The sequence below is a fragment of the Rhynchophorus ferrugineus genome, unplaced genomic scaffold (assembly GCF_030347505.1).
Source record: "Rhynchophorus ferrugineus isolate W39M unplaced genomic scaffold, kcgeb_rfMv2 rfM5, whole genome shotgun sequence".
In the NCBI taxonomy this organism is placed as follows: Eukaryota; Metazoa; Arthropoda; class Insecta; order Coleoptera; family Curculionidae; genus Rhynchophorus; species Rhynchophorus ferrugineus.
Window position 1 is genome coordinate 22,783,512 of NW_027472584.1, and position 72,089 is coordinate 22,855,600.

The window sequence follows — 72,089 nt, forward strand, 5'->3', positions numbered from 1 at the left end:
CTGAGTTTTGAAAATTCTGTTGACCCAAAGGTTAACATGGTTAGATCTCCAATACAACAACACGTATTGTTCAATAAAAATGCGTTGTTCGTATTTAAAACAACAGATATTAAACATACGTAGTCTGCGGTTACCAATTAGTTTTTGCATCTGTGTGTGTGTGTGTGTGTGTGTATTTGTCAATTTAATTATTTCATCGAATTATTCCGTATATAGTCGATTCAATGATAAGATGGTTCCCATTTATTTGTTCAAACTTAAAACGCACTGATAACGAACCTATCTCGTGTTCTGCTCAACCTTGAAATGATGAATATATACGTGTCTAAGGCGACATACAGTCTAATTATGAGAAGTTATTAAAATAAACATTGCATCAGAAAATTTAAGCGTCTGTTTTTGACGCTTTATCTCAAGATAATGCCGTAGTGTTCGTTTATCAGTAGATTATAAATTATTGTGAGTTATATTTAAATAAATACGAGGACATTCAAGTCGCATATAATTCTCTTTTTTTTTAATAGTTACACAATATCATTTAACAGTATCGCAATATTTGGCGATTGCACCTACTGGTTGATGTGGGTATCGAACCACGGTCATCGGCCCAGAATGAACCCAGGTCAGACTAAACTATCAGACTATTCGAATGTGAATTTTCATTCAGTTTTAGTCTTACGAGACGATTTCTTTTAATGACTCATTTTATTATAATTATCAACATAAAAATATATACATATATATTGCAAAAAACACCTTTGGTACCATTAAGTAGGGTAGGCGTTTTATTCAAATTCTGTCAATTTTCTTTCCTGTCTTGTGCGGTACCTTTACTTCTTCGTCATCTTTTTTGCACCCCTGATAATTTTGAAGAATTTAATATCTACTACTTGTATCTTATTTGTATCCCATCTTGAAAATACTCACTTCTTACTACCAAATGTTTTGATCTATATATGAATATAGCTGAAAATAATTTCTGCCGGTTCTACTGTCATCATGACATTAGATTTGCCGTCATTTGTCGTCGTGGCATATTCATTACCATCTCATATTCTTTTAGTCTCATTTATATGTTTAAGATTTTCTGTAAGTAGTTAGAAGCTCGACAATTCTATTTTATCCGTATGTTTATATGCATTGGATTTTGAAGGTATTAAATGTCATGTTGCTTACAATGACAGCATTAGTATTTATCCCAAATATTTCTTGAATTATTCCTACAATTATTATTAGTATTTTTTATTATGAAGAACTAAAATAACATATTTTTCGTTTTATGTCATACGAGACCGAAAGGAACGATACCCAAAAGCCATCGGTGTAGTACTTGAAAGTGGTACTTTTTAACTCCAACGATAAGAGTTAACAAGTACGAACTCGTCTCGTTTTACCAACTATGGGTTTATCAGGACAGGGCCTAAAGTTTAACGTGGGCTCCGAACGACGGTCCTCATCATTAAGCCTACCGACTGACCAACTTTAGAAATCATCTCAGAAGACATCCGGTCTTACCCAGTCTGGTTACTGGCGTGACTGGGATCATTTTCCTTGTCGGATTTTACACTCTTGCCTAGAACATTCACAAATTTTAAACATAAACATAAATTTACGACCGTGCCCCAGCAGGATTCGAACCCGCGGCTATCGCAACAGTAGGAGAACCGTCCCGTAGCCTTTACCACTGCGCCACCAAGCCGGCTTATTTATAGTCCTGACTGATATGCAGTCCTAAAAGATATTTTTAACAAAAAATATATTTTAATAACGAATAATATATAAAAATACTAGAAAATAATGTTCAGTTGATGATTGTTATCTTCGAACTGTTGTTTATTATATTGCGTAATTTAAATGAGTAGTCAATTAAGATAAAACAATTATGACATTACGGGGTTTGTACAGTAAGTACCACAAAACTTGAAACGATTTATACAGAACAGAATATTTCTCATTTTTGTGTAAGAGCAATTTTGTTTATGTTTTTATTTCAGTTCTACCACTTCAGGCATTGTTAAAAATATTAAGGATTATCAGAAAACATATGAAGTTATGGGAACATATTGAACATATAGTTTATTCAAAGTTTTTTTAGTAATGCATCATGGATATTTGTGACATCGAAATATTGTAATGTTGCCGACTTAACTCTTAGTTCAGTTTTTCTTTGACATACAAAAAAAATTCTAATCTTAATAAAATAATTGAACAAAAATATTATGAAATATAATATTATTTTAACATTATAGTAAATATAATAGATATATTAGCGAAGGACTTAAAATCTGATCTGTGTACACCATTCTTCATAAAATTAGTCACTGAATTCTGTCTAATTCATTTACCATATCTACAAAACAGTTCAAACTGTCTTCAAAACTGTCAAAGAAGTCTTAGTTGGCGTCCTTAAAATAACACAACCACGATCGGAGAGTATTATTTCAACATCAACTTTGGTTTTTTTTACTCTAAAACTGTTATTCTCCGTTTAATCATAACTACTATACACGCCAAATTTAATACTCAGTGATTATTTCCTATTATATATATATTGTATATATATATATATATATATATATATATATATATATATATATATATGAGTCAGTTATAAACAAAGATTAATAATAAATAGCATATAGGCCGAATTACTAATAACTGTTGAACTCTTTACAAGAACGACAAAGCGTTTACCCTGTAAGCTTAAATGTAACACTTGCCATACCTTGATGAATCATACGTACAGGAAGATGACTGCATAATAGGCAGAGGGTCTGTTTACCCGTCATTTATTTTCCTAAATCGTCGAAATATTTGTTGTAACGGTAACAAAGACGTGAAATGATATTTGATACAAAATGAGTCATTTTACTTTTACTATCAATATATCTTACTATCGAGGCCATCTCAAATAACTTTGAACTATGACTGTGAACTGTTAGGACTGACATTTTAAACTATTTTAAAATGAAATACATGTTCTCGACTTCTTCTATTATGAGAACTCTCCGATTTTTTGTGAAATTAATTATGTTGGATAGATAAACGATAAATCCACGACTGTAATGATTTTTGTTACGAAAATAAATATTGATATCAGAAAACTTATGTGATATTCTTAATGTTTTATCTCCTAATAATGACATAGCGTTTTTAACAACTTTTCGATTTTTTATAAAATGTGTTATGATGGTTAGTTCTCAGTTGGTGTTGTGTATTTAAGTTTTAAACGTTTTTTTCTCCTCAACATTAATTTCAAAATAGTCTGCTTTATTGATAAAGACTATTGTTTGTGTTTTTATTTAAAAAAATTGCCATTAATATGGGAAAACATCAAAAATATATAGAGATAAAATTCTTATATAACTAAATGCTATATTCATCAAAGCTCATTTAAAGTCCAAAACAAACGAAACCTATATAAACTGCCGGGTATACCTTGATGACTCACTCACAATGATTCAAAATCACAAGATCTTTTTAACAGTTATATGACCTATATCAGTGAAGTCGTTTTTATTACAATATTATTATTCAAATTCGAAGTTTTTATTATGATTCAAAATAAATCCATGTGATTAAAATGCAACGCGTGTTTGTACACTATGCAGTTTTCTTTTGTTGCTGATTGTTCTGGTACCTTTTTTCGGTTTCAGTTCAATTGCACCTGGCTTCTATTACTAATACTTACAAGTTATTTAAATCGTTCACCATGGATCTACCTACATATATATATCAGCGTACATTGTAATACTTGTTCGCGTTCATGTGTTTTGTTTTATTTTAAAATACGAAATATTTGTGAGTTAACAAAATCTGATTATATTATGGTTTTGGGTTTTATAGCATGTTTTTGTAAATCGTTCTAAGGTTTAGAAGATTTTTTTCCTCTATAAACGTTATATTATCAGATACTCTTAAAATATTTTAAATATTATTGGAGAAAAATGAGATTGTAAATAAAAAAAAAGATTAAGTTCCATAGAATGATTATCGGTAATTTTCATTAATTTCTTGGTACAGTACCGTGTTTTCTACAGAAAAAAAATTGGTAGATAATTTTCAACAATCGTATTATGATAATTAATAAAACTGACTAAACTATAAACACAAGGAATTACCTACTACCAAAAGAACTTGATATACCTTTCGATAAATCTCATAACGCATATTATTATGACCACAATACCACAGTTTGGTTTAAATTGATATCATATAGTGTAAATATTATCATAAGTGAATATTTAGAGCGGGATACACTGTTGGTCAAGGAACTGATATGAAACAGTTCGGGTTTCCTCGTGAAAATCGAGTGAAATATTAATCTTAGCTGTTAACTACGACAAAGGTATAGTATTTCTAAATATATTTGGCCAATATTTCGCTTAGTTTTTGGTGGACACGCCCCACACGTCACGTCATTGGCTGGGACGGTTTCACCCTTATATACATGCGTGTAAGTACTCTTGTCGCGTGTCGCTTTTGCGGACTGAGATGGGTAAAAGTCCAAAGCAGTTTCGTCATTCGATTTAGTAGCGTGCTTCCACGGTTCAGAGTCAGATCCTGTCGAGTCGTCGTACGGTTCGCAAGTGTACCTCCAAGCGTTGCTAGTATATCGCGAGTTAAGCTTGTGCTCAGTGATTTGATAATATATACAAATATTTTTTTTTTATTTCGAAAAGAAGAAGCATTTCCTTTTTTTTTTATTTTCAACTGTGGTTAAATCAGTTCGCGAGATTATGGCGGTGCCATTTATCATACCCGACGATCAAAACGACAGCCAGGTTATTCTGGTTCAGTTACAGACGCTAATCAGCCGTCTTCAGATGATTATTCACAATCAACAACAACAACAGCAACTTTCAGTTAACGCGAGCTCAAATTCGTACAACAACTCCCGAGGTAAGTGAACAAAGTTCAATAACCTGTTGCCTTTTCAATTGTCTCCAAAAAAAAAAATTCATCATCATCTCCCAACGAAAAAAAAAACAAACAAACGCATGGACAACTGCATCGATAGTATTTTGCAGAAAATTCAAGGCCAAAAATTCATTGACTTCGATATAGTCAACGATACCAGACCAGAAATTATGTTGCGACACATTTGTTTCCCATCATGGGATTTATCCCGTCTCTTCAAGGTCAATAACTTTCCGATCATTTTTTTTCTCTGTAAATCGACACGATTTTTAAAATCATCATTTAATTTTCCGACCGAATTATTTTTCTCAAAACTAAACTGAATTAATATCAACAACGAAAATTACGGTATCGTGTGTTTTTTTTTTAGTTAGAAGCTCTTCAACCACAAGACAAAGAACTCGTGATAGTTCAGAGACATCGTCCACAACGCCAAATCAAAATAATTTGTCGGAAGTTATCTCGAACTTGTCGTTGTTCGCTTTATCCGCTGGTGATCAACAAAGTTCTTCAACTTACACTGCCATTCCTGTGCGATCTCCAAGGACACGAGGATGTTCTGAATCATCCAACTGCGATGTTACTAAAACTGCCACCAAAACAACTTTTGACCAAGACTGGAATAAGGTTAGTCTTATTTCTCTCTCTCTCAATTTTATTTTTAATGCACGGCAAAATATTGTTTTTTTGGTGCAATTATCCTATCTTGGCGACCATAAAAATATTTTGCTTTTTTATTATTATTTATTATTATTTATTATTTTGCATAATACGTGCTTTTCTGCGATAAAATTAGTTGGTCCAGAAGGCACAACACCTAAACAAAAAATTAAATTAAATTTCTGCTATTCTCCGTAAATATTTTCTTTATTTTTAAACATAACACTAAGTTAAATTACGACGCATTGGCTAGGCAACCAGACATATACCTCGGTTTAGATATTTTTATTATTCTTTGGGTGCGTTAACTTCTAAGAACCAATCTTCTGACTAAGAAAAAAATATTACACGGAATCGCTACATCTTTGTACACGTAAATCTATCCAAACTTATCGCGAAATTATTGTTTTTCTTATTCTTAGAGGACAGGCAACCAGATATATATCTCGGTTTCGATATTTTTATTATTCATTGGGTGCGTTGCGTTATTAACTTCTAAGAACCAATCTCCTGGCTGAAACAATTTTTAACATCCGAACTTATTGTGAAATCATTATTTTTATTATTCTTAAGGGTCGGGCAACCAGATATATATCTCGGTTTCCATATTTTTATTATTCATTGGATGCCTTGTATTATTAATCGCGGTTGCTGACATCTAAAAATGAATCTCGGGACTAAGAAAAAATATTAAACGGAATAGCGCTGTAACTTTGTGCACGTAGATCCATCCAAACTTATTGCGAAATTATTGTTTTTCTTATTCTTGTATTATTGCGTATTAATATTTATTACTAATAAAAGACAATTGCCTACAATATGCATTTATAACCTTGACTACCGCTTTGCAGATAATTATAATGTAATTATATTTATTCCATTGTTTATGTTACACGTTCTTTGTTACAAGAGTGATGTTATCTAATATTAATTTATGTTTTGTTTCCTCGTTTATTCAACTGATTAAAAATACGTTGGTATTTTAATTTCAGATGAACTGTAACAACGGTGATGATGATGATGATGATGACGATGATGAGAATAAGGAAGCATCATCGGTGGGACTGTTGTCCAAATTAACACCGGCCTCAGTGTCATCCTGTTCGTTGATGACAGCAGTAATATGTTTTGTAGGATGGCACATATTTAGAGGGCGGTAAATCTCAATTACGAGATGAAACTTTACATCATTCATCCAAAGCTTAAGTGATTTGAAACTATAGTTAATAGTTTGCATATATTTACGTTTTTTTTGCTTTATGTTGTTTTTTTATACTTTCGGTATGTTTTTATTTTTCATTTATATAACATTATATATATATAAATATACTGAGTGTTAGGTTAAATTTAAGGGTTTATATAAATATTTCCAAGCAAATAAAAATAAATCTTGTGATTAGGTGTGGTAGATATTTAAGGCCGCACTATTTTGTTATCTATGTCTAAATAATTAGATTTTTATATTTCTTGGAAATTGTTTGAAGGCAGATTATGACGTATTACGCAGGTCATTTGTCAATAGAGGATCGTCTTATTTGAATTGTGTTTACGTTAAGTGACACATAATTTTATACGGCCATCCTTAACAGTTAATACTGTGTGTTGGTTCCAAAGAAAGAAAAATAAATCAAAGCGTTTGATCTCATTGATTTAGGCCCGAGCCTAATTTAAAGGCAGGTCCGCACTCAGGAATTTTTATATTTGTAATTAAGTTTTTTTTTTCTTTCAATTTTTCAACACAGCAGGAAATCAGAATTAATTCGTTTGTTTTTGCGATTAATATTAGAAACAATTCATTTTAAATAAATCCAGTAGATCAATTTGAAATTATTCTTTTTTCCTGTGGTGTTTTGTAATTATATTTGTAATGTACATAAATGGATGACTTGTTTTCTGGAATAGTTAGATTCAGAAGAGCCAAAGAAAGATTTAACAGAGAAAAAAAACGTGCCAAAAGGGCTATTGATATTCACACGTAAAGTTACTTAAAAATGGTGATTTGCTCAACGAATACCGTTTCTACTTTCGCTACCAATGAGTCTGACTGTCTACTTTTTGTATAAAATTATGCGGCAAGGGAAACCTTTGCTGTTTTTAAAAGTTTTCAAATGATCTCCGTAGGTAGAATAGAGGTGCGGCCAAGCATACTACAGGATAATTTAAAAAGTATATTATATATAAAGAAATTATATATTTCGGTAATATTTTAAGAAAATTTAATATGTTGATACCTGATAAATAAAAGTAACTATATAATAATAATAAAAAATATATTGCAATCTAGTTTGATATTGATATACGAAAGTTTTTAAGCGTTTTTAATCGAGAACTCAACGTTTTTAAATTGTCCTGTTAATTTGTAAATATTTTGAGGTCGAACCAAAATAAAACTTTGAAATAAAATAAATTTGCTGGTTAAACCTCAACCAAGCATGCATATAGCTTCTACTTTTTTTATAATCTAAGATATAAAAAATTTGTATATTGAGCGCGAATATTTTGAAATAAAACATTTATATGTATTTTTTAGATTTTAGTTTTTTAAGTTTCTTTAAATATGCGGCTTCCGTTTCTGCGCAGAATCGAAGCCGCACGCTAGAATAGCTCTCAAAGCGCCTCTGTGATTATGCCTGGATGGCAAAATGTATGTGTAAAAGGCGATGCCCAATTCCGTGGCACTTTTACATGTAAAAATCCTGTTTCCAATGATCTCTGAAACATTTTTTTATCGAATGAAAAAAATGTTAATTTTGTAGTTTTACAATCCTAGTCAGTATAATCATTGTTTTTATATAGCGTTGGCTAGGTTTTCTAATAATTTTAAATTTACTTGTAGTAGTGTTATTTGTTTACTTATTTTATTAAGATAAGATGAATGTATTTTGCCATATGACGTATTTGTTCATTTTGCTATTCATTATATATAGATTAATAGATAGTACTTGTGCTATTTTTTTCATAATTTGTAAAAAAGCTATCGGACAAGAATCAAGCTGTACCATTTATATTTTCTTTGGATTTATTGGTGTTTAAGTTGGCTACGACTTGGTGTCTTGTCTGATGGTCTCTGTTTTTCATGGTCTGCCTTGTTAAAACCTTGAGCAACAAAATAGAAATAAAACAAATGCTGTTTACCTGACTTGGACCAACATGGATCATTTGGGCCCGTGATAATAATAACCCAACGTGGTCGCTAAAACCATTTCAGTTAATTATTAATCGAGATAAGCATATATTATTTGGAATATAATAAATGTCATAAGTTTCATACATGTTTATCACATATATCTATATATTATATTTTTGTGATGTGTGGAGAAGAACATTATACGATGGTTTAGATCGTTTTTATTTTTAAATATAGTTTTGCTGAGCGTGGTGTAACAATTTTTATGCAGTTATGGTTCTGCAGCCATACACACACATCTCTACCAACGTCTTTCACCATGTAATTTTTTCACTTTTATATAGTTGATTTGAAATATATGTAGAACATGCCGAAAGGATTCTTATCGTTTTATTCAACCCCCTCCCCCATTTGTGATTCCTAATAATTGTTTTAAAATAATTTGGTACTATTTTGGAAAAAAATGGAAACAAAAAAAAAGTTAAGAGATCTTAGTAGGAATTTTGAAGAGGTGATCTGCAATCATTTCATTTGATTAAATGACGGATAATTTTCCTTGTAATTATTCTTTATCAAGAAATGAAAGCAAGTTTATCCTCAGTAGCCAAAACCAAAGGTTTTCTTTTTTCAATTTATTTATTACGTTGTTACTAGTCGTTGCCTAATAACCTACAATCTGTCTTTATAATAACTTAAAACTATTGGCCCTATCTTAGTCTCTGGTGTGATAATGTTTATGTATTAACACTGCTGTTTTTCTATTAAATGCCCCTCGCTACAAATACACTACGTAAGATCAAATTGTGGAAGTCTGCGTCCTGTTCTAGTGTTACCCAAGAATAGTATAACTTCGATATTGACATGAGAATGGAGTACGGTCTCATGGCTCCCTGCAATTATCTTGATTTCCTGAGTGACAGTCGGCATGCGAATGTCTCGGTGTAAGTAATCAATCCTGTAGTAGCTGGATGCACCTACAGTTAAAATCCATTTGTCCATATAGATTTCAACACTTGGTTGTATAATAGCAATTTATTATATACTTATAATAGTTTTGTTTTTCAATTAACCAATACATTTTCCTTTATTTTGACTTCTGTTAAAAATATCCCTTCCAGCGAAATTTTGCATCGAGATTAATCCAAGATACTTAGCGTTGTTGCTATATGGAATGATATTATTATTTATTGTTATTGGTACTAGTGCTATTTGATTATACGTGAACTGTATATGCACATATTTACTTTCGTTATTTTTAATTCTCCAGGTTTGGGTCCAATTATTGATGTTGTTACTTGCCTATTGTAAGTTTCGTGTGGTTACTTCACTATTATATATATATATTTTCCTACCCTATATATATACATATATATATATATATATATATATATATATATATATATATATATATATATATATATATATATATATATATATATATATAGGGTAGGAAAATAATTTGCCCCAATATACTTCCTTGTGGTACACCTGTTTTAGCTTCTTTTATTGTAGAGTAGACTTTCTTGGGTTTGACTCTAAATATAGCTGTAATACAAGATTTTAATAGTTCAGTGTGTTGTTTCGGTATCATTGTCTGAAGCTAATGAATAAGACCTTATTGAAGGTTCATCTAAGAATATAGCTGAACACACATATTTACCTTCCATAGTGAACATGGAATCGATTGATATAAATTACATTGATTTTAATTTGACTATGAATTTTTAAAATCAAATAAAGTTCAAATAACTAATTCTCTTAACCAAACATGTTTTTTTTTAAATTGGTATCAATATCTGGAAACAAAAATATATTTCCATCAAAACTTTTAAAAATTTGTTAATAAAAAATAAATGTTATATTGATATTAAAATACAGAAAATGTAATGCAATTTAATGGTGCATTACATTTTCTTTGCAATCATTTCATTTGAATAAACAACAGATAATTCTGTTAGTAATTGCTCTTTATCAAGAATGGGATACAAGCGGAAGCGTATTTATCTTCAGTAACCAAAACCAACAGTGATGCTACTAAGTCCTCTTTGAACAAGATAGGTGATATAGAGATGTATTTATAAAGGGGATAGTAAAGGTGCCAGGGGAAAAGCTAGTGTAGTGAACAGAGAAATGATGTAGCAAGTTAATTCCAGTTTTGGAAAAATATCTAACAGGTATATGAAAGGTTTGGGTGAAGTAGTTAAGGAAAGGATAACTCAGGATGAGTGGATGACTCCAAGTAGAAGTCAGATCTAAGGAGGATAGCAGAGCAAGCTATCTGACAGCGAATTTTAGTGAAAGAATGTCTGTAAGATAAGTAAGAGATGGGCTGGATCCAAACTGAACAAGATAATTACCAAGGATGGTCTGAAGGCAAGGTATTCTGAATAACATCAATGGATTTGAGGTTGTTGGAACAGAGCTGTATTACTTACTGGAAATAGAAGATAGAAACACTAGTAGATAAAATAAGACGACAGTAAAAGGAATTAAAAGGACATTGGTGTGCGTGCGGATTGACCAGAACTGCTCATGCGCATTTATTCTACGCTAGCTTGATATATTTTACAGACACGCATTGTCGTGTACGAAGGTTGTGGTTAGGAAGTCATTTTTAGGTTAATTTTATGTTTACAAATGCTTTTTGCGTTAATATTATTATTTATTATTTAATAGAAAATATTAGCAGCACATAATGCGAAAATAAGTGTATAAGTAAAATGTTATAATCTTGCACAAAAACAAGAGTATATTTATGTTAAATAATACAAAAACTGAACCTGTTTGAAGATTATAGTAAAGATAAAAATGAAAAAATGGCCATATTTGTCTACGTTTTTTGTTTATTTGTTATTATACTTATAACTTTCTGATTTTACAGATATTTCAGAAGTTTAATAAAAGCTACATGTTTAAATGAAATGTCAAGATTTTTTAGGATAGTGTACATGTAAGACGTAGTTAACAGAAAGTGGGTAGAACAAATTGATTACATAACCTTTGAAGCTTTATGATTTATTTCTTTCGGTTTATATAATTCCCCGAAGCAGATAAATATTTCAGAAATATTACTAAACAGAATAAAATAAACAAAGAAAAATTAATCTGAGTATTACACAATTAGACACAAACACAGATCATATAAATAAAATATTAAAACAAACAATAGAATCAATATAACTTCATTTAACATGATATTGATATCTAATACATTTTTTTACACCTATACCCAAAAAGACAGTCGGTTGTTGGGTTGTATACGTCCTTATATATATTTGCATTTAATTTTTCTCTACATCACCTATGACCAGCGATTTTTTTTAAATTTTATGTTGGTGTCCCCGGTAGGACCAATCCACCATTTCTTAGTTTTTATTTATAGTCCTTTTTTAAAATATATTGTAAAGTCTCCTTTTACCAACTATGAGTTTATCTGGACTGGGCCTAAAGTTTAACGTGGGCTCCGAACCACGGTCCTCAGTATTAAGCCTACCGACTGACGAGTGACCAACTTTAGAAATCATCCCAGAAGACATCCGGTCTTACCCAGCCTGGTTACTGGCGTGACTGGGATCATTTCCCTTGTCGCATTTTACACTCTTGCCTAGAACATTCACAAATTTCAAACAACCACAAACATAAATTTACGACCGTCCCATCTCCTTTACCACTGCGCCACCAAGCCGGCTTATTTATAGTCCTGACTGATATCCAATCCTAAAAGATATTTTTAACAAAAAAATTGAACCGATTTCAAAAAATAAATAAGGAAGTCACTAAACGGTAAAAAATGATCAAACTTAGATTTTTTACACAAAAAAAACAAACGTTTTAAATAGTATATGTATATATTAATGGTTCTAATAACTAAATAAAAATAAACAAAAATCTGATTTAACCTATCTATGTATTTTATATTATACTGTATACACACAATTTAGATTAAAGCCTATCTAAACCTATTTTAAATATAATTTAATTTTTTATGTCACAAAATTATATTATTATTTTTATATTGTTTGGTCTCGGCACCGACTTTGAAACTTTGAAAATTGAGGTTTTCCATAGATTTCCCCGGATTCCGCAGTCAGATCTTGACTTGGTTGTCCAATGGAACCACTTCGAAAGTACACTCTTTGGAATAAAAAAAGAATTTTGAAAATCGATCCATAATTGACGGAGAAATCGGTGAACATACATTGAAAAAAAATATATACAGCCGAACATAGAACCTCCTCCTTGTTTGAAGTCGGTTAAAAAGTGACAAAGACAATGAAATAATATATTGTGCTTTTGGCAAAATATTAAAATAAAACAATGTGATATATACAAGTAAGTGAAAATAATTCAATAAAGAATACGTGTTTAGTGGTTAAGTAAAGTTAAATAAGCAAATAGTTGCTATCCAGACCCTTCGTTCAACAGACTGTTTAAAAGAATATACACAACGTGCCCTTTTATAATTTATAATTCAACTTAGGCACGTGGATGTTTTAAATATAAACATTTATACTATTTACGTTTTTTTTCTGGCAACTCTTTAATAAGCTGTCATCACATTTTCACGATCACTTTACGTGAAGAGAAACATGTCGTGTCATTATTTTGAAAAATGTTTATTACAGGTGCGATCTTTTTAAACTGCGGATAATATTTTGGGATTAAAGAGATCAAGCGTATGTACGTACGTATTAATATCTAATAATACGTACTAACCTCTACATTAGCCTAGATGATTGTTTTTGAAGAATTACTTTATGATAATTCTACGTAATTACTCTACTTTTTTTTATTACTCTACTAAGAGAAACATACACAGACATAAGTCCACAATCTGCCCAGAGGGAGATAAGTATTTGTTATGTTTATATTAGTTCTTTTATTTACTAGTGCTTCACACAAACACGTTGAATTACACTCGTTGTTGGTTCTAGAGAATATCGAGCATCGACAATGGCAGGCAACACTTTATTTTGGAACCGTTGTATGATGGATATATTAGACTTGCTATCAGTTCTCATAGTTGGATTTCATATGACCGTATAGGCTTGAGTATAGATTTATTTATACAATAGTATCTTGTTATCTAATGATAACTTGGATTTGCGCCCGATAAGTTAATACATTTGGTAGAGTTTAAGTCCAAGTTGTTTCCGTTTGGCGAATATGTGCTTCTTCCAAGTTAGGCCTCGATCCACGTGTATACCAATATATTTAGTGTCCTCTGCTTGCGGAAATTGACAATTATTGATATAGACTGGTGGACATGTTCTTTTACGGAGTATAAAAGTTATATGACTGGATTTTGTTTCGTTAACTTTTATACGCCATGTTTTCAGCCACATTTGTATTTGATTTATGTATGTTTATAAGTTGCGTATGTTACTTTATTTGGAGTAAAAGATATCTCTGCAAAAAAATCAATAATAAAGAAAAACTTTGAGATAATGAAATTTTAAATGCGCGCTAAAAAGATTCAAATCTGCAAGTGTAGATGTTTTGGTCGCACTGGACTGTTTGTATGGGCACAGGTCTTACTTATATATTATGCTTATAATTTGGTGTTATAATTAGATATTTCAAAAACCACTAATATATCACTAAAAAGGCCAAACAAGTTGTGCATTTCCTTTCCAAGACAGAAAAATATTGTAAGGCGGGAACCAGCCAGTATAGATTGAATATCGGTTATTTATTCACAGCAATAATATCATTCTAATAAAAGTATTTACTATTTTAAGTACACTTAATTATGTCTAAAGTGTAATTAATGTAATGTAGAGGTAAATAACACTTGACGTAACGCCTCATTGGTTTTGTTTATTGCGTATATGAGTCCCTAATAATTTTGTTCTTTTTTCATTTAAAAAATAATATAAAAAATTATATTCAATATGATGTGACCGGTTTAGACGTACAGGTGTGTATAAAATCAGTATATGTTTCCACAAGATTCGAATACCAACTAGACAGAAGACCTTGGGCTTCTAACTGAACTCTGTGAATATTCACTTTTGCTCCCTACTGGCCATATATTCCCAAAATATAAAGAAATATATTAATTAAATTCAAGCTTTCAACAAGTGTCAATCAAATCTTATCATGGTTAGATTACGAGAGGTCAATATCAAATGGTTTCTTGTAAATCATATTGTTCGATGGCTTATACTTCACCAGTTTAAGGGTAAATGACATATATTTGATTGAACAATGTGATTTTATCAAGTTTTTACATCCTGGTATGTATTTCGAACAATACGTACAGACAACATATGAAACTAATGTGCTACTGAAGTCAACTAAAGTAAAAGCAGATATCTAGTTGAAGAATCCATAAACAAACTTGATATATTAAAGCATGTCTAAACACAGATTTTGTAAACTACTTGATGAAGTATTGTAGTTGCTCAAGCTTATAAGATGTTAAGCTGTTATTAAAATTAACTTAAAAATTACAATTTGTGCATTTTATATACCAAGCATTACAGTAATTTTAAGCAAATTATAAATTCTAAGATAACGTTATCGTTTGTTACTGTGTTGAACGCTTTATTGCATCAAAATGTTATCAATTAGACATATGTATGGCGTTCATTCACTTTTATCCGGGAAATCTAATGAAATTACCATTTTCCTTTGCCCGCCAGGAACTAAAAGAATACCATGTTTGTTTAAGGGTGTGTTTGATTCTTATCACGAAAAACAAAGACATTTTTAAACGAGTAGACAGTTAGAATCGTAAAGAACTTTACTACAAAAGCGCATCGCTGGAAATGAGATTTCTCATTGTCGTTTATTTTCTTTTAATTAAAAACAACAATGTAATTATCATGATTTGAACATTATATGACCCAATATAGTTTTAAAATATAAATCAGTTTCTTTAATTTAAAAATCAGTGTGGAAGTACAATAGGGATGTGGAAAAATATCGATATATCGATACATTTAAATAAAATGGAACTAAACAGCATCCTACTATTTTTAACAAAAAAATACTTGTACTTGTACTTGGTCTAAAAAAATATCGATAATAAGAACTGCCCTAAAAATTATCGATATATTTAAAGAACAATATCGATATACAATATGTTTAACAATCTTACTTGGTGATTTTGTTAGTATCATTATTTAATTGCAAACATTATGAAATAATATATTGAACTATAACACTATAATAAAAATATTTCTAATAATTTTCTTGTTTTATTATACGTAAATTAAATTTTCCAGTTGACTGATCAATGGTTTCATCCAATATACAAAAATAAATCCTTGAATAATATCTCGAGTACCCTCTAGTATATTTATTTTCTCTCAAATAAGCTGCTTTAAGGTTATTGGTCACGTTGGCATGTTATTGGTTTGAGAGTAATACGGAGAAATTGACAGAATTCCTTACAATTTAAAGTTACAGCAATATAAAAATAAATAGATTTCATGTTTTATTATAAATTTATTTAGATTTTCAATAGCAAATAATTCGTAAATTTCATTATTACTATATTAATTACTTATTTTTTACAGGTAAGTCTTGTTAGTATACAATATTGCCAAATGTCTGCAACATTCTTGAAAACTAAAGGCTTTCAAAAACTTTCAATAATTAGAGGTCATAAACCGACAAAGGCCGAAACCAAAAGTCAAATTTGATGAGACAACATTGCACCATGCTTGCCGCATACATTTTGATGATATCCATTGGATGTTGCAGTGCAAGCGTTTAAGAGGGCTAAGCTAAGATCTTATCATATTACGTATTTACCATAGTTGAATTTTGTTAGCAGGAGACTTATAATTCAACCCTCGTATATAGTGTTGGAGTCTTCACTATTATATTTTCGTATGAAAATAAACAGACCCTTTAGAACACAGACTCTTTTGACAGTTTATATAACTAAAACGTTTTCTTATTTAATTTATGAATGTTCTTCAACGAGAGTATAGATATAATATAAACAGTGAATGTGTTGTTAACCAGGAATTGTTTAGTACTGGTGTAATACGCTGTCATCACATTTTTAGAATCACATAATACAACGAAAAACATCCAGAGAATATAAGCTTACATAAAACCCTAATAAAGTGTGTTTTTTTAACTAGACTAACGTGTTTTTTCTTGTTATCATTTTTAGTAGCTTATATCTCAGATAACTATGAAAGGAAAATGTAGATAATAGTTTTATTAGCAAATTCTAATTAATTACTATTCATTTAATTCCTAGTTGATGGTCAATTTGATTGAGAAACTGAACTATAATTTACATGTTTAATAATCGAAAATGTGCATTTTAATATAATCCTTAGCAAAAAATAACGAAGCCATCACACATTATTGATGCGTATTATAATAATAAATTTTTCACCAATTGACTTGATTGAAGTAATACTGCCCACATATTAAATCACTTTATGTTAGTAAATTAGATAGCTTAAATTATACTGGCACTAACATCATGATATCTGCTAATAGTTGTGACCTAAATAAAATGATTTTTATGAGTTAAGTCCAATTAGCCAGCTGCCAGAGAGAGAGAGAGAGAGAGAGAGAGAAAGTGATAAAATATATTAACATAGAACAATATTAGGTGTACTAGTAAAGTAAAGGTCTCGAACTCAAATGACATTCAATTGATATAGTGTTATCAATTTTATTGATCCTGTATTTTGTCACCATAGTTGATATGGTGATCAAACTATAGACAAGAGAGAGTAGTAGAGAGTTGTTATTAAATAATATATTAGTGATATTACTAAAAATAAAGATCTAAAGAATGTTGTTGAGTTTAATATTCAACGAGTAATATAGCGCCTTAAATTATTTAAAAAAAACTAAATGTTTTTGCGTTAAAATCTCTTATCATTAACATTAACCTCAACATTAACATGGTGAAAGAAGTATTTGGACTTTTGAACTTTTTAATGATCTAGTTACAGGTATCCATTTCCTAATTTTTATGGCGATCACTATTTCGGATGCACCATTAACAGCACTCCTCAATACTTTGTTCTGAAGCCATTAAATTATGTCCAGATTACTCTTTTTAAGAATTTGCTTATATAACAGTGCGCTATTGTGTGTTAATAGGGCAGAATTTTCTCCAGATATCCAATATATTATTCTAAAGTTAATATCCAGTATTTCTTCTTTACGTGAGTCTTGATACGATGAAGTACTGAAGGCGTTTTTTGCACTTGTACCTGATTAGAACTGTTTCTAGTTAATTTCTTCTATATTGCATAGTATGTGGCGACCGCCACGACCCTTTAGGCCACCACAAATTCACCAACAAGTACAAAGGTTGACAACGCCGGTGGATTGATACCATGCAGTTCCAGGCTATAAAAGACCATCACGACGACTAATAGTACCACTTCCACAATACTACCGTACTTCCTCTACCTAACCTAATATTCTTTCAATTCTCCCGTCGACCACATGTATCATTTAACATTGAAATAAACAGTACTTCTTCAACCAGTGTTTTCAGTTCTCGTGCAAATTCCTTCCAAAAATAGTAGTGAGTGTTCTGACAAATAATTGCAGCGGCAGCCACACATTTCGACCGACTGACCGACCCGACGAACATACCTACAGTATAAAGTAGGTTAATTTTCTCTTCTAATGATGGTCGATATGCGACAATGGATGAAACATGGCTCCATCATTTCACTCCGAAGTCCAATCGACAGTCATCCGAGTGAACTGCACACGATGAACCCGCTCCAAAGCGTGGGAAAACGCAACAGTCGGCTGGCAAGGTTATGGCGTCTGTATTTTGGGATGCGCATGGAATCATTTTCATTGACTACCTTAAAAAATAGGACGATCAATAGCGACTAGTACATAGCGTTTTTGGATTCTTTTGAAGAAAGAAATAACCGAAAAACATTTGCATTTGAAGTGCTACTTCACCAAGACAATTCACCGTGTCACAAGTCAATGACCTGAGCAACTACTTCCTGTTTTCAGATCTCAAAAGAATGCTCGCTGGGAAGAAATATTCTTCGGATAAGTGATTTTGGCGATGGAGGCTACTGAGACCTATTTTGAAGCTAAGGACAAGTCGTACTACAAAAATGGTATCGAAAAGTTTAAACCGATGGCAAAAATCCATGAATTGGGATTCGAATTGTTTCCTCATCCACCGTAGTTTATAGATCTGACCCCCAGCAACTACTTCCTGTCTTCAGATCTCAAAAGAATGCTCGCTGGGAAGAAATATTCTTCGGATAAGTGATTTTGGCGATGGAGGCTACTGAGGCCTATTTTGAAGCAAAGGACAAGTCGTACTACAAAAATGGTATCGAAAAGTTGAGGGGTCACTATAATCAGTGTATCACCTTTGAAGGGAATTATGTTGAATAAAAAAAAACGTGTTTTACTATGGTAGGCCGGGGACTCTACAATTGATGTGTTACATATACGTATATAATTTAGTTATTATTCCATATTGTAAAGTAAATGAAGCTGTATTTTTTCCTAAATGACGTATCCTGAAAATTAGCCACGAATTTCACTGTCGTCTGAGATAAATAGACGTCGATGATGGATATAATGTGACGCGACGTAAATATCCCGTTCTGATACGTCTCCAAACCTCAATACGGCGACGTCAATAATAAAAAGGGAGTTAATACGAAAATAAAATACAATGCGAACCAATATCGAATTAATTTTGTCATCGGATTAGCGTGGCGAGATCTGCGATCCGAATAATGTAAATGAAATCGAAACTGGTGTCAATTCTAAAACATTATCACACTTTGTGCGTCCGCTTCCTCGCCCTACGGGTTCAGCGGCCCCTTTTGTTAACTTTAAAAAAAAGTCGCCTCCTCTCGCACTGGTGTGACGGATTACTTTGGGGCTTTATGTCAATATCACGATTCAAATTATGGGTTGTGTTAACCGATCCATTGCGGATCTCTATGTTACAGGGAAGGTTTGGTTTTGTTGCAGTTTTTTTTTCCTTTCTTCCTATTTTTTTTCTCGAAAAAAAAGTTCTCGATATGAATTACAAATATTTACTTGTTTAATCACTACATAGTATAAAACAAAGTCGCCTTTTCTGTCCCTATATCCCTATGTGCGCTTAAATCTTTAAAACTATGCAACGGATTTTGATGCGGTTTTTTTCAATAGATAGAGTGATTCAAGAGGAAGGTTTATATGTATAATACATGCATAATATACTAAGGCAACATTGTTAATTTTAGAGGTTTCTAACGTGATGTCGTAAATTAACCTATTTTTTTAGGCTTATTTAGCAATTAGCAAAAACGCTGCCTAACCCTACGAGTTAAATAAAATTAATGTACTACAGTATTGTACACCATAAAAAGGTCTACAAAAAGTCCGCGATGGTATATGTTTATCTTTTAGGGATAACCCACATTAACCATTTTTATTGTTTACTTTTTACGTGAGAAAATGGCTTATTTACGAAGCTATTTTAAGCAATACGGCATTAATCCTTATCGAATTAAGTACCTTAAATACAGTGTGCAATTAATATAGATCAATATGGTTCCTTACAGCATGTAAATTAAAGAAATATTTTCGGAGATATTACAAATTTAAAATTTGCGTTTAAAAATGTGTAATGTAATAAAAATTGTATGAATTTAGATATTCCAAAGATAGCAGGAAATCTTCATAGTAAGTATAGAGGAAGAGGAATTGTTTTACTCCAAATTTAATGCGTGCAGGCCAAGGGCAGTAATGAATGAACCAAAAATACTGGATCGATTTTAATCATGTTTTCATTGAGTGTCATAGGCATATATATTTTATGCCCGTGCAAAGTCGGAGCGGGCCGCTATGTTTTTATATACAACGTTCATATTTTTTCAGTAGTGTATTTAATTTAGTATCAGCATTGCACCCGTGCGAAGCCGGGGCGGGTCGCTAGTTACTTAATATAATAATCTAGTAAATTAACACTAATCGGTTATTTCTTTCTATCCTAATTTGCTACGGTTTTGGCATTATAAAGTACTTATTCTACAATAGGCACTCTGGACATTTTTGTCACTGTTTTTAATGAGCTCTGAGTTTTATTTATAACTTAACTGAATTATATCAAATGGTTTTACTCTTTTTAATCTTCTGACGAAGCCTTCATTAACCAAAATTACTAATTAAAAAACTTACTAAAACTAATTTTTTACCAAAATTAGTTTTTTTTATTCAACATAATTCCCTTCAAGGGTGATAAATTAATTATAGCAACCCTTTAACTTTTCGATACCATTTTTGTACTAAGATTTGTCCTTTGCTTCAAAATAGGCCTCAGTTCCGGTGATCACCTCTTCATTCGACGAAAATTTCGTCCCAGCGAGCATTATTTTGAGATCTGAGAACAGGAAATAGTCGCTGGGATCCAGATATGGTGAATACGGCATATGTTTTCACTGACTGGCGGCACGGTGTATTTTCTTGGTGAAGCAGCACTTTTTTTTTCTTCAATTGCGGCCGTTTTTTTGGCGATTTCGTCCTTAGTGTATAGTAGATAAATAACTGATTCCAATACACTTCTCTGTGGTACTCCAGTTTGTATTTTCCTCAAAAAAAATCCTTTAGTAAATCCTCACAATTAAGAACCAAAATGTATTAAATATTTAAAATTAAGTACCAAAATACACTAAACTTTTAAAAATAAGTACCAATTTAAAAGATTTATTAAGAATAATTAAATTTTTTTTTTTAATAAATTAAGAAATATATTTTTTTTAATATCGAAAAATTAGTTAGTTCACTGTTAAGCAACTAAGGATAATATTAAAACAAAATAAAATATTAGTAATATTTTGTTGAAAAAGTAATGTTAATTGTTTTTTTTTATAGTTAAGGGGAATTTGTTTTATGATAAGAAAATTTTATAATAAGAATTTTTTCGTATTATATGTCCAACGTTTGAAAGTTCGACCCTGTTCTAACAAAGTGGAAGGGTTAAAGGTTTAACTAATCGCTCTTCCTGAAATCATCAATCGAAATTAAAATAAACTAAATACAGATAAATGAACGTTCGCATTTGAATCAGGAAAATAATTTATCTCGAACTGAAAGCATCGCGATCGAAAGGTTTCTATCTTTTTTTCTTTTTTTTTTTTGATTAGATTGTCGGTTTAAGAACACAAACATTTTTACTAAATCACGTATCGAAAACCAAACGGGACGAATCGATCTTATTTATCGAACTGATACTATTTAGCGTGATTACAATTTTTTTTGTCGCCGGTCGATCGTACCAGTCCATAAAAACCCAGATGTTCCTACTCATCCTCTAACCAAAAAGGAAAATAATACCATTCTGATGCCTCGGTTTTCACAAATTTAACCTTGAAATCTCGCCCAGACAGCTTGACGCCTCGATATTTTTTCGTGTTAAAAAGCACAATATTTTTATCTCGAATAGTAGTTTCGACCGGCAGTACCTTATTTCGGGTATACTGCTTTTAACTAAAAATGAGAACGAAAAACTGAAATCTTGCTAGTTCATCTTGCATCTCCACCAAAGTATTTATTTGATGTTATCTTTTTTTAATTCAAATTAAATATTATATCCAAGGTTGGACGGTATATGAATTACTTGTAATTAAAATACGTTGCATTTCATTTACTAATAAATTAAAAATGTAATTTGTTTTTGATGTTATATTGATTACCTGAAGCTAAGGTATTTTGTAGTATAGTTAGTATTTAAAATACATATTTTTTAAAATTAATTACATCTTACATTAGATATGCTAAGTACAATCTTAATTTACAAATTAATGTATTACTATTGTTCTGTTGTACTTTAGCTAAAGTTAGGAACATGCTTATGATTGAGTGATAAACCAATCTCTTTGATTTTTGACTTACCTTCAAGAAGCTGATTGTGCTTGAGGAATCGGGCATGCATCAAGTGATATAATTAAGTTTTTATCATTTCGCTGCAATGCAAAATTAACACGGACAGATATGGAGTTATTAGGCTGTATTTTCCAGTTTCTAGTCAATCTGTAGATCTTGTTGACCGCTACTTGAACTTTTTCTACAGCCTTGGACAGAGATACATCTTTGCAAAAGTTCCAAGTACTGTTTCTTTTGTTGTTGGGATATCAGCAGTATAGAACCGATACAGGAGTGATCCCAAGACACTACCCTGTGAAACCCTGTGAAAAAAGTGTTAAGACTGCTTCATGTGAGACTCTAAATTTTCATTCGAAAACATATGATTCCAGCAGTTGTTAGTAATTCCTTAGTAGAAATTTGCTCCTTTTATAGCTTAATCTCAAATGTCATATTCGGCCAGAAGCTTGTGAGACGTCCAGGAATATCACAGGACAGTATTTCTGTTCTTTGAATGACTTTTCAACAACCGCTGTTACTCTGGTCGATTGTCGAGTGGTGATTTCAAAATCCAAATTAAAAATCTGGCATTTCTATAAATGGTTTAACATCAGTTCTTCAAATAATTTTAGGAAATAGGCCTCTAAGATCCAACTTGTTCTGCCAGTGTTGTCAGATATATTCTTGAAATATACATATAATTTACAAGAACTGGCAACACGGCAACATGAGATTTTACTGCATGTACTAGACCTCCCTATGAGTAGACTATATTATTTACTATCGGTATTCAACAATTTAAATAAATAATAATAACGGGATAAACTAATAAACCACTTAAATGTTTAGGTTAGATTTTCAAATTTTACTACAAAACGAATCAGTAAACTATATTTTACATAATCTATATTTTACACATGCATAGGATATAAGATAACAACTGAAGTAAAAAACAATTCCCCCAATTTATAGAAAATAACGACCAACACATCAGATACAGCATAAACATAGGAGGGATTGTTTTTTTTTTAGTTTTCTATTGTTCCCTCGTTTCCCGTGACAGCTTCGTACACGTGACTTGGGGCTAGTTCGGCGTGAACAATCATTTCATCCTAACTTACTCATCTCTTAATCTTTTTATTTTCTCTGCCGACTTCCTTTCGATGGTCAACGCTTGGGGTGAATAAAGAGGTGAATTCATTTCCTTTATGGAATTCTCGTGTAACGTCAATTGTTCTTAGGGGGATGGTCGGGGGTCAATTGCGACGATTATATTTCTTTTGCGAAGGGTCTCATTATTCGTTTACCCTTTCCTTTAATTAGATTTTTCTCATTGTTTTCCCAACCCCAAATCGGATGAATGTTTTGATGGGTCAAGATGGTGGAATATCGAGGGCTTTGAGTAAAATGTTACTAATTGATTGCCTTGATATGTTATGATCTGTTACTTAGTGTTAACTTAATATATTTGGGGTTATTATTCCTAATTATTTAAGCGAAGAACTTCATTCATGTTCAAAAGAGAATTTTTTTGAGTTTTTTTATTCAACATAATTCCCTTCAAAGGCTTTTCGATACTATTTTTGTAGTACGATTTGTCCTTTGTTTCAAAATAGGCCTCAGTTTCGGCGATCACCTCTTCATTAGACGAAAATTTCTTCCCAGCGAACATTCTTTGATCTGAGATCAAAATTCTGAGATCTGGAGAATACGGTGGATGAGGAGGTAATTCGAACTCCAATTCATGGATTTTTGCCATCATTTTCACTGATTTGTGACACAGTGCATTGTCTTGGTGAAGCAGCACTTTCTTTTTCTTCAAATGCGGCCGTTCTTCGATTATTTCGATTTCAAACGCTCCAATAACGCTGTGTAATAGTCGCTGTTGATGGTCCTTCCTTTTTCAAGGTAGTCAATGAAAATTATTCCATGCGCATCCCAAAATACAGACGCCATAACCTTGCCAGCCGAATGTTGCATTTTCACACGCTTTGGAGCAAGTTCATCGTGTACAGTCCACTCGAATGACTGTCTCGGATGATTGATCTTCGGGATGTCACATCATCCACTGTCACATCGCAAAAATCCGGGTTTATTATGATTGATCATCTTCAAACACTGCTCAGAATCATCAACTCGTTGTTGTTTTTGGTCAAAAGTGACTTCTCGTGGCACCCACTTTGCACATAGCTTTCTCATACTCAAATATTCGTGAATGATATGATGTACACGTTCAGTTGATATCTTTAGAGTGTCTGCTATTTCATTCAGTTTCAATTTACGTTAAATCAAATTTATTTTATGGATTTTTAAGTTGTTTTCGTTGGTAATCACCTCTTTTGGGTGTCCACTGCGTTCACCGTCTTCGATGCTCGTTTCACCACGTCTAAACTTAGCATACCAATTGTTGATAGTTGATTTTCCTGGGGCAGTGCCCGGAAACTCGGTATCGAGCCAAGTTTTTGCTTCAACTGTATTTTTTCCCTTCAAAAAGCAATATTTTATCAACACGCGGAATTTATATTCAAATTTATACACGCATCTTTTGAGGGTTATGGCTAACTAAAAAGCATATGGATTTAATTCTAGTAGCGCCATCTATGTGTTAGGCCGGGGACTTTTCAATTGATCTGTTATATTCATTAATATATATCGAATATTAATGAACATTTTAATACCTTTCGTCTTCTCCTTTCTCTTTTCAGATTAAACAATTGTGTTGCTGACAATTATCGAATATTGCTGAAGGCATGTAGTGAACATACTTTATTGTTATGAAAAACATTTATGACTGACTAATTTAAAACTGACGACTTAAATTACACCATCATGAGCTCTCTCTATAGAATGCTCTAGACAGTTTCCCTTTTACTGTTCAAAAGTTTGGAAAAAAATCCAATTGTTTCCAAACTTTTGAACATTACTGTAAATACTTAGTAATTACCTACAGTAAATACACAGTAATATAATATTATTATTATATAAATAATATAATGTGCAGTAAATAATATATTATATACGTAGAATGTACATAATCTTCCTTACTTAGTAAGTAAATCCCTCAAAATGAATGTAACATTATTTGCTTAATATCGATAAAAAACAATTTAAAAGCAACATAAACAAACAATAAACTTAATAAATCGATTTTGATATTAAAAAATGAACGATAAATTGGCGAACAAAAAATACTTATTTTTAACAATATCGATATTTCTTCCGTCCAACCCTACTTTTCCACGCAAAATTCACGACGACTTGACGACTATGTGTGACCTGTTGTAGGATTTCTCCCTCGAAACACTAAGTTTTTAATAGAGACACTTTAATTTCCAATTAAAAGTTCGATACGATATTTCTTTAAATAATAGGATAAATAAAAAATAACAACGACATTTTAATTTGCAATTAAAAGTTCGATACTTTCATTTAAAGCTATCGATATTGTTTTCAAGAAAATACAGAAAAATATCGATATTTATTTTAAAATATTAACATAAATAAAAAAATTAATATCGACATTTTAATTTTAAAATAGAAGTTCGATACTCTCATATACAACTATCGATATTTATTTTTCAATAAAATGTAGAAAAATATCGATATTTTTTTTAATAATAAGATATATAAAAAATAACATCGACATTTTAATTTGCAATTAAAAGTTCGATACTTTCATTTAAAGCTATCGATATTGTTTTCAAGAAAATACCGAAAAATATCGATAATTATTTTAAAATATTAACATAAGTAAAAAATTAATATCGACATTTTAATTTTAAATTAGAAGTTCGATACTCTCATATACAACTATCGATATTTATTTTTCAATAAAATATAGATATCTTTTTTTTTAATAATAAGATATTTAAAAAATAACATCGACATTTTAATTTGCAATTAAAAGTTCGATACTTTCATTTAAAACTATCGATATTTTTTTTCTAGAAAAATCGAAAAATATCGATATTTATTATAAAAAATTTTGTTCAATAACAGCGGTACTAATATACAACTATCGATATTTTTTTTTCAAGAAAATGTCGAAAAATATCGATAATATTTCGCCATCCTTAATATGAATATAGTTTGTGCTTTTGTTCCCACTAATTAATAAAACCGAATGCGTAAATCTAAATCGTTGAAAGTCTATAGAATACCACAAGTGCAAAGAATAACCAAGGCTTCACTGACCTATATTACACCCCTGCCACTTGAGAGTTTATAAAAGTGCATGTGCGTATAACATTTAAATACCTAGTGGGACGACTTTTTCCCCGTTCTTTATAAAGCACTCGAATGCATCTTTTGTTTTGAGGTAAGTGTCCATCCAGTGAGCGTTGGAATATAAATCTCCTTAACGGAACATATATAACGAAGATCTTTTTTCTCTCTTTTCGATTGCGTAATACCATCGTAATCAAGCAAAATCTTGTTTATTAATTAATCGAATTGTTCGTTAATATAAATTAAGGTGAAATTAGCTGAGCACATGGTTATATTAGTTTGTTAGTGTTAAACGTATCAAAAACATAAACCAATTCATTTAAAAAAATTAAATTAGAACAAGCTTACGATGCTAAGGTAAGTTGATAAAAGAAAGCGAAACAATAAAGTTTCTATAATAATTCTTTTCTTTTTTTACAAACCAATTTTTTATTTCAATTAATAACGACGATATACTCTTATTTTAATAAAACCTGAAAAACAATAAAAAAATAAATAAAAAGGATCTCCGTCTCGTTTTAACCGTGAATCGATATGGTTTCGAACGTTCTGACAAGAAAATAACAGTTCATTCGCTAAATTTATTCCAAGTGAGAATTTGTAGCTGACATGAAGGGGACTCTTGTCGCTTGTCAAACTTCCACCGCCTTCTGGGACGCAATATAACGTCCTCGTTTGCCCTATTGTGCCATCAATTTCCGAATGAAAAAAAAAGACAATAATTGTGTCGTGGTATTGAAATTGAAAATTACATTATCATATCAAGAGGCTTCTTTTACAAGGCTCTCTCAAGGACCGTGAAGATTTAACGGTATATTGAGGATTCTTTTCATATTACTTAATTCGGTCTCGATTATTTTTCACGTTAATATTTGTTCTTAACAATTTCTCTATACAAAATGTTGCCATGTCTACAAAATTATTTTCTATTTCAAGGAAATAAATGTAGTAATTGAAAATACTAGTAACAATCAGCAATTTTGTATAATGATGTCTCCAATATAAAGTCTATTAGGGGCTTGCATGTATTCTGATCATTCTTTCACTTTAAAAAAGCATCTTCTATAAAAAATCTCGTATTTTTGAAATCTATATGTGCCGATTTTGATTCGTTTAATTTAATTCGTCATGTTTTAGTCCAGATACCAACTTGAAGTTTTTTTGGTGGAGCTCTCTGTAGTATCGGCGATTGCTAATAACACGGTATTATCAAAAAAGTGGTAGCAAATGTTGGCTTGGCACTTCTATATAATTTCAAAACCGACTAGCCAAACCATGCTGCCAAAATGTAATCAAAAGGCGCTATGTCTGGTGAATATGAGCTTCACAACTTTTGCAACTCTATATTTTACGCCTTTACATTTGTTATTCTCTATTCCTGACTATTTTGTTATAAAAATAGGTCAGTCATTTTATTCAATTGACATCAGGAGATATCTGCAGTGGCTCAATAACTATTGCTACTTGTATTCCTACCAATAGATATCGGCGATCAAAATATATGCATCTAGCTAATAAATGTTTTTATTTTTGAGGGTTGTCGACAAATTTAAGTCATTTGAGACACCCTTTATATGTATAGCGTTGCATATTGTTAAAATCATGTGAGATATATAATTAAAAAAATAATTAGAGAGTAATGATTCTCCTTACCATTCCAAGCCACACAAAAATAGCCGGTTCGTCTATATGATTTCCCCCTTCGTTCGATTTTTAGCCATATGACGTGCAACGTACAATCAGGGAATATAATAGATGTCATTCAGAGAAAGGGACCGCCCTTTTTACGCAACCAAAAACCCTTAAAATGACAGTTCATTCTGCTTATAATTACCATTTATTTCACGGTTTACCAAGGCTAACAAGTCGTAGAGTGCTACCCTAAGAATGTCACAGTTTCTGACAGTTTACCCATGCTCCTTCAAGGTTTGATTTTTTCGATTAAATCGAACTTGAAGGGCTTAGGAAGGATAGGGAATCCTAAATTGCATTATATAAATTGATATTATGGTCTACAATAATGTTATATCATACAGTATACGTTATTGTTAAATTATTTTACAATATAATGAGTGTTTATGTTTGACGCCAATAAACAGACCATCAAATATCACAGAAGTACAGGTCAGATAACTGCAAATTAAAGAAAATGGCAAGGATTATACAAAACTTAACACTGAATCGAACGATAGTATAACGTTTTTAATATATCCTTTAGTTTGTAAGTTATAGAATAATAATTTATTTTCGAAAAAATGTTGGATTTCACTTTAATTAACATATTAAATTTTGTGTACTCTAAAGCAATTTAACATAGTTTATCGTATATTTCGCATTAAAATACATATATAGGGTGGGATAAAACTCCCACTAAGTCACCGTAAGGTTTTTACTTTACCCAGAAGATATTACAGATGTTGTTACGCTGAATCGAATGGTGGTATAATAATTTTATAGAGGCTTAAACATAAAATACAATATAGCACAACTTAAAAACTAATAAGTTATACAATGAAAAGTCTATTTATAAAAAATAAGTGGAATGACGTATATCTCAAAAATTATAAATTTAGAAGCAATTTAACATGGATATTCGTTATATATATATATATATATATATATATATATATATATATTGACGTTTTAATCTTGATCCGATAAATAACTTTCTTTTCTGTCTCATAAAAATTTGCGATTTTTTTCCATTTCCATTTACTGCTATTTCTGTTGAAATAATGGTACGTTAATAAATGTTACAGAGAGTATAAAGAAATTAACGCCCAAATTGAATGGTATTATTGTAGTTTTGACATGTCCTCTATTTTTTAAGTTATACATTAAAAAGTATATTTTTAAAAAACAAGTGGATTTCTGTTTATGTCATATATATCAAATATTATAATTTCTAAAACAATTTCACATGGATTTTCGTTTCTTTGCCATTAAAATAGATATATTTTGAGCGTTTTATATTTATTCGAGAGACACTTTCCATATACAGAGTCGTGAAAAATTGCTATTGTTGATTTTCAAGTATTTTTACTATCATTTCCTTTTAAATAATGATAAGTTTATGAATTTTACAGATGTTATAAAGAATATTACGCTGAATGGAATGGTAGTATAATAATTGTTATACAGGCTTTGGATTTTAAGTTAAACAATTAAAAGTATGAGTGGATTTCTGTTTATGTCTATCAATATTGATGTAATATATTATAATACACTGTATATTACAGTAAAAATATGTATTTATCTTCAAAATGATACATTTAAAGGAAATTTGGAATCGATTTTCGATTCTTTCACATCAAGATACATATATTTTGAGGTTTTATCTTTATATTTTATGTGGAAAATATTGGTACTTTTTCCATATATATATAACATAAAATTTGAGATGAAAATTTGAAATTTGTTGCTATTTACACTATTACTTCCTCTCAAATAATGACTGGCTTATGAAAATGGACATTAATTATATGCTAAATCGTATGGTGGTATATTATTTCGAACTCCTTGTTCATTGAACTAATATTTATGAATATATATTCCAATATTACGTGTTATATGTCAAGTAAAATTAATTTTCAATATCGTAGGACTGAAAATAAACCAATATTGGAATAATAGATTTTAATACCCTCTAAATACACTATAGATTACACTAAAATATGCATATAACGCCCACAACACCATCACTTAAATATTGACACGATGTAATCGAAAACTAAGACTGTTTTATAGGCGGACTAACAAACCAAAAACCAGATCACAATAATAGTCTTTTGTGGCGTTGGGAGAATGAAAGGAAAATAGAGGCACGCTTTCGGATGTGTCAAATATCAAACGCCCCCATTCAACACTCCTAAATAAATGAAGAACGGTATGAAGACACGTGCCTGACGTTCCTTCGCCATTATTTTGTGCGAATCAAAATGATTAGATTGAATAAGACTCCGGGTGTAAATTATTCGTTCAGCACAAATCTGTTGAATCCGATTGAGCCGAAGAACAAACGGCGTGAGTCGTGAGTCACCGGTTTTGGTGTCGGAGCCTTTCGTTTTCGTACGTTATTTTGTAAATTAATACGGCACTGCTTCGACCAACCGCAAACGACAGCTTCTGGATTAATATAAATTCAATTGAAATGAAATTGTGGGAATTAAACCTTTATTTTAATTACTACTCATAACAGGTTACTTGAAAAGTCCCCGTTACATAGATAGCGCTACTAGAATTAAATGTTTTTTAATTTGCCTTAACCCGCAAAAGATGTGTGTATAAATTTGACAGCTGTCGGACCATTAGTTTGTGAATTACAACATTTTGAGTGAAGCAACTTTTGTTATTGTGAAAAAAATGGATAAAAAGGAATTTCGCGTGTTGATAAAACACTGCTTTTTGAAGGGAAAAAATACAGTTGAAGCAAAAACTTGGCTTGATGCCGAGTTTCCGGACACTGCCCCAGGAAAATCAACCATCAAGGATTGGTATGCTAAGTTTAGACGTGGTGAAATGAGCACCGAAGACGGTGAACGTAGTGGACTCCAGAGGTTGTTACCGAAGGAAAAAATCCACAAAATGATTTTGAATGACCGTAAAGTGAAACTGATTGAAATAGCAGACAATCTAAAGATATTAACTGAACGTGTACATCATATCATTTACGAATATTTGGATATGAGAAAGCTCTGTGCAAAGTTGGGTGGCGATTTTTTACCATTTTAATTTGTTTTTGCTGTCATTTCTCTTCAACTAATCGCAAATAAATAAAAATAACAGAAGTTATAAGAATTTCACACTGAATGGAATGGTATTATAATTATTTTCTTACAAACGTTGGTTTTTAAGTTACACATTGAAAATACAATTTTCAAAAAATGAGTAAATTTTTTATTTATATTACATATCTTAAAAATCATGCATTATAGAGCAATTTAATGCGGATTTTCATTTATCTCACCTCAAACATATATTTTGAATGTTATATCGTTATCGGAGATACACAATTTTAGCACATTTTCCATAGTCATGAAAATGTACGATTTTTTGATTAATGAAAATCACAGAAAGGAATTTTACGTTGAATCAAATCTTAGTATAATAATTTTGATAGATCCTATAGTTTGTATAGTTTGTATACAAATTACTGGATATCTGTTTATGTAACATATCTTAAAAATTATAAACTCTAGAGCAGTTCATCTTTGATTTTCTTTTCTTTTGCCTGTAAATGCATGTATTTTAAAACTTTTTTCGTTATCCAAGAGATGAAAAATTTGGCACTTTTTCCTTAATGGTCCTGAAAATATGGGATTTTTCGCCATTTTCAATTTATTTTTGCTGTGATTTCTATTAATATAATCGCAGCTTAGTTAAAAATAACAGAAATTGTATAAAATTTAGTATAATATTAAAAGAACATAAAATAAAATCCAAAATAAGGTGATTTCGGTTTATATCACATATCTAGAAAAATGTAAGTGAATTTAAGAACGTGGTTAGTATACACCAGATACTATTATAATTTTGTAAATAAAGTAAAAATTATGAGTATTTAAAAACCAAAAGAAATATCTAGATGCGAAACGGAAACAGAGATTGTCCATATCCGAATAAAGATATGCCTCCGAAGTGCCGTATCAGATATCTACCCCTTCGGCAAATTAAAGTGTGAAAGAGCATCGCGTGGTGTGTGTTTATAATTGTCCATACCGTCCACAGATGTCCTATTTACATATCTATCAAACACAGGATTTCAAAGGGTTATCGCGTACTAAGCAAGAATAATTAGATGACTGAAGCCGGCATTTTGTATCAGTCAACCGCACACTATTTACTAATTGCAAACAATTAATTACGATGTCACGTGATGACGCCGTTCCTAACTATTGTTCAGGCCACCAACGTGTCATATTGCTTAGAAGAAATACTTATAGAACCCTTTTTCATATACAGTGTATCAAGTGGGTTTTCTATTTTTCATGATACTACAACTTTTTCATGAAATAATAAAAAAATATCAAATAAACTACATATAGGGTATAAAAATATGGAAAAAATAGAAATGTCGGTCATAAATTTTGAAGTAATAATAACAACTGATCGAAAAGAATACATTTAGAAAATTTTAAACACATGGAATATAACAATTGAAAACTCACCGGCCTACCATAGTAAAACACATGTGTTTCCACTTTTTTTTTTGAAAATTAGATAATTTTTTCCGAAAAGACCGATGATGACTTTCCGATATACCTTCTCTTGACGATTTTTAAGTATTAATTAATTTAAACAACCTGTTACTAGGGCCGATACACTGAGCGTGTGTGCGTATCCAGGCAAGAAATATGAAATTTAAAGTGAATAATACCCAGTTAGGGGTCGTAGTAATATTAAATCCCCTTGGGTAGATATTGAATTTTATACAGATCAAACCGGTGATATATGAAATTGCCTATATGAGGGTGCATATACCTAGAAAACTTGAGGTTTATAAAAGAGCATTTAGGTGAGCAAAGTGATATGAATTCTCACCCTAAGAAGCGACGACCGACCGAAAAGAACAATATCCAGAGAAATAACAGAAAAAAACAAAAAAAAAGAGGACGGTGGTAAACGGAGGCACTACACGGATTTGTATAGTATTAAGGGATGAACGGAACGAAGGGGGAGGATTCAGGCGTGTCGCGAACACTTTGAAGTTCGCCACTGTCAAAGAATCTTTTGTCGTCCATTACTTATTATTACGTTCATTTAGGCTTTTACGTCTGGATGCTCGACGATGAATTACCATTTCCCGCTTTTTAATTATAAAGAAACCTTTGATATTAATTCTCGTAGTAAATCGAAAATCTCTAACCCTACCACCTCCGCCTCCGCCATGGTTTAGCCGCCCCTCAACGTGTCTTTGTTTTTCACACCGCCTTGTTATATAACGCCGCGGACTTTTAAAATTAATTAATTCCGTTACGCCAAGAACTATGCAGAGGCCGAACATCATATGGATCCTGCATATAAAGCGCTCGATTTCATTCAGACATCAATTCCGTCTCATCTCATTCGTTCCTAATGAAATACACAATATGATTTTATTAATATTGTCGTGTATGTTTAAACGCTCCACGAAAGTTTTAATAAACATTCCACGTTTTCAATTAACATCAACATAAACCCGTGAATATTATTATATCCTTACAACTTCTATTCCTATTCTGATTATATTTACCTAGAAATGAAAGTTAATCTGGGCATGTGCAGTTCACCTACAAATAGACCGTACAAGCAACAATAACATTAAATAATACTATCATTCCATATAGCAACAACGCTAAATATCTCGGAATTAATCTTGATGCAAAACTTCACTGGAAGGAACATATAAAGAAGAAAAGAAAAGAACTGGAAATGAAATATAGGAAAATGTACTGGCTAATTGAAAGAAAATCACAATTATCAGTACATAATAAATTGCTATTATATAAGCAAATACTGCAACTTCTATGGACATACGGAGTTCAATTATAGGGATATTCTGCAAAGAGTAACATAAATAAAATAGAAATTTTTCAGAACAAAGTCCTGAGAGGTATTGTGGATGCACCCAAGTACTATAGGACTGATTACCTACATCGAGACCTTCAGATACTCACAGTCAGTCAAAAAATCAAGAGAATTGCGAGGGGACATGAGGAAAAAGACTCCATTCTCATGAGAATATTGAATTATTGCAGCTTTCAGATACCACCAGAACAGGACATATACTCAAAAGAATCAAACCATCTGATCTTGTGTAATGTTGTGTAGTGAGGTGCATATAATAAAAAATACAGCAGTGACATGTATAAAGATTATTTCACCAGAGACTGAGATAGGGCCAATGGGTCCTTCTAATTATATACCTGGATTTAATCATAAAGACAAATTGTAGGTTAGTCGGAAACGACTAGTAATAATGTAATAATTAAATAATAAAAATTATATATATTTACCTAGAGTTATTCCATAACTTTCCACATATACAAATAGTCATTCAAATGGGGAATAAAGTATTAAAAAGAACTGAGAAAATATAAAAATACTATTACGTACTTGCATATAGTTTGATCAGCAATGAAATGCAAAGTATCAATGTAAACTACTGTGAAATAACCTAACCTAACTGTTAAAATCGATGATTTTGACATATTTCCACATAAAAACAGCAACAAAAAATTGATACCGAAGTGACGTTGCTTTATCATGACCCAGTTCTGTTGAATATGATGTCAGTCACAAAATATGGCTTAGAAAACCATAATAGTCCGAAGACAATGATTTCCAAAACTCATTGAACGAAAATCCAACACAAACTCTAAAACTCCATTTGATCTCATTCGTTCCTAATGAAATATACAATATGATTTCATTAATATTGTTATGTATGTTTAAACGTTCTACAGAAGTTTTAGTAAACATTCCACGGTTTCAATTAACATAAACATATACCCGTGAATATTATTATATCCTTACAGCGTCTATGTTATTCATGTTTTGACTATGGTTACCATGAGCTATTCCATAACTTTCCTCATATAAAAATAGTCATTTAAATGGAGAGTAAAGTATTAAATAGAAATGGGGAAATATAAAAATACTCTTACGTGGTTGCATGTAGTTTAATCAGGGCTAAAATGCAAGGTATCAATGGAAACAACTGTTAAACAACCTATCTTAACTGTTAAATTGGATAGTTTTGGCATATTTCTACATAAAAAACAGCTTTTCAATTAATATTATTGAGTTATTCAGTATATACAGACGCATAGTCAAAAAAAACCTCAAAACTGCATCTTCAACATTCATTAATTTTATTGTTTAATTAGAAAAATTTTGATACCAATATTTATCATATCCCAAGTGCTATTCCTGAATTTTCCACCTAAACAAATAGCCATTCAAATGGGGAATAAATAAATCACATAACGGTCTAATACAATGTTATCTGTACTGAATAGAAATAGAGTAAAATTTAACTAAATTATTTTAAAAATTCAAAAATACCATTACGATATTATAGGAAATAAAATTATCTACAATTTTTGTTTCAAACATGTTTATATACATCAACCGTATTTGAGATAGAGACCGATATGCTATTTACATTATGGTGCTATATACAACCTCGTAAATATAATCGTTTTAAGAAACATATTCTATTCATTTATCCCATTTTGAATCTTTCACATCTCATAAACGCCTGGAAAGAGTTGATCTAATAAGTCCTGAAATTCATTATTTTCGAACTTTTATGGTTGCTGGACTTTTACGGTTTTATGGGACTGGACTACCTGTTCTTTACCATTAACGTTAAAATAACCACTTTTAAATTGTTGAAACCAAAACCGACGATTGGGATATGATGGAGCAGTAATATCATAAGTTTCTAAAACACTTTGATGGGCTGCATCAATAGAATATCTCAAATCCAGCAACAAAAGTAAGGAATGTCGGAAATTAAAGTATATAGACACTAATTCAATAATACTAAATAGAAAAATAGAAACAATAGATATTGCTGATCAAAATACATGGAAGCACTTAATAAATATTGTTTCAGCCGCAATAAAAAAATAATAAAACAACAATTTTGTTCATTTCGTACTGGTTTTTTTACTAATTTATTCAGATATTTTTTCTTTAATCTGAAAACACCGTTATTTGGGCCAAACAAAGGCAATAAAAACATACAAGTTAAAATAGATAGCAAAATTCCACATATAAAATAAAAATAAATATGAATCATCTGCGGATAGTACTTAAAAGCTGTTGTTTGTCAACAACACTAGATATATTTGGAAAAATGAAAGTATTCAAATAAAAATTATAGATTCGCAAATATCCGCGTGGGTATTTTTGCACCTACGTCAACTTTCTTTAGTGAAATTGTCGAGGATTCTCATAAGAACAATAATGTATTTCGCGACAAACTCTCGCACAGATCAGTTAGATTAGTTAAAATGTGTTTTCTGGTATTTTGGTTGTTCTTAATATGTGTAGTGAGATTCTCAAACTGTATAACCATAGGAAATAGCGATTCCACGCAAAATATCACTGATGCTATATTGTAAGTTTGTTTTTTGTGTGTGTATTTCAACCATAGCTTGATACATTATTTCACAGGGAGTTATCTAACTTAGCAATTCAAGGAAGACAATATGGGTCGTACTATCCGTCTTATTACCAAAGCTATAAACCATATAAACAAAACTATGGTGGTACTCATGGTTATTTAACTAATGAAGTTTATAATTCACCAAATATTTATGGTAGACCTAGTGAGAATCTACCATTTTATAACAGATTACCATTTCTCGAAAACCATCGACAATCTATAATGGATGCCTTATATTCTATAGCACAAAACGATGATTTACAGTGCGTTCCAAAACTATTATGCGAAATTACTGCTGGTGGTTTGGTGGGTAGACAGTCACCTGTCAACATCAACTTAGATTCCCTGCTGTTGTAAGTTGTAATCATATTTGTTCATAATACCTTGAAACAAATGATATTTTTAGATTATTATCTGGTGTTAATAGTGCTAATATGTCGCCTGTGGTACATTTTGGGAAAGCCGCCTTTCTGGGCTTCGCATCCCGTGGAAATACAAGACAATGCGAATACGCTTATCCAAAATGTCCAGTGAATCCAGACAAACTCATCCAATACTTAAACAATCACAACGGTGGTTTCTTCAGGTTTTTCCAAGGACTAAACAAACCTACTCAAGGTTACCAGCAAAATTACGCTCAGTATTTTAATAAGTACCGACCGAATCGCTTCAGGAACTACAATATAGCGGAAGATCGTATCCAAACAAGACCATTTAACTCGTTAGATAATGATATCCAATCGGATTATGATTATTATTACAAAACTGGGAAAAAGTTACAGTTTCCAGAATATCCAGAACCAATTCACTATCCATACAATACAAACAAAGACAATCACCAATTTGTATTCCCCAGTTCAGATGAAACCTCCAGTCCCTTCAGAAAAGGATTAAAGTTTCCAGAGTTGAATGACTATTCTCACAGAGGCGGGAAGAAACTGAACTTTCACCAGTATAACAATTACAATGATGATAATGATCTGGATATTCAAAGACCATTACCAAATCATCAGCCCACTCCAAATATATTTCCAGACAGGACTGGAACTGGAGAGCTGAAACTTGATTTGGAAGATGTAGAAAAGAATTATAGAGACTCTATTATATTCGACGATGACAAATATCGTGATTTGTTGTATGACAGTTTCCCTAAGGATAAACAGTATCGGAAACCCTCTAAAATTAATTTCCCCAGGAAGTAGAACAGCTTCTTTTAACGCCATAGCTGCTTATTTATTGTAATTTATTTTTTAGATAAGTTTGTAACATAACCCTGTATCATTTCTAATTAACTGGAATTATAAGGACTGTGAATTAATTTTGAAGGTTTTTTTAAAATCCAATATGACAACTTGTTAAAAATTAATTCAGAATCTGAGTATTTGAATTTAACAATACAATAACATTTTCTTATAGGAATTATTTGTAGACAGGAAATAACAAATTAACATAAATCTAAAACATATATATTTTTGTACAAAATGAACATAATAAATTATTCTATTTACATAAAAATATAAACACTATCATCCGATAAAATCATCTAATATTTGGCATATAACTATAATGCAAGAACTTAGACAGTTTGAAATAAAAGCAAAAACAATATAGGAATATAAACTCTCCATATTATGACACTATATTTTTAAAAATCTACTCTATTTTACTAAAGAAAAAAGTGTTTTATTGGTCTTTACAACCACGTCCTCTTTTAACTAATTGATTACAAAATCTTGGCGATGCTATGAAATCTCCCAGAAATACGCTAAGAAAATAAAATTCCTTCTGCTTCTCACTTGATGCCTTGTAATTACTGAAAAAGAAATATTATTGGGTTATTGTGTACTTTCATTAGATAAATATGTTTTGGAACTACAGAGTCACTTTGAATGACAATAGACTACATATTAACATACAATAGCTCAATAACAACATTATTAACACAAGAATTAATGATATTAGATCTATTTTGTATATTAAACAAATATTCTATTGAAAAACTTGCGATATTTTCTACATCCACAATTTTATAGACAATAATAACAAAAATAAATATAACTTCGTTCATTAATTAGTTTCCTTTTAAATCCTCCACCTTACTTTTTAATTTAAAATGATTAATGTCGAGGAGAAAGTAAACTACTGTCTTCACTCACTTAAAAACTTCATCCCAATCAACCCTCACTTCTTGTCTGCCAGTTTTACGGGCTTTCTCGGCATGATGAAGACAAACCTTTGGATAAATACAGACGTTTTCACCAAGTTCCGTGACTAGGCGTTTCTCAGCTTCCAGCATATTAATCATTTCTTCATTCGTGATCCCCCTACGTACCCTTTTACTCGCATATGTTTCTGGAAAAACAGTAAGTCAGAATTCCTCACTCAACACGCCACCTCTTAATATATAACATGTGCATACAGCTGAATATATATCTATATATATATATATATATATATATATATATATATATATATATATATATATATATATATATATATATATATATATATATGACCTAATATCCCAAAATATAAAAGGCAACCGTAAGTAATAATTAAATAAGTAAAGTAATATTATACTATTTACTCACTAAAGTTCCTTATAAAAGAATAATTTATTCAATAAGCTAAACTAAATTAAATTAAAAGTGCCATGTCAATGTCTTACTTTTATCTTTCACTGTTCACAGAAAGAATAAATTCGTTATAAATATCAACATAATCGATTTGTTTATTATAGAACAATTTTCAATCAAAATAATTAAAATAGTTTGTATTTTATAAAGTATTCATAGATTTTTATATTTTTTATATTTAGATCAACAAGTTATATATATTTTTTTGTATTGTTCTCCATAAAAAATATCTTTAAAACATTGATTTTGACCTAGAATCCCAAAATATAAAAAGCAACTATAATATTACTCTTTACTCACTAAAGGTCCTTATAAAAGAATAATTTATTCAATAAGCTAAACTAAATTAAATTAAAAGTGCCATGTCAATGTCTTACTTTTATCTTTCACTGTTCACAGAAGAAAGAAATTCGTTATAAATATCAACATAATCGATTTGTTTATTATAGAACAACTTTCAATCAAAACAATTAGAATAGTTTGTATTTTATAAAGTATTAAAAAAAATTTTTATAAATAATATTAATATTTACACCAACAAGTTATACAATTTTTTTGTATTGTTCTCCAAAAAAAATATCTTTAAAACATTGTTTTTGACCTAGAATCCTGAAATATAAAAAGCAACTATAATATTACTGTTTACTCACTAAAGGTCCTTAAAAAAGAATAATTTATTCAATAAGCTAAATTAAATTAAATTAATAGTACGATGTCGATGTTTTAGTTTTATCTTTCACTGTTGGAGAAAGAAAAAGTTCGAAATTAGTATCAACATAATAGATTTGTTTATTATAGAACAACTTTCATTCAAAACGGCTAAAATATTTTGCATTTTAAAAGCTCTCCATAGATATTTTCTATAAATAATATTAAAATTTACATCAAGTTATTTTCTACTTTAGCGACCTTGAGGCATGTCGAATTTTACATCGTGGAATAACTGTCATCAAAGTACCCAGAAATATAAACCAGCCATATCAGTTTACCCTAAACTACGATATAAAACAAGTACTATGCAGTTTAATTTACTTATTTTAATGTTTCAACCTCAATATCAAGTTAATTAACCCAATACCGTACGAAATATATTCTTATAACCAGTTATTTTTGAATAAAGTAATATACGTTATGCCTCAATGATTATTTTGAAACGCTTCTGACCTTTTTGAACGTAAAACTCGTTCATCAATTGGTTAAACTTGGTATAGCGTTTAGCAACACACAATATAAACAAATAAGACTAATGGGTGTGTTCTATCTAAAGTACCACACATAGCAGTATCGGGTTAGTTTTTTTGACTCATTCGCAATGAAAATGAAAGTGGATAACCTTCAATACTGCTACGAATGATGTATAAGGGTTAAAAAATAAATCTAGGACAAACTAAATTATTTGAGGGTTATTTTGATACATGATATAAGTACTTACTGGGGTTTAATGAATAAGCTAGCTTCTTCACGAAATTCGACAGTCTAACTGCAACGATGATTATAGGAAATCCAACTAACTCCACTGGTAACTCAAATAAAGGCTCTTGTGCCATTACGGCTGATGGCATTTCCACTAATAATATAATACATTGTAGGAGGAAAACCACTAAACACGTCAAATACTGAATCTTCATGTTAAAAATGCTAATTCAGCCGGAAGCGACAAAATTAAATGTATTATGAGAACGCCAGACAAGATAGTGGTCAAAGAATTAAGAATGTAACTTCGTATAAGAGTGAAAGTGGCCACCACTCTTAAAGCAAATTGACTGTGGAGGGTATTCCGTTTAATATTCATAATATGTCTAATTAAATAACCTGCGGTTAAGTAATGTTTTCGTCAAATTTGAAATAAACCGCTTTTAAATTTAATATTGATGACCACCTATATAATTATTCGGTATATGTGTCCTAATGTCTCATATCGGTTTCTTCACCGCTCATTTTTTTCTTTCGTCTTGTGTAACAACACTTTCGTTATTGAACAATTGGCTCGGCAAAATTTACAGCTGTTATATAATTGGGCATTGCTTCGTACTAAGAATGGATAATGTGAACGTGAATTATTAGACTGTCTGTGTAATTCACCTGACACTCTATAGATGTCGTTGTTGTAATAAATATTTATATACTGTTGGTGGTTATTTCGAAGTGAATTTGTTCATACAATTTTTTTTATAACATCTTTATTAGATACGCTTAGTACAATTTCAACTCACAATTAATTTATTACTACTTCTCCTATGTATTTGGATTAATTAACAAGCAAGACGAGTGCGAGAAAATAAATCAGTATGCATTCCTCAATTATAAAATAATAATTATATATTAATCATTAACTTATAACTATAGTTTACACTAAATATATACACTTTATATAAGTTCGTATGGTTTTGTTCGCTTCAATCTCCTGACATCCTAAACCCCTTTTTTGGGGATCGATAGTTATTACCCCAAAGTGGCGGGTTAGTACCGAGCTGCTCTGAGTTATAGATGTGAGTTCATATCTATTGTCCAGCTGACATACAGAGCTTCTAACTTCTTTGTTGTCAAGAACATATAAAAAACTAAGGGTTAGAACTCGATTTCATAAAATCGATTTAAACTCGTATCATTGTCCAATATACCTAACCATCAGTACTTCAGTCAGGATATTGATCTGAATAAACCTCTTAAAACAACGAACTAACTGGAAGAAGAAGTAGTTACTTTTACAACTGCCATTGAAAAAGCTGCTTGGAGAAGTATCACTATTGTGGATCAGAAGCTGACAGGCCTAAACTTTCCAAAAGAACTTAGAAGCAGGTGGCATCAATACAGAAGGCCATTTGATAAAACCTTACTAAACACAGCCACATAGTAATAAACAAAGGAAATTTTTAAAAAAATGAAACAAGCCTCAATCGAATATCAACAATATTGGAGAAATTAATATTTAAACGTGTTAAACATTTTGTCATAATAACAGATTTCCACCTTGGTTTTTGAAATCATCACTCAACAATCGATCAAGTGGACAGACTTACTGCGGTTATTGACAAAGCGTTTGAGGAATTGAAATATTACCATGCAATATTCTTGGATGTCTCACAGACTTTTGATCGGGTTTGGCATTTGGCATTAATCTATAAGATGAGCAAATTGTTACCGCGTAACTATTGTCAACCATAAATAACTATATTTCGGCTGGAGTTTCACAAAGTAGCATCTTGGGCCGTCTCCTGCATCTACTCTACACTGCTGACATCCCAACAATAAAAGAAACACTACTTGGAACCTTTGCTGACGACGCAATTATTATGGCAAACGACATATACACACGCATATATATATATATATATATATATATATATATATACGGCAATACGACATATGGCCTAGGACAGTAAAAAAAAGTACAAGTAGCAGACAACAAAATCTACAAATGGACTAATGATTGGAAAATTCAATTTAATAGCTCCAAATCTATTTATATTAGTTTTGCATTGTGGCGAAATAATGAAAACTTAATTATATCACTCAATGGATATCCGATTCCTCAAGCAGAATCAACTAAATATCTCGGCATCTATCTTGACGGTAGATTAAATTGGAAACATCATGTTAGACAAAAAGCAAAACACACTAGAACCAAAATAAAACAACTATACTGGTTAGTTGGAAGATACTCTCAACTTGATCTAAAATCAAACAGATTGATCAGACAATCAAAAAGCCATTCTGGACCTATGGGGTTCAAATATGGGGATGCACTAAAAATTCAAATCAACTAGACATCGAACGCTGCAAAACAAAATTCTTCGATTCATTACCAATTCCTATTGCTACGTAACCAATGAAGAAATGCACGATGACCTGGAAATCAAATGGATTTACGAAGTTACCCAACATTTGCCTTGAAACACGAAAGAAGATTACTAAATCATACTAACGTGGAAGCAATACAACTACCGGACAACGCGCAGGATATCAGAAGATTGAAGCGAATCAAACCATACGAGCTTATATAAAGTGTATACCTTTAGTGTAAGCCATATCTTAAGTTATTATAATTTAATAATTGAGGAATATACATTGATACATCAATTCACGTGTTCGAACTAATTGTGTCTCTTTTTAACTAGAATAAAATGAGAAGGAAAATATTGTCAGATTCTAAAACGATTTTATAAATTTCGGCAGCAAGACATTAAACATCTTGATGACGTATGTACAAAAAAACTTTGAATATACTATATATAGTCTAATTAAAGTTTATATCTATATGCGCAATCGAAATTCGTGACGTCAAAACCTCGCAATGTTGCCGCATCGACTCTGAGTTTTAGTTCAGTTTGGCTTTGAAATACATCAAAATTCTAATTTAAATAATATAATTGAACAAAAATGTTATCAAATATAATTTATTTTAACATTATAATACATCTGAAAACTACAGTTAATCATACAGTCACAATAGTTTATAGGTTAGAGTTATAACCTCTTATCACTATTGATATCAAGAATTTTGCATACGTCTGACAACCGGACGATTTTGATAGACTCATTCGTTTACGTGTTCGAACTAATCAGACAGCATTGTGTCTCTTTTTAACTAGAATAAAATGAGAAGGAAAATATTGTCTGATTCTAAAACGATTTTATAAATTTCGGCAGCAAGACATTAAACATCTTGATGATGTATGTACAAAAAACTTTGAATAGACTATATATAGTCTATTTAAAGTTTATTTCTATATGCGCAATCGAAATTTGTTACGTCAAAACGTCGCAATGTTGCCGCATCGACTCTAAATTTTAGTTCAGTTTGGCTTTGGCATACATCAAAATTCTAATTTAAATAATATAATTGAACAAAAATGTTATCAAATATAATTTATTTTAACATTATAGTACATCTAAAAACTACAGTTAATCATAAAGCCACAATAGTTTATAGGTTAGAGTTATAATCTCTTAACACTATTGCTATCAAGAATTTTGCATACGTCTGACAACTGGACGACTTTCACAGGCTCATTCGTTTACGTGTTCAAACTAATCAGACAGCATTGTGTCTCTTTTTAACTAGAATAAAATGAGAAGGAAAATATTGTCGGATTCTAAAACGATTTTGTAGATTTCGGCAGGCAAGACATTAAACATCTTGATGACGTATGTACAAAAAACCTTGAATAGACTATATATAGTCTATTTAAAGTTTATTTCTAAATGCGCAATCGAAATTTGTGACGTCAGAACGTCGCAATGTTGCCGCATCGACTCTGAGTTTTAGTTCAGTTTGGCTTTGACATATATCAAAATTCTAATTTAAATAATATAATTGAGCAAAAATGTTATCAAATATAATTTATTTTAACATTATAGTACATCTGAAAACTACAGTTAATCATACAGTCACAATAGTTTATAGGTTAGAGTTATAACCTCTTATCGCTATTGCTATCAAGAATTTTGCATACGTCTGACAACCGGACGATTTTGATAGGCTCATTCGTTTACGTGTTCGAACTAATCAGACAGCATTATGTCTCTTTTTAACTAGAATAACATGAGAAGGAAAATATTGTCAGATTCTAAAACGATTTTATAAATTTCGGCAGCAAGACATTAAACATCTTGATGACGTATGTACAAAAAACCTTGAATAGACTATATATAGTCTATTTAAAGTTTATTTCTAAATGCGCAATCGAAATTTGTGACGTCAGAACGTCGCAATGTTGCCGCATCGACTCTGAGTTTTAGTTCAGTTTGGCTTTGACATATATCAAAATTCTAATTTAAATAATATAATTGAGCAAAAATGTTATCAAATATAATTTATTTTAACATTATAGTACATCTGAAAACTACAGTTAATCATACAGTCACAATAGTTTATAGGTTAGAGTTATAACCTCTTATCGTTATTGCTATCAAGAATTTTGCATACGTCTGACAACCGGACGATTTTGATAGGCTCATTCGTTTACGTGTTCGAACTAATCAGACAGCATTGTGTCTCTTTTTAACTAGAATAAAATGAGAAGGAAAATATTGTCAGATTCTAAAACGATTTTATAAATTTCGGCAGCAAGACATTAAACATCTTGATGACGTATGTACAAAAAACCTTGAATAGACTATATATAGTCTATTTAAAGTTTATTTCTAAATGCGCAATCGAAATTTGTGACGTCAGAACGTCGCAATGTTGCCGCATCGACTCTGAGTTTTAGTTCAGTTTGGCTTTGACATATATCAAAATTCTAATTTAAATAATATAATTGAGCAAAAATGTTATCAAATATAATTTATTTTAACATTATAGTACATCTGAAAACTACAGTTAATCATACAGTCACAATAGTTTATAGGTTAGAGTTATAACCTCTTATCGCTATTGCTATCAAGAATTTTGCATACGTCTGACAACCGGACGATTTTGATAGGCTCATTCGTTTACGTGTTCGAACTAATCAGACAGCATTGTGTCTCTTTTTAACTAGAATAAAATGAGAAGGAAAATATTGTCAGATTCTAAAACGATTTTATAAATTTCGGCAGCAAGACATTAAACATCTTGATGACGTATGTACAAAAAACCTTGAATAGACTATATATAGTCTATTTAAAGTTTATTTCTAAATGCGCAATCGAAATTTGTGACGTCAGAACGTCGCAATGTTGCCGCATCGACTCTGAGTTTTAGTTCAGTTTGGCTTTGACATATATCAAAATTCTAATTTAAATAATATAATTGAGCAAAAATGTTATCAAATATAATTTATTTTAACATTATAGTACATCTGAAAACTACAGTTAATCATACAGTCACAATAGTTTATAGGTTAGAGTTATAACCTCTTATCGCTATTGCTATCAAGAATTTTGCATACGTCTGACAACCGGACGATTTTGATAGGCTCATTCGTTTACGTGTTCGAACTAATCAGACAGCATTATGTCTCTTTTTAACTAGAATAACATGAGAAGGAAAATATTGTCAGATTCTAAAACGATTTTATACATTTCGGCAGGCAAGACATTAAACATCTTGATGACGTATGTACAAAAAACTTTGAATAGACTATATATAGTCTATTTAAAGTTTATTTCCATATGCGCAATCGAAATTTGTGACGTCAAAACGTCGCAATGTTGCCGCATCGACTCTGAGTTTTAGTTCAGTTTGGCTTTGACATACATCAAAATTCTAATTTAAATAATATAATTGAACAAAAATGTTACAGCTACACAAACATGTAATGTACAGTTAATTATACAGCCACAATAGTTTATAGGTAAGAGTTAAAACCTCTAATCATTTCATTCACACATTCACAGGCTCATTCGTTTACGTCTTCAAACTAATCAAACAGCATTGTGTCTCTTTTTAACTAGAATAAAATGAGAAGGAAAATATTGTCAGATTCTAAAACGATTTTATACATTTCGGCAGGCAAGACATTAAACATCTTGATGACGTATGTACAAAAAACTTTGAATAGACTATATATAGTCTATTTAAAGTTTATTTCCATATGCGCAATCGAAATTTGTGACGTCAAAACGTCGCAATGTTGCCGCATCGACTCTGAGTTTTAGTTCAATTTGGCTTTGACATACATCAAAATTCTAATTTAAATAATATAATTGAACAAAAATGTTACAGCTACACAAACATGTAATGTACAGTTAATTATACAGCCACAATAGTTTATAGGTAAGAGTTAAAACCTCTAATCATTTCATTCACACATTCACAGGCTCATTCGTTTACGTCTTCAAACTAATCAAACAGCATTGTGTCTCTTTTTAACTAGAATAAAATGAGAAGGAAAATATTGTCAGATTCTAAAACGATTTTATACATTTCGGCAGGCAAGACATTAAACATCTTGATGACGTATGTACAAAAAACTTTGAATAGACTATATATAGTCTATTTAAAGTTTATTTCCATATGCGCAATCGAAATTTGTGACGTCAAAACGTCGCAATGTTGCCGCATCGACTCTGAGTTTTAGTTCAATTTGGCTTTGACATACATCAAAATTCTAATTTAAATAATATAATTGAACAAAAATGTTACAGCTACACAAACATGTAATGTACAGTTAATTATACAGCCACAATAGTTTATAGGTAAGAGTTAAAACCTCTAATCATTTCATTCACACATTCACAGGCTCATTCGTTTACGTCTTCAAACTAATCAAACAGCATTGTGTCTCTTTTTAACTAGAATAAAATGAGAAGGAAAATAGTGTTTGATTAATTCTAAAACGAATTTACAAATTGCGGCCGGCAAGACATTAAACCTGCCGCATATACAAATAAACTTTGAATAGACCATAAGTGTTATAATTAGCTAATTTAATTTTAGTTTGGGAAAAAACATACTGCATAAAAACACAATCCAATAATAACATTAAATTATTTTATAAATTAAGACCAATCTTAATCAATTATTTCTAACGTAAAATGTAATTTAAGAAATATTTTTCCCAAGTAATTATACATTTAAATAAAGACCGGCATTAATTAAAGACTAGCCGATTTTGTGATTCGTAAAAAGTATTAATTTGAAGGAAACTGGAACATAAAATTTTATTAGAAAAATAAAAACGCGTAATTCCTGAGGAGAAATAGTTTGGAAATGTATTCATGAGCTAGGTTCGAGAGCGACCTCTTTGTTTTTATGCAAAGAAGATATAAAGTTTCTCGCGCTATATTTAAATTTATTTTTCCCGGCAAAAATTACAACGTTTCACTTTGCTCGTTTTATATCAGTATATATCCAGTTAATTCCAATGGAAACTGTACAAAAGCTACGCCCATTAACATAAATAAGATCCTGCCGAACTTTTTATTGCAGTTTTTTTTTGGTAAACAGGCGGTCATTGTTTATATTATAAGATATTAAAAAGTTTCTTTGAATTTCTAATGAGTTTCCTTGTTTTATCGAAAAATATTAGACATGTTGTACGGGAAAAAAAGGTTCGAAATTAAAACGATCTACTGGGAATATAAATTAGTAATTCTTGTAAATAAGGTTGTGTTATCACGTATATTGAGGCGCCATCATCTTTTTTACATTCATAATGACATAAAACGTGACGCTACCACCAAAAACTTGATAAAAAAAAAGCATACAAAGGAGAACATGGGAACTCAAACAATATACAGACCTGTTTCCTAATTGACGTGGAGACAAAAAGGCACAGTTAAAGAATAATCTGTAAAAGCCATTATAAGAATACCGTATCGTTCTTTTTTAACTATTTATATATTATTTATAACTTTATACTGTAAATTAACTAAAAATGCTTTTTTAGACATTGTAATTTTGAAGTTTTTTTATATTAAACTAAAGATTTTATTATAAAAAATGTAATTTTTACTATTTTCTAGCGTTGAGGACTATCGACTGTTTAGTAATTGAACTATCAACTGTTTCAGTCGTGTATTTTCGAACCTACTAGTTTTTATTCGACTGATATTTAACATTAGAGCTTCGGCGTCCATTCTGCGACCTTGAAAATAATGTGCCGACTTTAAGCTTACATAGTTTTATATATATTGTATATAATTTTATGTTTTGTTTGTAGTATGATAGTAGGCTTGGTTGGCGCAGTGGTAAAGGCTACTGGAAATCTACCTACTGTTGCGATAGTCGCGGGTTCGAATCCTGCTGGGGCATTGCCGTAAATTTTTGTTTGTGGTTGTTTAGTATTTGTGATTGTCCTAGGCAAGAGTGCAAAATCCGACAAGGAAAATGATCACGCCAGTAACAAAGCTGGATAAGACCGGATGTCTTCTGGGATGATTTCTAAGTTGCCCACTTGCCAGTCGGTAGGCTTAATGCCGAGGACCCGCCGAGGAAGGAGACTTTAAAAAAATATATATTGTACGTTAATTATATAAGCATTTTGGAACTCGATTTTTCAATATTATGTATTAATGTAATAAGGTAAAAAGAACAACATTTTGATTGATAAATAGAAAAATAATTTTGACAGCATTTATGTTATCTTGGCAACTACTGGGTGTTACTTTTGTTTGACATCTTCGATTTTCAAAGTCTCCCGATGATTGTTCAAGCCATTTGAATGTTAAAATGTCTTTGATTCAAGTTTCAATAAATTCAAATTCAAGTTTTCTTAGTTTTCTTAATAATAAAATATTCCTTATTAACGATAAATAAAATTACTATTGTATTTAAAAAGGGTGCGATGGCTATATAGTTCATAAAGATTAATTGAGAAGATACGATACAAATATTTAGAGGTCATTACTCCATTCATATTTACAATCAAGTCAAACATATAAAATATAAAAATAATACCTTTCTCAAAATTATTACGAGAAGGAATTCGTACATCCCCCCATCTGTTACCACGAATAGATAAATAGCTGAAGTGTGCATTTAACTGAAATAGTAATTATTATTTTCATTCGCCAGTTTTTTTTAATTATCGATTAGTTCGACTGTTTTGCAATTATCGACTGTTTCTACTATTTTCAGTCGATATTTCCCAGCGCTACTAATTTTCCAACACTGTTTTCTTTTGTGTTTCTAGCGCCATCTATATTTCATATCAGAAGAACGATATATCTCCTGAAGCCATCGATTTATCTTCAAATATCCTCAAAAAATTAAACTTTTATCATCCAGAACATATGACATCTCTCAGGACACGTAATCATCAAGGAGCAAAGTCTGGTAAGATTAACGGGTTGGATAGGATTGTCTATTTAGACATTTTATGTCAAAGGTTGCTGACACGTAATTTTTGGTGACCGATGAAAGTAGTTTTGGATGGTTTCGACATTTATATACGTAAAATAACAGTTTTTCATTAGTATTATTAAGTTAGTCAGATAATATAGACGCTCATCAATGCAATTTTGACGTTCAAAGCTCCTCAAGAACTTTTAAAAACTTATAGTGATGCTGCTTGGATATATTCCAATTATCAGTTTTGGTTTCAACACTTAAAAGTGCTGATTTTAATGCCAATTCTTTGGACATAAACATGGTCTGAAGTTTTTGGACGAATATCCAGTCTAAAACTTCAAAGACATTTCAGTGACTTTAGCAGTTGTTGAATCAACCTTATCTGCAATTATGACACGAATTGACTGAAAATACCATTTCGAAACCTTTCAAGATCGCTGTTTAAATTATTGAGAGGAAACGAGAGGATTTTTCTGTGGTGTTTTATAAATGGCGATGAAAATTAGATCTACTATGACTATCCCAAGCACAATATGTCTTAGGTTAGTCCAGGAAGCTGAATATTCAGGACCATAAAGCCTTGTGGTGAATATTGTTGAATCAACAAGATATTTTATATTACCAGCTGTTAAAACTCTATGAAACTGTTTTTTTTTTAATTAAGTTTTTAATAGAGGTGTTACACTTCAAAAATGATAATCTTATGATTAAAAATGCCTGAGTTTTGAAACTTTATTCATATAACATTGAGTAACATTAATGTTGCATTTATTATATTTTGTTATAATTTTAAAAATATTATTTTTAATATTTAAATTAAAACGAACAGAAAAATAGCACGCCACTGATAAGTTTTTTTCTTTTTTACAACGAATTTACGGACGAATTATATTTAATGTTGTGATTTGAAAGTATTTCGTTATATTTAACTGGAGTAAAACAAGTAACATTTGCTTTACGTTCAGTAACTGTTACTTTTATATTTATCAACAAAATCGTCCATTTTTTTGTACAGTTGGTCGAGATAATAATTAAGAACAGTTGTTTCGTTGATCATCTTTTATTATCGTTACATTAAAATGAGTATCTTAAGACTATAACGTGGAATGTTTTAATATCACAATAAGTAATTAATTCGTTCATCAGAACACATTTTCTCCAGCCAGCATTTTTCCTAAATAAAACGAATATAGGAACATCCTGTAGTCGGCAAATGTTCGGCGACAAAACTCATCTAACTTCATCGCATTCTGACTTTTTTCATCATCTGAAGAACCTGCAATCCGGGGAAGGGACATGTTGGATAAAAGTTATGGCAACCATTTCCGTCTACTCCGGCTATTAATTGACCCATGTGAGCGGCAAAATGGTATTTCGAGGTCAATTCGGCCGTAGTGCTTATGGTTGTCTCCCTGAAAAATCATTAGTCAGGTTTCGTAAAGTCTAACTAACCAAAAGAAACAATATCAACCCACAAATAACAAAAAAAAAGGTTTTCATTGGCGTACTTAAATTATTTTTATTATATTTTTATCACAATAAAAACTTTAGTATTGTAATCAGTTAATGTTTATGGTTGCAAATTATGACAAAAAGCGTGAATAACACCACTACCAGTAAAATAAACAAAAATTCCCAAGTACTTGAGTAATTAGTAAAATCAACAGTCACCAGCACTAAAATACAAGTAAAATCATTTAATCACTTCCTTGACAAATAGTTTCATTATCTGAAGCCACAAAATAATTATCGCCAATTACCAGGAAGGAAAATCGGTAGAAGATGTATTATTCTAAAGCGTACGTTAATAGAAAATAACAACCGATGTCTAGTTTCAAACCAAACAAGGAAAAATTCTTCATTTCACTAGGAAGACCGCGTTTAATGATGGCAAAATTACAAAACTAATTAGTACAATTTCTCGACGGAAAATAAATAGGTATGTACGCAAATAATCTGTTAATTTCATATAAAACAACATCGGAATTCTGAGAATTTTCAATTAATTAATAATTCTGAGTATTTTTTGATGATTAAAGTTTAAATATTTTCATTTAAAACTAATACATAAACTTAAATAGACATCAGACCATCAAACAGAACTAATTGCTTCATATTATACTAGTCGAAAATAATAAATAAAGAACAAAGAAGGAAGGAGAACATTGAAATAAGTAATTCATAAGAAAATATTTAACAACAAACAAAACAAATAATAATAAAGGAATAGAGGAATAGATAAGGAAGATAAGAAGATAAATTATATAACATATCTAAAAATTTGTGAAACTTACTGAATTATCATTAATTCCAAGTAATTTAAACATCATAAATTTTGTTTTCTTTTTGTTGCAATGCAGAAAAGTCTTCAAATCAAAGGAGAAGCAGACAGAGATAAAATAAAAGGTAATATAGTAAGAAGAGATAAGAACGATAGGAAGGTAAGTTAAATAAAATCTCTAAAAATTTGTGAAACTTACAAAGATGGTTGAACCCACAATATAACCAAAGATCACTCACATCACCAAGAGGCCAGTATGCCAATTTGTTATAAGACAGTTTCAAAATTCTCAAAATATTCAAGTAAATACAAATTCCGAGTAATTTAAACATCATGAATGTTGTTTCTTTGTTGCAATGCAGATGATATTTCAAAATAAATGTAAATATAGTAGGTATAGATAAGGAAGATAGGAAGGTAAGTCAAATAAAATCTCTGCAAATTTGTGAAACTTAATAAGATAGTCGAACCCACAATATAACCAATGGTTAGTCACATCATCAATAGACCAGTCTATCAATTTGTTATAAGACAACTTCTAAACTCTCAGAATATTCAAGTAAGTACGAATTCAAAAAGCTTCAAAATGCTCAAAATATTCAAATAAATACAAATTCCCAGTAATTTAAATATCATAAATATTAGTTTTATGTTGCAGCGTAGAGAATACATCAAAACAAAGGGGCAACATATAGAAATAAAACAAATATAATTATAGTAGGAACAGAAAAGGAAGTTAGGAAGGTAAGTTAAATAAAATCTCTGAAATTTTGTGAAACTTAAAAAGATGGTTGAACCCACAATATAACCAAAGATCACTCACATCACCAAGAGGCCAGTATGCCAATTTGTTATAAGACAGTTTCAAAATTCTCAGAATATTCAAGTAAATACAAATTCCGAGTAATTTAAACATCATGAAAGTTGTTTCTTTGTTGCAATGCAGATGATATTTCAAAATAAATGTAAATATAGTAGGTATAGATAAGGAAGATAGGAAGGTAAGTCAAATAAAATCTCTGCAAATTTGTGAAACTTAATAAGATAGTCGAACCCACAATATAACCAATGGATAGTCACATCATCAATAGACCAGTCTATTAATTTGTTATAAGACAACTTCTAAACTCTCAGAATATTCAAGTAAGTACGAATTCAAAAAGCTTCAAAATGCTCAAAATATTCAAATAAATACAAATTCCCAGTAATTTAAATATCATAAATATTAGTTTTATGTTGCAGCGTAGAGAATACATCAAAACAAAGGGGCAACATATAGAAATAAAACAAATATAATTATAGTAGGAACAGAAAAGGAAGTTAGGAAGGTAAGTTAAATAAAATCTCTGAAATTTTGTGAAACTTACAAAGATGGTTGAACCCACAATATAACCAAAGATCACTCACATCACCAAGAGGCCAGTATGCCAATTTGTTATAAGACAGTTTCAAAATTCTCAGAATATTCAAGTAAATACAAATTCCGAGTAATTTAAACATCATGAAAGTTGTTTCTTTGTTGCAATGCAGATGATATTTCAAAATAAATGTAAATATAGTAGGTATAGATAAGGAAGATAGGAAGTTAAGTCAAATAAAATCTCTGCAAATTTGTGAAACTTAATAAGATGGTCGAACCCACAATATAACCAATGGTTAGTCACATCATCAATAGACCCGTCTATCAATTTGTTATAAGACAACTTCTAAACTCTCAGAATATTCAAGTAAGTACGAATTCAAAAAGCTTCAAAATGCTCAAAATATTCAAATAAATACAAATTCCCAGTAATTTAAATATCATAAATATTAGTTTTATGTTGCAGCGTAGAGAATACATCAAAACAAAGGGGCAACATATAGAAATAAAACAAATATAATTATAGTAGGAACAGAAAAGGAAGTTAGGAAGGTAAGTTAAATAAAATCTCGGAAATTTTGTGAAACTTACAAAGATGGTTGAACCCACAATATAACCAAAGATCACTCACATCACCAAGAGGCCAGTATGCCAATTTGTTATAAGACAGTTTCAAAATTCTCAGAATATTCAAGTAAATACAAATTCCGAGTAATTTAAACATCATGAACGTTGTTTCTTTGTTGCAATGCAGATGATATTTCAAAATAAATGTAAATATAGTAGGTATAGATAAGGAAGATAGGAAGGTAAGTCAAATAAAATATCTGCAAATTTGTGAAACTTAATAAGATAGTCGAACCCACAATATAACCAATGGTTAGTCACATCATCAATAGACCCGTCTATCAATTTGTTATAAGACAACTTCTAAACTCTCAGAATATTCAAGTAAGTACGAATTCAAAAAGCTTCAAAATGCTCAAAATATTCAAATAAATACAAATTCCCAGTAATTTAAATATCATAAATATTAGTTTTATGTTGCAGCGTAGAGAATACATCAAAACAAAGGGGCAACATATAGAAATAAAACAAATATAATTATAGTAGGAATAGAAAAGGAAGTTAAATAAAATCTCTGAAATTTTGTGAAACTTACTAACATAGTCGAACCCACAATATAACCAATGGTTACCCACATCACTAATAGACCAACTAAAACTGTTAGGTAATATAATTACTAAAATATACTTGAAATATCTCGTAGAATTCCAACCAGACGATGTCTTGACGAACAGAATTCAGGGAAAGTGTGTTACGTAGTTACGATACTGTTAATATTGGTTTTAAGGATTATGAAACAGACAGCACACCTAACGCTATTAATGTTAATAGTAGTGCAATAATAAGTTTGCAAAATGTTTGGCTTACCGTAATAAACTCAATAGTGATTTCTCCGTATCACTCAATTTTTCTTTTTGTGGTGTTGCAGTCAATTCGCATATCAATTTCGGTAAACAGGCATTTTTTATCGTCTGAAGTATCTGAGATTTAGTCGATTGCGTAGCTAGAAACAAAGAAAATGATCGATTAATATTACAAAAATTGTAACGTATTGAATACAGATCCTGCCGAACCACATAATGGAACCACCACGTATGTAACATTTTAATTGTCAGTTTATTCGAAAGTAGTACAAGACCATGTGGTAGATGACCTTGAATTAGGCAATTTTAAAATAATTAAATATTAATTGGCCGAAACATCACTTATACAGGATGTGAGTTTTGCAATATGAAACGTTTCAAAATATCGTTATTTTCATTATCATTTATGGCGTTACTTAAAATATAGTGTTCCTTCAAAACTATTACATTTTTATATGTATTTATTTATTAAAAGCATAATTAACTAACATAAAGTTAAATGGTGTTAATTAGTTTAATAATTACTTGTCAATTTATCAAATACTCCAAATATATCTCGGATTTTTTTTAATTAATCTCCTAGAACGTCAAATATCTGCCCGTGGACAATAAGTACTATCATTCAGTAAGATCACTTCAGTAAGTGGTCTACTGTACAACTTATAACCTAATCTTATTCTAGATAATATTCTAACTTATTTTCAAGTCTATCCTAACTTATTCTAAAAATTATTCTAGCTTATTCTAGGGATTATTAAATCTCACTCTATGTGTCTATTAATCAATTCGTATGACAGTTTGCGTTTGAGTCTACGCACTTCACTATCATCGCGCACATTTAACTGTTTGGCGAGTGCATTGGGATGCACTAATAGTCTTTCAGAGTACTTCACACTAACACTCCCAACCACATTCGCTATGGGTTCTATGGGGATATCACGCTGAATTAGTTTATTGGACACATAATATGGGGCATCGACGATGACTCGCAACACTTTATTCTGGAACCTCCGGAGGATATCTGTGATATTGGACTCGTGTGATGATAAAACCGCTGTATCGTCGGCATATGTTACAACATTATTGTTTTTTGAGGTAAGTCTGCTGTATATATAAAATATAACAATGGGAGAACACAACAAGAACACTTCCCTGCGGAACACCCGAATATATTGGGTGTAGGTCAGTGTATTCGTCATACTATTTGACAATAAAATGTATGTCTGTAAGGTTCGATTTCAGCAATTAAAGTGCGTATGGGGCAAAAGCTTTTTCAATTTAACATGCAGTCCAGTGTGCCACACTTTGTCGAAGGCCTGAGAAATATCGAGAAAAGCAGCGGAGCAATTATTTTAACCATCAAATTTTTGTTAATTTGGTTGACTAATCTATGTATTTGTTCTGTTGTTCCGTGTTTATTATGGAAGCCAAATTGATGGTCTGGATTAATATTTCTCTCCTCTACGATTATTTTGAGTCTCTTAATGTATAGTTTTTCGAATAGTTTAGAGATCACAGGTAACAGGCTTATAGGACGATAAGAATATCTAGGATTGGGAATTAATTTTAAAGGTCTTCCCGTAATTAACGTATATATAGTCAATTGAATAATACGAAGAGTGTTGCTGAAGAAATTTCGTTTCAAAATTTTGTTTTGGTTTCGTTATCATTTATGGCGTTACTTAAAATATAATGTTCCATCAAAATTATTACATTTGTTACATGTATTTAATTATTAAAAACATAATTAGCCCACATAAAATTAAATGTTGTTAATTAGTTTAATAGTCACTAGTCAGTTTAACATATACTCCAAATATATCTAGGATTGTGAATTTATTTTATAGGGTTTACGTTTAACGTAGCTTTTATCTATTCAATTCAATAACAAGAAAAATGTTGCTGAAGATGAATCAAAATATTTTAGGAGATTTGGTGATTTATTATAGTCTAAGAAATTAAATAAGATTTTAGATAACCATCATTGGAAATTCTTGGGAATTGATTTCAGAGAATATTTGTCAGTTGATTTAATAAATAAAAGGGCTTCTTATCGGATATCTCAAATTCTCTCAAAACGTGTATTGCTTTTCCCACCTCATAGAAAAATTACTAGTTTAGTGATGGGTAAAAATAAGAATGTATGAAGTAATATGAAGCATGTGTGGTATAGATAAATTGATAGTGATAAAATAAGTGGATGAAAAACAACAAAAATAGCCCAGATTAAAATAAAAATTGTCTATGACACAAAGAAATATATAGATATAATAAAAAATCAAATGGTGAATATTAGAAGAAGAAAAAAAAGACATGGTATGCTTATACTTTGTAGAAGGGAAAATGAAATAAGGCCGATTACTACCACAGATCAATGAATTATAATTATTAATAATTATTAATAATAAATAATAATTACTACCACAGATCAATGAATGGTTCCCTAACGATGACAACTACATTTTTATGCATGATTCGGCACCGTGTCACAAAGCCAGAAATGTTACTGCATACTTGGCGGAAAAAAATCACTGTCTTGCCTATACAAATAAATTCAGCAGACATGAATTCCATGTGGAAACCTGTGGGAACTTGGAAAACGGGCGATTGCAAAAGAAGTGATTACCACCAATCAGCAGTTAATTGAAATTCTCATCAGAGAATGGCATCACAACTGCAAACTTCACAAACATGTAAAAACATGTATTAGCAAAGAGTGACTATCAGCAGAAGGGAAAAAGGGAGTGAATGCTTTGGATCATGATGATTCTCTTCTGAAAGCTTCTTTAGAATACCTCCGCAGGTAATAATAAACTATTCATACAATATTTCACAATACTGCGTTAAATTTACATAAGAAAATCCTTTAAGATTCATTCAAATTTTTCTGTAATTATAATAAATTGTTAGTTGATGTCAGTATGGTCATAAATAACCAATAAAATATAATATCCGTATTATTATAACATTATCAGAAACATACAAAACAGGTACCACTATATGTTATTACCTATAATGTATGTGTAACAGATTAATTACAAAATTACACAAATATGAACGTATTTATTGCTCCTTTTTTATTTATTTTATGTTCCAAAACACAGAGTTTTATTTAGTCGTAGAATATTTCCATTTAAAACTCGTTATCATTTGAGAATTTTATATAATAGCTGGTTCAAAAACATGATAGTTGTTTTTAAGAAATTCAAAGGTATACCTTGCAGAATGACATTGAGACGGCTACCAGCTGGAATACTGATATGGTTTATAAGAACGATTGTACACCGTCAGATATCCTTGATATACCTTTCAAGAAAAAAACTAAAGCGAATGGAATTAAATTTGTGCGTTTTTATGACTTAAACTGAGATATATTTCGCATGTAATGAATGAAGTTAGGTTAGAAAATAATAAACAAAACATTACTTACTAAGATGCTTCACAGATTCCTCTTCGATGTCTGCATCAATATCGATATCAGCTTTCGGATCACCGTATCCAGGATTGGTAGGTCTCGGTGGTCCGTGCTTTGTCTCTTCAGTCTTGTTTCCTCCGATTAGCTTGTTGATGAGTCCGGAATAATCCGACGTCAACAGCAACACGAAACAGATAGCGAAGACGATCCTAACGAGATGAGTCCCAGTAAAAACCATTCTTGCGGTTATTTTTCTCTCATCACAAACGATTCCAACGTTATGTCCAACATCATGTGTGACTCAAATATTGTTAAACTGATTGTTTAAACGGTCTGGTGTTGCCGCTCACCTTGTGTTTTTTTTTCAGCTCCCCTCCCAGTAAAATCTTTTATAACGTCGGTTCTGTAGTTACTGCACTAGTGAAAGCGAAAAACGTAATGGGAATTTTAGCGTGGCTATTCGGTTCTGTGTAATTTCGATTAAATAACAAGCGAACGGGTCAAGAGATCATCGGAGTACCGAAATTATAAACCGACTACGACCGAATGTGGTTTCTTTAATAGTGGAATAACGAACTGGTCATTAAAAATTCATATAATTATAATTAGAGTTGATGTTTGTTTTTAAATTCGTCGAAAATTATAGGCAGAATGGGTGAACTACCTGAAAATGACTAAGTTGATGATTTTGGTGAATGCTGATATGGTTTGAGTCACAGTTCCAGCTGATAACAAGCTGTTTTTGTAAAAACATATTTTCCACAAGATATCCTCAAAGAACTACAGTTGGAGGCCAAATTCTTAGGAACAGTACTCGTATTTATGTAATTTATGGTTTATTATATTTGTTATAATAAATTATGTTACTTTTATAGGATTATTTTATCTTAAATAGGTACTGAAAGCATTATTATTGTTTTTGTGAAGTGGCAACACAGTATACGCTCGTCATTTTTTAATTGTGTGACGTTTCTGCTCATTCACTCATTGTCTGTTAATACGCGCGTTTTGCAGTATTGTTTTTGTTTGTCTAGTTATTATGATTTCATTATTTCAAAAAATGTTTTTAACAATAAATTGAACCAATAATTGAAGTTAGATTTTTAACACAAAAAAATTAATATAAAATATGTACGTAATAATCGTTGTAATAACTATATAAAAATAAACAAAACCTTATTTTATGAACAGTCGAAACAGTCAAAATAATAAAACCTTATTATCATAAAGAATAGTGGTTAGGGCTTCAGCTTTACTCATCAGTCAGGAGATGGTTATCTTTGCCAGAAATGATTTAAATTATCGTTTTAATGTAGGACTTTCTTTTACAGATCTATGCCATAATCGACTGGTGACCTTAGAGTGAACATAAACCTCATATTATGTGAATTATATGACAGAATCATTGAAAACTGGACCACTAACAAAATAAAAAGGAATTTAATTATTAGTTCGCGACCCGCCCTTACTGAAAACTTCTGTGTACATTGAATGTGTAATTTTCAAATATAGGATAGTAAAGTTTAAATTACAAATATATTTAAAACTATTATTTTCAAACAGAACTTAATTTTTCATTTTCATAATTCATGTACATATTTTTGTTAGTTTATAAAAACAAAACACCTGTATAAACTTGGTGTAGTGACCGATAAATGACACGGTCCAAAAAAAACATAATTTAAAAAATGCAATCGGATGAGATAACGATACAGTGTTAGCGTGAAAAGTGTCTTAAATACCCGAAATAGCGTAACGAAAATGCGTTTATCGTACTAAAACTCCCCCGGCAGTCCTCTGAATTTGTTCGAATACTGCCCACAAAAACATGCAATTTTTATGTAACTGGCATACTTCCGAACGCTTTATACCACTTCCGAGATGAAAGTGAAATCTACGTTGGTTATATCACAGCGAGTTTAATATTTCCAATGTGGCTTTTTCACGCATAGGCTTGTAAAACGTTTACACAATATTTACATCGAAAACGAGAAGGCGAGATTCTGATATATGCTTCCGTGATTTTAAAATATTTAATCTACAAGCAGTACCTACATTACGAGTTTATTATTAATTAAAAATATGTATCTACGGTCGATAATAATATATAAAAATGGTAGTGATATGAAGTACCATGTTTAAACAGCTATCCATATGTAAATAAAAGGTATTTGTTGAGAAAGTCAAGTACTATCATTTTATCATTTCATATTCCTAAGATTCAAGCACCAATAAATAAATTTCTAATATATGATATTAATTTTTTCAACTATCTAATGTCAGAAACCTATCTAGTATCTAATAAGGACACAGTCCTCTTCTATATATATATATATATATATATATATATATATATATATATATATATATATATATATAAATATATATATATATATATATATATATATATATATATATATATATATATATATATATATAAATATATATATATATATATATATATATATATATATATATATATATATATATATATATATATATATATATATGAATTGGCTGTTCGTTAGTCTTGCTAAAACTAGAGAATCGCTGAACGGATATGCCTAATTTTGGTTTTAGAATATTTGTAAAAATTCAGGGAAGGTTTATATAGTAAGAAAATTTTGACTAACTTTGAGGGAAGGGAAATAGTAAGCACGTGAGTTAAAGGTGAAAATTAGTTATGACGGAAATTCAACAAGATGAAATTACAGTATTACCACATAAGAGATAATGGGTCATTGAACATTATTCACCAAACATTCTTTATCTATTTATTTTTTCATCATAGAGGTTTGTGAAGAAATGGTTCACTCATCATTTGACAACTATATCCAAACTGTTATAATCTGTGTCTTTGGATTTATTCTTATTCTAAAGATTGTTCCATCTTAATTGAATAACTTCATTGTTGAAATGATCTTGAAGAAAATATGCTTAAAAAAGAATTTATTGGGCTGTAGTATTGTCAAAGTCTCAGTGCCTTAACACCACATATATATAGTGATGAGTTATAATACAATAGCAAATATCTATAGTTTATCCAATAAAACAGCCAATGCACGTCATTAACATTTTTGACTTCAGCACGTCGCAATGTTGCCACATTAACTTTTGCCTGTTTGTAACCTCTATTATCACTAATGTTTTAAAGAATTTTGTGGACATTTGACAACATAGTCGATCAGTACCAACAGAAATCTAATTTGACAACATTTTGTCACTTTTTAGTTAGTAAAATGAGAATGAAAATATCCTCTACGAGTTTAAAACGAATTTGACATGTTTACAAATTCCATTTGGTAGTGTGTTCGATGCCATAACAATGATATGGTTACCAAAGTTTTCCATATGATGTAATAAAAGTTGAGACAACATACTGTAAATCCCTCAAAATTAATTCCCAATGGAATTTTGTTGTAAAAGCGATACATATAACAAATCGCTATTCAATTACTTTCATTTCGATATAAACTGACCGAAAAAACAATGACACAGGAGAGGATTTTTTTGGTAGTATCCGAGAGGGGTAGCGAGATAAATAAACTGGGAAAATTGTGAAGTATTTGGCCGATCCAAATTCGGACAAGCGAAATGATGGATGAGATCGTCAAGCGAGAGCAAATTGTGTCGAGCCATAGGGATGACTATCAACTAATGTTTTCGGTAAAATGGAAATTTATTTTCCCCATATATATATATATATCAATCATGTCGGAATCTTTGTGTTTTCGAAATATTAGGGATAGTGTGTCCGTGCACTTAAATTTTTATTTGCTAAATTCGATACTAAAACGAGATTAATATCGTTCGGCTTGAATTCCTAAAAAAAGTTTTTGATCTGGGAAAAAGTTCGTAGCGTTTTCTTTTTGTTCAACTATTTTCCTTATAATGTGAAAATTATTTCGTTTAAAGAAGATAGAAATAAAAAGAGATAGAAGAGAATAAGAAACGCCTTTCCTGTTACTCAAATCCGAAAATTTCCTTCCAATTATCTGGGAAAATTTATCTATTCCTAAAATCTATCATAAAACCACGTCGAAACATCAAAGCTCGATAAAAACCGATATGAATAAATAATAATGGCAAAGCCAACGATCACTAGATCGACTATAATGGTCATATTTGTAACGAACACCTCACTAATTCAAATGGTTTAATTCCCACCCTCCTTGTATAATAACACATGTTTTTTTTTCGGCAATTTGATGACCACCTATCATTAGGAGATACGTTTTTTGATTAAAACCGTAGTTATTTATACGAATTTGTCATGTCCATCATCATTTACAAATTTTATTTGAGAATTTTTTCGATTTTGGTCAACGATAGCGTAGCAATTAGTTACGATAATGAATTTCTCTGGCAATGACGCCAAACAGGTGAATGTATATTGAAGAACAAACATTAATTAACAATAGGGATTACAAGAACTTTACTGGTGATTATTAATTTCGTTTTGATAAACTTTGAACCAAGAATAATTGTAGTAAAATATATTGTTCTTAAAAACTCTGAAATAATATATTTTTGTTCGGTTAGTTTTATTGAAATATTATTTTAAAAGATACAATTTTTCTCCATCATTAGCAACTAATTGTGTATATCTTTGTCATCATCATCATCATCACCATCAAGTTTTGAGTATATAATTTCTTTATCCACATATTGTATTGTTACAGAAACATCTTCTTCACATTTCTGCTTATATAACGACTATTTTTGTTAAATTTCAATCGATACTAATATCCGATGTTGGTTTGGTTACATTCAATGCTGATGTTTATGTTGAGTTACTAATAGAGCATAATTACGTTATAGATTATGAATCAAAATTTTTTATTCAATAATTTTTTACAAAATAACTTTTTCGGATATTTCGTCACCACAATAGTTTGTAAGGAATTCGATCACAATTACAGATATCAGAGTGTAATGGTATCCATGTCCAACTCTAAGTCTTGATTATAATATTTCCTCTTATCCACATACACCATCTAATGGAAGTAAAATCGCCAGCAGCTTATTCGATTCAATATACTCGAACGATTCGAAATACTTGAACTACTGCATTTACTCTAACTGGATCCCATTGAGATTTATAATAGCAGATGACCCGTCAGTTGTCAATAGTTTAGATTTTCCTTCAATAATTCTCAAACAATGTTGCTCTTTAATTAATGCTTGAAATCCTAAAGTATAACACGTTAATTGAAAAGTCCTGCGCCTGACACATAGATGGCGCTACTAGAATTAAATCCACATGATTTTTAGTTAGCCCTAACCCTCAAGAGATGCGCGTATAAATTTGACAGCTGTTGGATTAGTTTGTGAATTATAGCATTTTGAGTGAAGCAACTTTTGTTATTGTTAAAAAAATTGATAAAAAGGAATTTCGCATGTTGATAAAATATTGCTTTTTGAGGGGAAAATATACAGTTGAAGCAAAAACTTGGCTCGATGCCGAGTTTCCGGACACTGCCGCAGGAAAATCAGCCATCATGGATTGGTATGCTAAATTTAGACGTGGTGAAATAAGCACCGAAGACGGTGAACGCAGTGGACGCCCAAAAGAGGTTGTTACCGACGAAAACATTTAAAATATCCACAAAATCATTTTGAATGACCGTAAATTGAAACTGATTGAAATAGCAGACACTCTAAGGATATTAACTGAACGTGTACATCATATCATTCACGAATATTTGTATATAAGAAAGCTCAGTGCAAAGTAGGTGCCGCGCGAGCTCACTTTTGATGAAAAATAACGACGAGTTGATAATTCTGAGCAGTGTTTGAAGATGATTAAGCGTAATAAACCCGAGTTTTTGCATCGATATGTGACAACGGATGAAACATGGCTCCATCATTTCACTCCAAAGTCCAATCAAGTCATCCGAGTGGACTGCACAGGATGAACCCGCTCGAAAGCGTGGGAAAATGCAACAGTCGGCTGACAAGGGGTTATGGCGTCTGTATTTTGGGATGCGCATGGAATAATTTTCATTGACTACCTTGAAAAAGGAAGGATCATCAACAGCGATTATTACATAGTGTTATTGGACCGTTTGAAGGACGAAATCGGCGAAAAACGACCGCATTTGAAGAAAAAGAAAATGCTGCTTCACCAAGACAATGCACCATGTCACAAGTCAGTGAAAACTATGGAAAAAAGCGATGAAGTAGGCTTTGAATTGCTTCCCCATCGACTCTATTCTCCAGATCTGGCCCCAAGCGACTATTGCATGTTCTCAGATCTCAAAATAATAGTCGCTGGGAAGAAATTTGCTTCGAATGATGAGGTTATCGCCGAAATTGAGGCCTATTTTGAAGCAAAGGACAAATCGTACTACAAAAATGGTATCGAAAAGTTGAAGGGTCGCTGTAATCAGTGTATCACCCTTGAAGAGAATTATGTTGAATAAATGAACTAATTTTACCAAAAAAATGTGTAGGCCGGGGACTTTCCAATTGACCTGTTATAACAGCGAATATTAGGTCAGTGAAGAAGTTTGAAGAATCATATTGAATGACATGTCGCTTTCTACGACTTTTCCGGTAAAAAAATGATAAGGAGAGTTGCCTTTTATATTTCGGGAATTAGTTAATGTTTTCCTAAAGCCGCTTTTCATGGAAACAATGAACTTTAACTAGCGCTTGAACCATTACGTACGTTAAAAATATTAAACATGATAAAAAAAGGATAGGGATAATCCGGTATATGATCGGTAAAACGAATTATATATGTCATTGAATTGAATGAGCCGACGATTTGTTTCGAAATCAATTTCGTTATAAAACGGTACGATTTTTCACGGTTTGAAGGGCAAACGGAATAGATTTAATCGGAATTATTAATGATGAAAATGGACATAATCAGATAACGAATAAACAGCAGCACCTGTATTAAAATTGCTGAGGACGTAACCACGAATATCCTCCCGCATTACTGGAAAAGATAAATTGTCTCCGAACGGCGCTCGTATATGCGATTTGCTTTGATAAATTCGTTTTGCACCAAAATGGAATGCAATTCCGTCGGGAAATATCCCGACGTTACCGTACAGCTAATCCGTCACATTCGAAATTGTTTGATATCAGTAAATCGCTGATCGCTAAATTTATGATGTGCTTATAATAATGCACATCGTATATTGTGCCCTAACGCACGAACAATAGCCCTTTTTTATCCACTTGTACTTTCACACAAAACAACATACCCACTGTTGTTCACCCTCGAATGCAGTTTAACCAATATTTATTCTTTTTGTCGCTCTCTCTATTTTACAACGAAAAATTTGTTATGAATTAATACTAGGAATCAATTGTTTAGCGATTTGCGATAGTTAACAATACCATTTCTTAAAATACTGTTCCTATATCGCCACGAAAAATAAATTAATATAAAACGTCATAAAATTATGTAGAACAAAATGATGAGAAAAATCAATTGAATGAGAAAAATGAAACAAAACAAATTGATGTTCTTTAAAATATTACCATCAGCTTCGTTAAATAGGACTTGAATATAAAAAAAATTTAAAAAAAATTAAACGGAACAAAATAAAATTCTTTAAAAAATTACTATCAGCATCACTGATAAGGACTTCGAAATAATTTTGAGCGATTTACAATAGATAACTATAGAGTTTCTTAAAATACACCTTTCAGTCGATCATCTTCGTTAATTAGGACTTTATTTAAGAGCTACTTCTATTTCGCTACAGAAAATACATGATTATAATGAAATATCAAAAACTAAAATAGAACAAAATGATGTATTTCTTACACTTAGAGCTTCCGTTAATTAGGACTTTGAGCGATCAGATGGTGTTTCTTACAATACTCCTATTTCGCAACAGAAAATAAATTATTATAATGAATTATCAAAAAATAAAACAGAACAACATGATTTTCTTTATAAAAATACCATTAGCTTCGTTAATTAATACTGAAAATTAAGTTTGAAACGATTTCCAATAGATAACAATGCAATACTTGCAATACTACTTATTAGTGTTGGGAACTATCGACTGAAATCGACTATCGACTGTTTAGTAATTAACTACTTTTTACTAGCGATTGTTTCAGTGGTTGTTTCAGTCGCTATTTTCGGTCCGACTGATTTTGTTACTATTTACTATCGACTGTTTCAATCGTGTACTTTCAATTACTATTTTTGGTTCTACTTGTTTCATTCGACAAATTATTAAAGTTCTGGCTCCCTAGTCGTCTTAACCAGCCACCTTGACAAAAATGTAACCAATTTATGCTTACCTAGATTTATATGTAATATATATAGTTTTATGATTTTTTGATAGTTTGCTTGTAAATAACAACATATTATATATTAATATAACAGCATTTTGGAACGATATTTTTCAAGATTGTTAATGTAATAGGGTAAAAACATTAAAATTGTGAATGATAAATAGTAAAATACTTTTGACTGTTTTTATGGCAATAATAGGTAATATTTCGATTAATCGCTCGATTTTTGTTAAAAATATTTCTGTTCAATAATAAATAAAGCATTTATTTTATTGAAAAGAGCTCTACTAGTTATTGTGCGATCATTTTTAATTATGTCATGAATTAAATTTTTTTTCTATGATTAGATGTATGTTTAATTTTTATTTAGAATTTTTGGTTATTGTACATCTTTAGTTTTTAGGTTTTGTTTAAGTTCTATTGTATTGTCTATATTTATTATAGTTTGTTATTTAAAAATAGCAATTAACATATTAAAATACGACATTTTTGGGGTATTATTCCATTCTATAGAAAAAATTTATTCCTTTTTACAGGTCCACAGAACATACAAATATAAAAGTAATTCTACGAGTAGATTCTACAAGTTCCACAATTTATACAGGAAAGGACTTTAAAATATATATAAAAAAAATTCGTGATGTCAGACGAAGATGTACGAACACATCTTCGTCTGACATCACGAATTTTTTTTTATATATATTTTAAAGTCTCCTTTTACCAACTATGGGTTTATCTAGACTGGACCTAAAGTTTAACGTTTAAGTTTAACGTGGGCTTCGAACCACGGCCCTCAGCATTAAGCCTATCGACTGGCGAGTGACCAACTGTAGAAATCATCCCAGAAGACATCCGGTCTTACCCAGCCTGGTTACTGGCGTAAATGGAATCATTTTCCTTGTCGGATTTTACACTCTTGCCTAGAACATTCACAAATTTTAAACAATCACAAAAACAAATTTACTACTATGCCCCAGCAGGATTCGAACCCGCGGCTATCGCAACAGTAGGAGGACCGTTCCATCGCCTTTACCACTGCGCCAACAAGCCGGCTATATCACGAATTGAACAACACCGTCGAGCCATACTTTTGACTGTAAATAGTAATTACGATTTTCAGTCGCTAGTTTTTTGATTGAAAAAGGTCGATAGTTCCCAACGATACTATTTATGTTCCTTGCAATACTATTTATTTTTTATTACGAATAATAAATTATTGCAATGAGATCTCATAAATTCGAACTGAAACATAAATTACTCGCCATAAAATTTTAACTATTCGCTTTGTTAATTAAAATTTTTTGAGAGATTATAATCTTTCTGTTTTACAAGAATATTGTTGAATCTTTTTCTTTGTTCGCTAAGGTTGTTTTAATTTTTACTGTTATTATTGACAATATATAATATATCACGGTTTTTCCTGGTTCTCTATGAAATTATGATATTTTCAAGTATCATTGGTAATGATTTTGGAAAAAATAGTATTTGATATGGAGATAAATTAGCTTTATATAGGGTTGATCTTCTAATAATATATAGTATATATTTAAATAAAAACCTGTAAAGACCTGTATAGCGAAAAATAATTGCGGTTTATTGATGCAAATTAATATAGGGTGCCGAGATTTTTTATCACCCCAATATTTAAAGAGTTTCGACGAACAATATGCGTGATAATAATGTTTGCGATGATATTAGATGAATATTTAGGATATCGCGAACGCTGTAGTCCCTCCCGATTTAAAATTAAGACTTATTGTTCGGTAGAACAATGCGTCTCAGGGAATGGTGCCGATAACGAGATGAAATTGAGTGAACTGAGTCGCGAGCTCGAAATATCGGGAACGACATGGGCAAATTGAAAAGCTTTGACACAAATATGTTTAAAGAAAACGGCGCTAAAAAGCCCGTGCGCTTTTACGCATCGACGATAACTGATAATTACGTACGGGTGATCTTGAAGAGAGTTGTAGGGGTGGAGAGCCCATCCACGCCCTTTTAAAAATAAAACTGTCACGCGTCCTGAAAAACTTGCCGTATCCGATATACGACAAATAAACTTCATACTTGGACGAGCTCAAATGTCCGCCTGCACTTACATTAAAATGGAGATATTTCCATGGGCGTAACCGTCATTTTTTTAAAAATAATTTTAAATTAATTTTAAATAATTATTTTTTTATTTTCAAACTTTAATGTAAAAAATTCGGACGGAATTAGTAATAGTACTTTATTATTTTTATTGTTACAGTACTTTTAGCTCCAAATCAACAGAGAACCTTATTTTAAATCGCTGGTCTTTTATACCATTTTGAACAAAACGTTATTGTACAAGTACTTTTTGTTCTTCTCCTTTTCTACATGCTAGGGATTGACTCTTGTATCGACGTGAATCATAATTTATCACCCCATATCAATTTAAATGTACCTAACAACTAACCTAATTAACATAATAAACAAGGATCATTACAAAAACAAATTTTAATTGTGAGAACAAAACTATTAAATTCTACATATAAATTTATTTGAACTTAGAACTATTCCATTTCTACTTGGTGAGATTTTAATTTTTACGTAATGATTTACTTGAATAAGTTTAGACAATTATCTGATAAACAAACGTATTTTTTTAAAAATATAATTCTCTCTTAAAAACTTTGAACAATCATAAAATAGCTACTTTTTAATGCCAATTATTTAGTTTGTTGTTGTTCTGCCAACCTATATATGCGTATTTGCTTTCGAAGTAATTTATTCCGTACCACTGGGTTGCTCCTATGAAATGGTATGAATCCACTGAAACTTTTTTTAGTTAGTCACCACCCAAGCTGACATCACTTACTCCTTCAAGAACACTATCGGCTTACATTAGTCCATGGTCTTTTGGTACCTCTTGGATTTTCAAGTATTCTATATACAGCTTTCGATTGGCATATTCAAATATTTTCTATCAATGTTGCTATAATGTTACTTTCTTTCATGTTGAATTCCTCGAGCAGTCTTAAGTTCGAATTTCTTACTTAATTATTTAATTACTTAATTTCAGTGCCTCGTAGTAAGTATGGAAAGGTATGGCGTATGTTCTTTGTGAAAAATTAGAGGAAGACAAGGATCAAATAGAAATTTTGAGATATGACGTGAAGACAGCATTTTGATGAAGAAGAAGAGAAACAGCTTGAAGAATATTCAGAAAAATCAACTTGGCTTGGGCTTAAAGGCTAATCAAACCACATAACTGGTATACTAGTTTGCAATAAAGTAAAAATAGCTGGTATGTCACGTTTGAACTTACGGAAGCTTCAAGAAACCAATCTAGCGCTAGTAAGTAGTTTTAACAAAGCTAATATTGTATTATATTTTTCATTCTTTGATAACCTCCAAAAAATACTACTTTATATCTGAAAATATTTATAATCTAGATGAGACCGGAATATTCAGTTCCTAACTGCCAAATGCAGTTTATAAAAATGTCAAATTCGTTTTAAACTCGGATCATATTTCTCCTTCTCATTTTACGCTAACTAGAAAGAGAGAGAATACTCTCTTGCATTGGAACATGTACCCGAATCAGTCTATAAAATTCAGTTTGTGTTCGTACTGATCGACGCTGTTGTCAAATGTCTACAAAATTCTTGAAAACATTAGTGATGATAATTAAAGGTTACAAATCAAAAAAAAAATAAATGTTGGTAAAATACAAATAAATGTTCCATGCTCAATTAAAACCCAATCAATCAAATTGAATCGAGGCGAAAATCTTACTGGGCGCATGATTTGTGGATATTGCTGGATCTTTTATTAGTATTTTATCGAAGCGAATTAAAAATGGAGAAAACGATACGCCACTGTAACTGTTCTGTTGTTCAGATTCGGACGGATTGAACACCAATTGAGGATTTATGATAGTTTAAGCACTAATGGTACAGATCAACTTTTTTAAAGCTGTTGAATTTGAAATTTATTACATGATGCAAAGGTGGCCCGCCATGTTTTAATGCATTTTTTCAGTTCACTCTATTTTATTAACCTCGGCCAAGAATTATGGTACCATGGCTGCGCTGGCCTTATATTGTGCCTTTGTAAGAAGGGCTAAGTTATATCCTTGAACGAAAAATACAAAAGATTTATTCGGAGACTCTGTTCTGTTTTTAAATCAGACGTACAATTCCGAATATGAATGGGAAAAAACAGGAAACAGTTTAGTAATATAAGGTAACGACGGATTTTCCTTAGGTGAATGGTCTATTCGGTCTAGAACAACAATAACAATATTTGTAACCTCAAATATATAATACAAGTTTAGAAATTCAGATCAGCTTTTGGACCAGAGCAAATGACAACTACTCCTAACGTTATTTAATGCTCTGAACTCAGATCTTCAGTATGAGCATACAGTAAATATAATGTAATTTTCGGTTTAGCAGATGCACATTTACATTTACTATACTTTGTTTTGTAATTCTTGTTGAACATTTTAGTCTAATACATTTTTCTTTGTACATCGCTCCATCGCTAATAATTGAAAATCAATAATCAAATATATGTTACAACAGTAAAGGAAGTACTAATACTTCCTTAAGTGCTTTGAACTCATTGAAAGACTAGCACAGATAGTAATATGAAAAGTTACCATTAATTTTTTATGAAATATTATAGATGTGATTGTATTTACCAAGTAAATAAAAATTAGGGAACTTTTGGAAATAATAAGTAATATTTTACCAGAATTTTTTATTGCAAAACTGAGAAGACAATTATATAGAGACCATATTGAAATATATTTACATCAAGGTCATGCAGCAGTTTTAAGATATCGTTTTGAAACATTATTACAGAAAGTTCATAAATCATATTTACATAAAGACTCCCTAATATTATATACGAAAAGTCCATTTTCATCTTGCAGACCATTGTACTTTTCACCTGAAAGAAATCACCAGTCAATACATCATTATTTTTACAAAATAATAACTTATTTACCTATGATCTTTTATAAAAATGCTCTACCTTCAGAATAGTAGTCCTTAGATTATTAGGGTGTGATTGATGA

General features: G+C 30.9%; 4 protein-coding genes across 4 annotated transcripts; 2 read left to right on the forward strand and 2 right to left on the reverse strand.

Annotated features, from left to right (window-relative positions):
* Positions 1 to 4,526: 4,526 nt before the first annotated feature.
* On the forward strand, positions 4,527 to 9,086 carry LOC143197391 (uncharacterized). Its single transcript, XM_076405774.1, has 3 exons — positions 4,527 to 4,902; positions 5,291 to 5,547; positions 6,573 to 9,086. Exons 1-3 carry the CDS (start codon positions 4,740 to 4,742, stop codon positions 6,738 to 6,740), a joined length of 588 nt encoding a protein of 195 aa, XP_076261889.1. The 5' UTR covers positions 4,527 to 4,739; the 3' UTR covers positions 6,741 to 9,086.
* A 27,661-nt stretch (positions 9,087 to 36,747) lies between these two features.
* LOC143197687 (uncharacterized) lies at positions 36,748 to 38,269 on the forward strand. The gene is made up of 3 exons (XM_076406315.1): positions 36,748 to 36,878; positions 36,935 to 37,279; positions 37,333 to 38,269. The coding sequence occupies exons 1-3, from the start codon at positions 36,772 to 36,774 to the stop codon at positions 38,126 to 38,128; spliced, it is 1,248 nt and encodes a 415-aa protein (XP_076262430.1). The 5' UTR covers positions 36,748 to 36,771; the 3' UTR covers positions 38,129 to 38,269.
* Positions 38,270 to 38,376: 107 nt separating this feature from the next.
* LOC143197688 (uncharacterized) lies at positions 38,377 to 41,263 on the reverse strand. Its single transcript, XM_076406316.1, has 3 exons — positions 40,995 to 41,263; positions 39,083 to 39,278; positions 38,377 to 38,739 (listed from the first exon to the last, which is right to left on the reverse strand). Exons 1-3 carry the CDS (start codon positions 41,188 to 41,190, stop codon positions 38,610 to 38,612), a joined length of 522 nt encoding a protein of 173 aa, XP_076262431.1. The 5' UTR covers positions 41,191 to 41,263; the 3' UTR covers positions 38,377 to 38,609.
* Positions 41,264 to 51,323: 10,060 nt separating this feature from the next.
* On the reverse strand, positions 51,324 to 59,147 carry geko (olfaction protein geko). The gene is made up of 3 exons (XM_076406317.1): positions 58,784 to 59,147; positions 55,358 to 55,493; positions 51,324 to 51,694 (listed from the first exon to the last, which is right to left on the reverse strand). The coding sequence occupies exons 1-3, from the start codon at positions 59,004 to 59,006 to the stop codon at positions 51,523 to 51,525; spliced, it is 531 nt and encodes a 176-aa protein (XP_076262432.1). The 5' UTR covers positions 59,007 to 59,147; the 3' UTR covers positions 51,324 to 51,522.
* Between the last annotated feature and the right edge of the window lie 12,942 nt (positions 59,148 to 72,089).

Coding starts and splice junctions, on each gene's coding strand:
- LOC143197391 (XM_076405774.1), top strand. CDS start 4,740: ATGGCGGTGCCATTTATCATACCCGACGATCAAAACGACAGCCAGGTT. Junction 4,903..5,290: donor TTCGTACAACAACTCCCGAG/GTAAGTGAACAA, acceptor TTTTTTTTTTAG/TTAGAAGCTCTTCAACCACA. Junction 5,548..6,572: donor TTGACCAAGACTGGAATAAG/GTTAGTCTTATT, acceptor TTTTAATTTCAG/ATGAACTGTAACAACGGTGA.
- LOC143197687 (XM_076406315.1), top strand. CDS start 36,772: ATGTGTTTTCTGGTATTTTGGTTGTTCTTAATATGTGTAGTGAGATTC. Junction 36,879..36,934: donor AATATCACTGATGCTATATT/GTAAGTTTGTTT, acceptor ATTATTTCACAG/GGAGTTATCTAACTTAGCAA. Junction 37,280..37,332: donor AACTTAGATTCCCTGCTGTT/GTAAGTTGTAAT, acceptor TGATATTTTTAG/ATTATTATCTGGTGTTAATA.
- LOC143197688 (XM_076406316.1), bottom strand. CDS start 41,190: ATGAAGATTCAGTATTTGACGTGTTTAGTGGTTTTCCTCCTACAATGT. Junction 39,279..40,994: donor AGCTTATTCATTAAACCCCA/GTAAGTACTTAT, acceptor CTGTTTTTCCAG/AAACATATGCGAGTAAAAGG. Junction 38,740..39,082: donor GATTGGGATGAAGTTTTTAA/GTGAGTGAAGAC, acceptor TTTCTTTTTCAG/TAATTACAAGGCATCAAGTG.
- geko (XM_076406317.1), bottom strand. CDS start 59,006: ATGGTTTTTACTGGGACTCATCTCGTTAGGATCGTCTTCGCTATCTGT. Junction 55,494..58,783: donor GGAATCTGTGAAGCATCTTA/GTAAGTAATGTT, acceptor CTTTGTTTCTAG/CTACGCAATCGACTAAATCT. Junction 51,695..55,357: donor TCACTATTGAGTTTATTACG/GTAAGCCAAACA, acceptor ATGATTTTTCAG/GGAGACAACCATAAGCACTA.